The sequence below is a fragment of the Vanellus vanellus genome (genome assembly GCF_965231255.1).
Source record: "Vanellus vanellus genome assembly, contig: HAP1_SCAFFOLD_71, whole genome shotgun sequence".
Classification (NCBI taxonomy): domain Eukaryota; kingdom Metazoa; phylum Chordata; class Aves; order Charadriiformes; family Charadriidae; genus Vanellus; species Vanellus vanellus.
The window spans coordinates 580,531-651,760 of NW_028126759.1; positions in this window are offsets into that span (position 1 = coordinate 580,531).

The following is a 71,230-nucleotide window of genomic DNA, read 5'->3' on the forward strand; positions in this document are numbered from 1 at the left end:
CCAATGTGAGTATAACCTGAATGAGAAACCAAGCAAACACACTTCCTGAGACTTAGTCAGCTCTGCTATGACTTGCGGACCATGACTTGCTGGGTCAGATTGCAGAAGAATGCCAATCTTTGCAGGACCTTTGACAGGTACGCTTTAATTTTTGAATACAGGCTCTCATACGTGCAGTCAGCTCCTAAACATTCCAAAGTGTGATAATTCAGCCCTTGAAAAATATATTTTGTACAAATAAGAGTTAACGACTCTCTCAGGAATGAAGAATTAGAGCCCGACAGTCTCTTAGGCCTCTAATTCCATGGGGTAATAAGAAAAATAGCACTACACCTTTGAACCAAACTAGGGAGTCAAGCAGTAGGTGGCTCATTTTTACAGAGCCAAAGTCCTACAGGAATCCTCTCCTGGGCTGGTGGCTAATGAGCAGAAAGAGGTTTATCCACAGGAAGTACGCAGTTTTTCTTGTAAGGTAGTGTATTTTGATTCCTTAACCACAAACTCGAGAAAGAGAATAACGCAGACTTGAGTAAGGCAAACCCAGCCCACATTAGAGCTGCCTGCTAGAAATGGAAAAGAACCACCTACAGCTGTACAGGCTCAGAGCAGGCTCAACCTCAAGATGCATTAGGGAGAGCTGCTTGCTCTCGCACCTTGCACAGATCCTAATATTTCAAACCCCTCGCTAACCTCTTCCGCACACTCTGTGAATGGAGCATCTTCGCTGACGGAAGCCGCCGGGCGTTTGGTTGCCTTGGTCGGCAACTGCACCACAGCAGAAACTTTCTCTTTCTGTTCAGAGATGGAATAATCTAAAAAACAAAGACAGGCCATTTAAGAACATGATAGAAAACCAACAGAGGTACATTGCGAATACAGCCAGGAGGGAGCACACAGCTTTGATTTAAAATACTCTTTCTGCTGACACGCGCGGGCTCACCGCCAGAGACCTGGGCTATCTCCTGCTGGCAGTAAAAGTACTGTGCCCTGCCACAGTCACCGCAGATAACGTCACACATAGGGCTAAGCCCTACCGTACACCCTCAAGCCATTGGCTATAGGGATAGATAGCCACAAGGAAAGAACAGCTTGAAAAGCCACAGTTTCAGGAACAATGCCAGCGCACAAAAGCCAGACTTTTCCAAGGGACACGAAACCTCAGAAAAATCAGGCATATTCAATACTTCTGTAATGTGCAATACCTGATATTTTCTTTTTCGCCGGACTCTCGTCACCATCGTCCACAGGTATCCAAACGCTGAGGAAAGAACACACACAACAGTGTTTTGCAGCCCTAGGGAAGCTCCCAGCAGGCTGACTTCCCTTCACAGGGCCCAAACTTTCAAAGTTACTTTTCCTATCCCGAAGGTCCCCCTCCAAGTGCCCCTGGGATCATCTCAGGCACATACACCTAACTGCAGCCCTCCTCAACACCCCCCAACCTCTCCCAGCCAACGACCACTCTCAGAGAGCTAATGATCCCGCTGCAGCACATTAGGCCTCTTTTTCTCATTCGGTTAATGCTCCCTAACATTTTACATTTGTTCCTATCGCCAAAAAATTGAGTTTATATGTAATGTTTTCCTCTTTCATCAGGGAAAGCAGCACACCAGAGATTACTACGCCATCTCATTTCGTAAATCACTACACTGAGTTGCAAAGAAAGGTCTAAGGAGGACAGGAAATAAAAGGTGGGAAAGCAACTCGGGCATACACCCACTTCAATCACTTTTTCCTTTGGGAATGGAGCACAAAGGATGGTCCTAGGTGGGTTTTTGCCTCTATTTGCCCCCCCAAATGTCATGACAGACGGCAAGGATTCTTTGAAGAATTCTTTGGTCTTTCTTACACAAAGGAATTTCTTTTAAAATGTTATGCCCCCGAACCCTGATGATAGCATTGCTTCTGGACTATCTTCTCTGTATCAGGAGCACAAAGAAGTCCCTAACGGCACCTTTCATACAACGTCAAGAGTATTGGCTATTACTATGCTATTAAAGTCAGGCAGAAAATATCGGGGGGTAGGCATTAGAGGTAAATATCTTCCCATGAAAATGCATTCTTACTCAGCATATTTGATACTTCAGAAGGCAAAAGTAGAGAAGGCAAAATCTTTGTATCCTCCTGCTCAATTGTTCGCAGGAGCTAACTCCTTCTGAGCTGCTCTCCAGGCTCAAGGCTACGTCCTGAGAGAAGCGCAGTTTCAATACCTGACGGCACTTACGGCAACTGCCTGTGAACAGAAATGCCGCTTTCTCCAGCTTTACCAGAGCACCCGGCACCTGGGAGAGCCTTGTTTTGTCCTTTTTTACTTTACCAGCCACTTGGAGGTTTAGGATCAGTTTGAGGGCGAGAAAAGAGGAATTCTCTCCTGGGAAGTTGTACTAAGCTGCTCCCCGCTCCTTCACCACTCCAAGTCTCCACCCCCTCTTTTTCCCTTTTCAAGCCCCCGCTGTGCAGACGGAAAGCCAACGAGGGGGTGGCTTTGCCCACGGATTTGGGGGGAACATCTGGAAGCCACAGTCATCTCAGCATCACAGGGGAACGACTCTGACTGCGGCCCGGGGCGAGCCCACAGCGGCAGGAGCCACAGCCGCCGCACAGGGCCGGAAGGACGGGGCTGCCGGGCTGGGAGAGGGCGGGGGGGGCACGGGGCTGCCGGGGCCCACCACGAGCCCCACCGCCCCGGAGGGGGGGCTCTGGGCGGGCAGAGGGGCCGAGGCCAGAGCCAGGGGAGCCCCAGAGCAAGACCCCGCCCTGCACCCGAGCCCACAGAGCGACTAACGCCGCTCCCGGCCGAGGCGCCGGGCGGGCTCCCGCCAAGGAGCCCCGGGGGTCCCGCAGGCCCCAGGCGGAGGGGGGAGTGGGCGCCGGGGCGATGCCCGGGGGCGGCCCTGAGGCGGCGGGGCGGCTCGCTGCCCTGGGGGGCGGCCTCTTGCGCGGCGGCGGGGCCGGGGGCGGCGAGGAGGGCGCCGAGGGCCCCCCGCAGCCATTAGTGGAGGGGAGGCTGAGGGGGGAGAGAGGGGCGGGGCGGTGGGTGCGCGCGCGCAGGCGCGCCGCCGTCTGTGCTCTGCCTGAGGGAGCCGTTAGCGGCCGCCCGGCCCGCTTCTGCCCTGCCCTGCGGTGGGGCCGGGCCGGCGCCGTCCCGCCCGTCCCGCCTGGCCCTGCTCTGTCTGGGGGAGGCGCTGGCCCTTCTCCGGAAGCCCCGAGCCGGGCCCCGGCTGGCAGCTGGGCGCCGGGAGGCCGGGGAGTGCCCGGAGGAGGGGAAGAGGCCTTCGGGGAGAGGCCCCCACGGAGGCCGGAGGGGCCCCCCAGAAGCCCTCCAGAGACGGAGGGGCCCCCCAGAAGCCCTCCAGAGACGGAGGGGCCCCCCAGAAGCCTCCCAGAGGCGGAGGGGCCCCTCGGAGAGCGGAGAAGCCTTTCGGCGTCCCGCAGGCCTGAGGCGAGCGACAGCGGCCGGCGGCGCGGGCTCTTGCGCGCCCCCTCCTGCCTCCTCTGCCCTCGGTGGGTGAGGGAATGCCAATCCCGGGCTTACCGAGCCCTTTCCTCCGCGCTCGCACGGCGCTTTGCGCCCCTCTGGCGGGGAGCTGCGCTCGCTGCACCCGGCTGCGCCATGGCTGCGGCGCGACTGGAAGGACGCGGACTGCGTTCGGCGTTCCACCATGGTGAGCGGCTGTGACGGAGCGGCGCCCGACCGCCGGCCGCGGGCAGCCCCGCTCGAGCCGCTGCTGCGGGGGCCGGCGAGCGTGTGGTGAGTGCTGAGCTGTGTGCTGGGGGGTTGGGCTGGCTCTTGGGGCGCTGCCTTGCTCCTAAGGGGGCTTTGAAATGCGGTGCTCGCCCCTCGTTAACGAGCTGTTTCCTGTGGGGTGGAAATGTGCGGCTGTTGCTGCAGCCCCGTCCTGGAGAGGCTTTTTTTCCAGGGCTGGGAGTGAGAGCGGCGTCCAGGCTGGGCAGGGGAGCCGGGTCTGCTCGTCCTCCAGCTGAGCAGTGGTGGTTTGCAGGTAGCATCCGGTTGCACTTGCTGGAATGCAGAGCAGGAGAGAGTTGTGTCGTGGTTTTCCCCTGCAGATGCGGGACACGGGCGGCAAGGTGGCAGCGTGGGGGGAGTGGGGGTAACTGGGAGCCCCCGTCTGCCTCCCAGCCCCATGGTGGTATCTTGCTGCTGTGCGTGGGTCTGGGGGTGGCCGGGAAGGGTCTGGCATGCTGGGGCCATCACTGACCCTCATTTTCTCTCCCACCATAGAGCTCCTCGGCGTAGCTCTCAGCCAGCTCTCGGCGGAGCTCCCCCAGCCAGCGCCTTCCCACATCAGCACCCTTTAGGTGCCTGTCCCCCCTCTCCGGGAGATCTTTGCTGGGGCACCTTGGGAGAGTGGGCAACCACTACCATGGGATGGTGGGATGGGGACAGCCACCTCCTTTGTCCCCTGTCCAGCTGGTGCCCTGACCCTCTCACTCTTCCATGCCCCCGCAGCTTCCGGAGCAAGAGGTTGTGAACGTGTTCATCGGGACGCAGGCGGTGGGGGCCATCATCGGGAAGAAGGGGCAGCACATCAAGCAGCTGGTGCGGTTTGCGGGTGCCTCCATCAAGGTGAGGAAGGCGCTGCGGGGCTGGTCCTGCGCTTCGTGCCTCAGTTTCCCCTCTGCACTGCCAAGGTCAGGGAATGGGAGTGTGCGGGGAGCAGTTTTGCTCCCCAACTTATCACAGAACGGTTGAGGTTGGAAGGGACCTTGAAGATCATGGAGTCCCACCCCCCTGCCCTGTTCAGGGACACCTCCCCCCAGCCCAGGTTGCTCCAAGCCCCATCCAACCTGGCCTTGAACACCTCCAGGGCTAGGGCAGCCACAGCTTCTCTGGGCAAGCTGGGCCAGTGATTCACCACCCTCACAGTGAAAAATTTCTTCCTGTTATCTCCTCTAAATGTCCCCTCTTCCACTTTGAAGGCACTCCGCCTCGTCCTGTCACCCCATGCCCTTGTAAAAAGTCTCTCCCCAGCTCTCCTGTACCCGTTGGCATGGGCCCACCTCTCCCGCCTGTGTTTAGTAGAAGGCCAGGCCTGCAGCACCCTGGTTATGAGCCCGGCTCGGGTGGGAGGGGATGCTCCTGCATGGGGGGATTGCCCTGCGTTGTGGGGGGACATGCCACCGAGGGAAGGTCTTGCTGAAGCGGTGGCTGCACTCACGCTCCTTCTCCCCCATACTTCCCCAGATTGCACCGGCAGAAGGTCCCAAGGGCAGCGAGCGCATGGTCATCATCACAGGGCCGCCCGAGGCTCAGTTCAAGGTGCGCTGGGTGGGGGCTGTGGGTGTGGGGGACAGTAAGGGCCAAGTTGAGAGCGTCCCTGTGGTCAGCACTGTGCTGCCAGCCTGGCTTGGCCTCCCTCAGCGCCAGGGGAGCTCTTTGCTGGGTACCGTGGTTTTGATGCTGCTGGACGTGAGGACATTGTGAATGGACTCCTCGGTGCGGGCAAAGCCACCCGCATCCCACCTGGGTTCATCTTCCATAACCTTGTCTCCTGTCCACTCGAGCGGGATGGCGGCCCCCCCCCAAAAAATTGAGCCTCTCTCAAGGAGCGATGGAGGAAGCACAAGTTAAAAAAACCCAGAAACCTGAAATTAATTAGGGCTTGTCCGGGGTGAAAAGTTGGGAGCGGCGAGATGCTGGGTGGGGGCTCAGGGGTGGGTGGTGGTGGGAGAAACAGTGCCCTGACCCCCAACTCTTGCTTTTCCCTTCTCCTCCCCAAGACTGCACAGTGCAAGATGAGGGAAATGGTCCAGCAGGTGAAGCAGCAGGAGCAGAAACACGCTCCGGGAGCCCCGGCCTCGCAGCACAGCAAGTGATGCTCCTGTCGTGCCGCCCAGCACTGCCTGAGGAATGTAACCCCACTGCCGGACAACCCCCTCCAACCTCCTCCACCACCCCCAGCAGGTCAGGGGAGCAAACCAAAGACCCGACCAGACACGCAGCCCCCCATTCCCGCGGCGCTGCGAGGATGCGCAGCTGAGGGGTACGGGGAGGGCTCTCTCCATCCCACAGCCTCCCCCTTCCTCCTCCCTCGCCTCCCGACGCTGTCCCTTTAGTTGGACTAACAGGGGCAGGTTTTGGTACCTCAGCACCTCACGCTTGTGTTTCCCTTTTAGAGATTTTGTGTGCCTTGTAAAACTGAGAGTTGGAGCATTTTTTCATTAATTTTTTTAATAAAAAAGACTGAGTTGGAAAAAACCATGTCGAGCGAGTGCGAGGCGGGAGAAGGAAAGCAATCCCAGGGGTGCTGACGTGCGGAAAGAAACTCCCCAACTCGGGGCGAGTTACAAAGCAGCATGTTTATTGCAGCGCTGGGTGCAAGGGGGATGGCTCCCAACTCGCCCAGGGGCTGGTAAAGCAAGCGTTCCTTTCTGATGCAAAGGCATACGTATTCATTAGTGTAGGCTGGGAATAGGCACCACTCTGGTCATGATCTGTGGGTTGTTGTGGAGGAAGGCTCCCAGTCTTCCTGCCGGTGTACTTTTCCCCTTTGGCTCAAGAGTGCTGCTGGGGCTGAGCTCTGAGCCGCCAGACCGGTTCTCAGCAGATGGTTACTTCGCGCAGACAATAAGGCCCTGAATAGCCCTTCCTGTTCTCTGGATGGCTCTGGGTGGCTCTGCTCCTCTGCTGCTTCTAAGGTCGGGCTGCCCCAGTGTCATCATTGAGGAGCCTTTTGTCTATCCAGTTCTCACTTGTGGGTGTTCCTGCCCATGTCAGTGCCAGAGCTCTTCCGTAGGCTCCTTCTGCTAGCGGAGAGCCAGGGGCCGTTCCTTCAGGAGAAAGCTTGAGAAATGTTTAAAAAGAGAAAAGGGAAAGGAGGAAAAATAAAGTGGGAAAAGAAAAAAGAGAAAAAGAAAAAAAGGGGGGGAAAAAGGGGGAAAAAGCAAAAAAGGTCAAAAGAAAAAAGGGGTAAAAGAGAAAAAAGGGGGAAGCGAAAACATATTAAAAAAGAAAGGTAGAAAGGAAAAAAAACCAACCAAACCAAGCAAGGAAAGTGGGAACAGCTGCGGGGCAAGAGGAGGGACAGGAGCTGGGGGGGGAGGTGGCAGTGCCAACGCCGACCCCGGGGGCTGCGACACCACGTTTTTGTCCTCTACTGCAAAGTGTTGTGTGAAAAACAACCAACCAAACCCCATCCAAGGACAACATCAAAAACCAAAGAGAAATCTCTGCAGCTCACAGGAGCCTGAGCTTGCTCTCGGTTGCTTTCTTTCCAGTGTCTTGGGGGTGTCATGGCCGAGCTGAGATTGGGGTGTGGTGGTGGTGGGAGTTTGTCCCATGGCTGTGATGGGGGGAGAAGGGGTGGGCGGGGAGTGGGGGATGTGGTGTGGGGTTTTCTTTGGGTGATGGTGTTTTTTTGCCAGGCGTCGCTTTACCCAGTGGCTCAGGGAGGTGTTGGCATCACAAAGCCTGCGCTAAAGCGGGGTGGGGGCCTCGCCGCAGTTGGTTAGCAGAGCCAAAGTGGTTATTAATGGTTCTTAAGGGCGCCCTAATTATGCCCGTGTAACTGGGAAGCTCAGATGCCCCCTAAGCACCCCCCCCGGTGCTTCTCTAGCCAGGCGAGTGCTGGGCGTCCCCCCCTGCAGGAGAGGAGCGCACCTCCAGGGCGGGTGGAAGGGCATCACCCAAGAGGGAGAGGACCAAGATGGGGCTTGGGTGTCCTTGGGGTGGCCGTGTGGCGGGGTAGGGCTGCTGGGGGCTGCCACGATGAGGGACACCCCCACGCCTTTCTCCATGGCTTCCAGAGCTGTGCTCCCTCCCTCCCTCCCACCCATCCAGTGCCACCGGAGAGGTGGTGTCCCCCCTCCCGGGGCGGGCAGGGGCTGCTGCCACCCCACCTAACACCTCAACGCACCAAACCAGCTTTCAGCAGTCACAGCCACCCGGGCACTGCCAAGGGGGCAGCAGGGGCTCCCCACAGGGGGTTTACAGAACACAGAGAGCGTCCGTACACCGCTGACCCCTCTCCAGGGGCGGATTTTCGGGATGCTGCTTGCTCATCTCACCACTGAACGACACCTCGATTGCCCCTGCAGCACTGTGTGACCATCGCTTCGCGGCTTCTGTGCTCCGATGCTCCTCCTGGCTCCAATCCTCTTCCTGGGGGATTGTGAGGGAGCGAAAATCCACATCGCTACATCCAACTTTTTTTCAGTTAAATAAAAAAAAAAAGAATAAATCACCCTCTCTCATTACCAGGTAGAGGTTCGTTCCATTAAGGCTCTTTTTATGAAAATAAATATTTAAATTATATAAAGAAATAAATACTTCTCTTTTCACATTAGATAACTCCCTGGAGACAGCAAAAAACAACCCAACACCACTGTGCACCAGTGTCCACCAGGGCTTTATACTTTTGTGGCTCTCATGTGCCAGGCCATCGAATCCACACAGTCCAATAAAGTCGGTTGTCCCTCTCCTCCTCCTGGCTGGAGGCAGGGCACCTCTACTGTTGACCGTAGTACCTACGATTATCAGATTGGTTCCTACCTGGTCCGTAGGATCGCCTACCGTAGGTTGGAGCAACCTTCTTCCTGTAAGAATCCTTTCTTCTATCGGCTTCATTTTGCAACTCAAGCACCCGTGCCTGTAGGGCTGAGGTAGGTTCTCCATCCCACTTCTTCATGTCTTCTGCATATTCACAGAGGCAAACCCACAGGATATCTCGCATCAGCTTTGATTTGTCTTGAGTCGGAGGGTGGTTTTTCTCTTGAGTAGGAGGGCGTTTCCTCTTAGCAGCTGCAACATGAGTCTGTACAGGGAAAGCATGGAGTTTTTCCTCCACCTTGGTTAGTTTATCAAACAGTTTATCGGTTTGCTCAACTAATCTCTGGGTCATTTGCTCTATTTTCTCAGTCAGTTTCTCAGTCATTTTCTCGGTGGTCACAGTCAGCTTTTCTATGGCTGCCACAGAGAAGGGACCAGAGAGACTGTCTTCATACTGTCGTACCTTCTTAACCCCTTCATTTACAGTTGGTGTGTCAGTATCGGATCCTCCCCAGACCATTGTTGACAATGTGTGGGAATATGTTGATGGTGCACTTTGTACAAACTTTTTGAGCAGAGATCGTTTGCATGGCATTTCATCAGGGTCTACTGTCGCTTGCCCATCACTATAAATCACCTCTCGCACAGGCAGTTCTCTCAGGTACTTCATACCTTTTCCCATGTTGGTCCATTTACTTGGACGGCATTCGATATCGTCCTTGAAGGGATACCTGCGCTTTATGGCTGACACCAGTCGCCTCCAGAGACTGAGAGTGCTTGTCTTTCTCCCAATTTCTTTATCAATCCCTCCATCCTTGGCCAGGTTTCCCAATTGCCTAGCTTCTCTGCCATCTCAGTCTAGGGTATCTGCCCCGCTATCCCAGCATCGGAGCAACCAGGAGACAAGTGTTTCGCCTTCATGACGACTAAAGTCCTTCCTGATACTTCTCAGATCTTTCACGGAGAAGGATTGAACAACTCCCTCTACATCTGAGTCCTCCTGTGGTGAGGCTGCCCCAGAAGGGGCCTCTCCAGCATCTGCTCTAGAAGGACTCTGGCCTCTGTCTGTTTTCAAAGGTCTCTTTCCCTTCTGTGGTCTTGAAGGACCCTCCCCTGGATCTTGTTCAGAACTCTCCCCCAAGCTATGTGACTTGAGGTGGTCTTTGTGGTAAGGGGCAGGGGAAGGAGTTGACCTCCTCTTCCTGCTCCTGGTTACCGGGGCGGCTTGTACCGATTTTGATGGAGTTGGAGTAGTTTTGGTACTGGTTGTAGTGGCTGCAGTAGGTTGTGCCGGGAGAGGCGGCGGCGTGGCTTGTGCCGCTGCAGGGGGGGGCGCGGCTTGTGCCGGGACGGGCGGCGGAGGGGCCGGTGTTGTTGCGGTGGGGGGGGCGGCTGCCGGTGGTGCGGGTGCCGGTGCCGGTGCAGGCGGCGGCGGAGGCGCCTGTGCCGTGGCGGTGGGGGGGGCGGCTGCCGGTGGCGCCGGTGCCGTGGGGGAGGCGGCTGCCGGTGGTGCCGTTGCTCCGGGGGGGGCAGCTGCGGCCGGGCCGGGCGGGGCCGCGGTTCGCGCCGCTGCAGATCGCCGAGCGGCTGCGCGGGTCTGAGTGGCGGCAGCGCACGGTCCCCTCCAGCTCCCCCTGCACAGATGTTTCACAAGAAACCACCCCTGCACCACATTCAGGAGCATCAACAACAAAATCACGATCTTAACAAGGTACCAGTCCTTATCCTCAGAGCCCAGAAGGTTGCCATGCCCCAGCTCTGATGGGGTCACATCAGCATAATTATCAAAGGGCGAAGTAAACATTCCCCAGGTAGAAGAACCCTTTGATCCCTTTGGTCTCTTTTCTACTGAGCATGAGGCAGATGGGATGGAATACCCTGTTGGTCAGTTTTGGGTCACCTGTCCTGTCGCTCCTCCCCGCAGGTGGGACCCCACTATGCTTTTCCGCTTCCGACCCTCCAACGGGGCAAATAACAAAGCTGGTTGGCCGTGGGGGTTATAGCAATGAGTATAAGCAAGAGCCTCTCTGCATCCCATGCCTGGGCATCAGCTGTAAACATTGCTCTTATCGCTCTGAGAGTGAACGCTGACGGCACAATAGGCAGTTAATTTCAGTTGGTAGAAGAGGCCCAGCTAAGAAGCCAAGTTACTGAACAAAATTGGTTCTCTTTTACCTCAAACCAGGACACAGGGAGAGTTTCCTTCCATTAAGGCTCTTTTTATTAAAATAAATATTTATATTATATAAAGAAATAAATACTTCTCTTTTCACATTAGATCACTCCCTGGAGACAGCAAAAAACAAACAACCTCAAACCAGGACACAGGGAGAGTTTCCTTCCATTAAGGCTCTTTTTATTAAAATAAATATTTATATTATATAAAGAAATAAATACTTCTCTTTTCACATTAGATCACTCCCTGGAGACAGCAAAAAACAAACAACCCCAAACCAGCCCAAAGGACAGGGGCTTTGGTGAGAAATCAAGAGATGGTAAACGCTTTCTTTCCGTGGTCGTGACAAATCCAGTTTTAGGAATCAAGGAGACGGTAGATATTCCAGAAACAGAGGAAAACTCTCTTTGAGGAGACGGTAGTTCAGCACGTTGTCCTTGGGAAGGTAAGTTGGGCAAACACAACTGTAACCACCACCACGGATGTTTCCCATTTGTCTGTAATGTGGTCGCGTGCGCTGCGAGGCGCGAGCGTGCGGCTCAGCCATGGAAGTCGACGACGTTCCTTCTTCACTCTGCCCTTAACGAGGTCACACCCATCTTTCTGGCTCTCGCTTAAAGTGCGTTAACTAATTTCAAAGAGAGTTACTGTCTCCAAAATAAGGGGGGGGGAGGGGGGGGGGGGGTTGGGGAAATAAACTGTCTTAACCCACTACTTCATAACTTGAAGAGGAAAACTTGTGTGCCTGCTGCTGTTCCAAATAAGGTCTAAGAAATGTAACTACAATAACAACTAGTCACCCGGAGGTGATCACAGCGTTGTTCTAATAGTGCACATCTCACAGCAGCTGTTGGTGGTGTTGGCAAAAAAAAACCCCAAAACCCCAGAGTTACTGTCTCCAAAATAAGGGAGGTGGGGGGAATAAACCATCTTAACTTCTACTTCATAACCTAAAGAGGAAAATTCATCTAAGAAATGTAACTAAAGGTCTAAGAAAACTAACTAAAGGTCTAAGAAAAGTAACTAAAGGTCTAAGAAATGTAACTAAGGTCTAAGAAACGTAATTAAAATAAGAACTCTAATAGTCCATGTGTCACAGCAGCTGTTGGTGGATTATCTCCCACACCATCTTCTTGCGGAAGTATGGCATGTGAGTCTGAAAAGAGAAGAGAAATCCATTAAATAATGACATCACGGTAGAAAGAGGCGGCAAACAGGCATAAACGCCCAGCGGAGTCCTTAATATGAAGTTCCCTTTAAGAACTGTCAACCGTTTGGGTACAACACCCCACGCGGCTCCTAAGAGGGTGACACGACAACCCGACAAAACCAGATTGACTTGACTGCGCGACAGCTTACAAGCACGCTAATAAAAGACCGGTGTAAAATGAAATCAAGAAAAATAAGCGCTGTCTTGACTGGTCAAAGGGTAGAAGCCATTTCTCCAAAAGATACGAGCCCAGATATGCCAAACCCGCTGGCGGCAGTATCTTGCCCAAGAGGAATCTCACCGGCAGCAGCTCCCAAAGGCGGGGATGGAGAACCACAGCTCTGCCCTGCCCAGGCCACTTGGAAGTTCTGACCCCAGCAACTACGCACCGAAACGGGGCACGAAACCTCAGCCCCTGCCCCGGACACAATGAAGAGCTGCTGCGTAACCTCCCCGGCTCCTGTCCCTGCGCGAAAGGGGCTGGAGGGGTTTATGACTTTCACTCACCTGGGTAAAGTTGAACGGTTTCTCTCTGGCGATGTACTCTGCGTATTTGCACATAAAGACGCCGCAGTCGCTTCCGTTCAGCTGCTGAGGGATCTCCTAAGGAATGCAAAGAAGATGGAGGATTTCCCTCTGTCTCAAAAGAAAAGCAACTTGGAAGTAGCGCACATTACCCACACCGACACTGTGCTCACCGCACACTCCTGACCCTACTTGCCTAATCCCCGATACCCACTCCCGCCCACGAGGAACAGACCCAGTTCACTGCACACCATCCCTCCCCTCTGCCTCCCGGACTTGGACACTACAATCCAAATTCTTGGCAGGCCCAGAAGGGGCAGCAGCCCTCCTCCCTGCGAGGCCTCTCGAGGTTCGCACCGCCTTTTTCTTAAGTGACCTTTCTTAAATCCAGTCTTTAGGGACTGCTTTTTACTATCAACTCCTCGAGAAACATCAGCTCAGCCCTTTCTTTGTCACGTGCCAGGATCTGGGCCCCAAAGAAGCACTGACAGTTCTCATTTCAAACCCAAGGGGTGCTCACGTACACGTGGCTCCATGCTGTGAAGAGTCCACTCCAAAACATTCAGCTCCAGGTTTCTTTTTTCCTGGCTTTCTTTTTGCAGGTATTGGCTGGTTAAAACAAAAGGGAAAAAAAAATCCCTTTTCATCTCTGTAATTTAGGCCAACAACAAAATAAAGTGGCTGAAGGATCACAGGAAGACAAACGGCAGGACAGTAAAATGTCAGAGGATCCTCACAGCAGCTGATTTAAGGCTGATTTTGAGGAAAAATCCCAATCTGAAACTTACAAACACAGGGAGAGGCTGTGAGCTAATGGTCAAGAACAAGGCCAATGATTCCATTGCTTCAGAGAGGTCAAAAAGCCCCAAATCACATGTTATCAGAAGACAAAGAGACAAACCAAGCAAGGAACTGTAATGCCATAATTCCACCGTGTGCCTTCATCCCACATACTGGGATCCAACTAACAAAGCCGGCAGACGTGTGCCACGGGGCTATGGTGGATTTGGCTGTGCCTATCACGGGAAGGTGGCAGAATCCAGGCACCCCAGACCCTGGGCGGAGGGGACGCTGTGACACCAGATAAGCAGCTGATGCCAGACAACTCGCAGCAAGCAACGCCAAGATTCCGGGTTGGTTATCTACAAGCCATGTGAAAACTTGCAGTCGCCTTACAGGGACTCAATCTAAAATCCCTCTCCTCATTCACACCAGAAAAGCAGTGACGGAGCGGTTACTTACAGCAAAGTCTGACAAATCTTGTCCCCTTTCTGGCCCAGAGAGTCCAAGTACATGATGGTCTTCCTCCTGAGATCTATGACCTGTTATTAAAAGGTGACCATTAGACAAAGCACAACCTTCTGCCGCACACCCCCCAACACCTAAATGACTTCTCTTGCCAGTTTTTGCTCCCCGTCCAATTCTAAAGAAAAAGCCCGTGGGACTCACGGCTAGTGTCCAGTGCGCTTTCAAGTTTACAGGCACGAAGATGATGTCCTGCTTGAAGACATCAACACTTCTGGTCCATCTTCTTACTGCATCGTAGCCACCAGATCTTAGTTTGGCATAAAAGAAAGTACTGAAAGCGTGGACCGCTGGATATCCTTCCTTCTTGCCTCTTTCCATCAGCAGACCCATGTAGAAATTAACGACCTGTACCATAAAGAGGAAACGTGAGGTGTAAAAATAAGACGCTGCCTTCCCCAACCAAAAATACAGCACCATGTCTTTTCTGGCCACCCTTAAGCACGCAGCGGAGAGAACTCCAGCCTCAGCTGTCAGCTTTTGTTCCCAGAATTTCACACGGGGCTACATCGTCAGTTTGATCAAAACACCTGCCCCCCACACCAAAAACCCGGACGAACTCCGGGAAGCTGCGTCATACAAGAAGTAACGGAACTTCCAGAAACGCTCGACCCTTCAATACCTCAAATAAGACTTCTACAGAGGTTTTTAGGCTCTGCCACGGAGGTCGTCAAAGAACGTTGACGGGACTTCTGTACACGGCAGAGGGGTATTTTTCAATAAAGGCTGAGTGAGACTAGCCCTGTGCTGCAGCTGGTTTTACCTCATCGTTTAGCCAGCAAAGGTTCCTGAGCGTGCGGATGTCTTCGCGAGTGACCTTTAGTTTGAAGGCACTGCTCATGATCTCATCTGGCTCACCTTTGCCAAATGCGGCACTGACCTCTCTCTCCATGGCCTGAAAGGAACAATTCAATGGGGAAGGACTTGTGAAACAGCGCATGGAGCACGCTGACCTGGGGGCAGCTTTCCACTGAAACACGGCCTGTAAATTCAGCTCAGGTGACAGAGCAACTGCCTCCGACGGTTTCCTGCCTCAGTGAGCGATAGCGCTTTTGCCTTGCTTGGTTGGTTTCAGCATCCTAACTTTGAACTTCACAGCCCAGGCTTGCTGCCATTTCTTTTCACCAAGGACGTTGGGATAAAACCCGTAAACTCAGCAAACACGCTAAAGCAGCTGAAAATGGAACACAACTCTGGCAAACCCCTTTCCCAGGTGCTGCCGCGGCCCTCGCAATACCCAGGTTTAAGCCAATCCCAGCGGGGAATGCAAAGAAACCACTACGGATGGTGGTATAAAATACTCTGATCTGCAATAGCATCTCCTTCTTGCTTGAATCTGGGCGAGCAAAATAAGAAAACCACCCGGTTTCCCTTGTACCCAGCATCAACTCTGCAGACTTTGTAAACTCTGCATTTGCCCGCCCTTTCCGAGTCCATCCTCAACAGGCAGGAAAAGGTGGGGGGAGCTCAATTAGACTGCAACTCCAAAGAATAAAAGCAGCCAAAATTCATACAAGCAGGGGAAACTGAACTCCCACTCCCTGGGGAACGGCATCACGGACCAGCACAAGCTGATCTTTCAGGTTCTATCACCACGGTAGGACAAGAGGCACATCCAATATAACTGGATGAGTCGGGTTAGCACTGCTCTGGAGACTGGTGTTCAACCTGGACTAATTTTTTGTCCTGCTAACAGAAGGCCCACAAACCCTCAGGGCAGCACAACTGAAGGAGCGCTGGAGCACACGAAATCCTTCAAACCAGCTTTAGTGCTGACCCTCGCACTGCAAAGTCACAGCCGCAGACACTCGCTAACAGGTTCAATGCAAGTTCTTCAGATTTCAAAAAGCCTCAAGAACCACCGAGAATAAGAGGAGTTCCCTGCAGCTCTGTCACAACCTTCTCTTTTGTCTAACAGACTGTCGGCTGTGGTACCTCTGTGAGCGGAGGAAAGCGTTCCGCTGTTTTTCCCAGGCTTGGCACTTTCTTTCCTTCCACATTAAGGCTGGCTGACTTTTTGGACTGAACATGTGTTGGGTGTCCTTGGAATAACGCATCTTCTGAGATTTCAGTGCCACGCTGCCTCTGTTAGACAAACGGACATTAAGCTAGCAATCAAGCACAGATTTGTTTGCTTGGGGACAGGACAGAAAACTGGAAGAGTTTTTGTACACACATCCAAACAGCAAACTCCAAAGTGACTTTTTATTGACGACTGCATTCCAACTGTGCACCCATGGAGTGCTGCACTTGGAGGCAAGAGAGGCAGAGAGCTCGTTTGGCTTGGGCTAGCGTTAAGAACCCCAGCAAAGCCTCCACGTGTAGGTATTAAGTTGAGAGTGAGACTACTATTTATGATTTCCATGATTAAAATTTTATTTTTGACCTCAATCCTGACCAGAGGCGGAAGTCAGGGATGTACTTCCCATCCCAGCAAACAAGATAAGACTAAAGACACCCCAGTCCAGCTTTGCAGGTCAACTAAGGCTGTGCAGTAAAGATTTTGAGGCTATACCCAACACATGAAAGGGGAAGAATCAAAATGCTATAGTGTAGCGTGCTCCTAATAGTCCAGAAACAAAATTAACGGTAGCGGAAAACACTTTGCCATAGCGCTACTCATCAAATAACGCTCCCGCTTTCCCGGGGAAAAACAACCTGGGCAAATACAGATATTGTTGAGTAAGTCACGTGAAGTGGAGAGTGCTGAAGTTTCTGATCACAAATAGCTCTATTTTCCTTGTGAATAACGCAAGCTTACCCCCGCGATGGTTTGTTTCGCTGCTCCTTCCTCTTCCTGAGAGTTTTCTTCTGGTGTGCAGTACCTGCCAGGAGAGGGAGAGAGAGAAGTGAGCTTTGTATCTGTCCTCTCCCATGGAATTCTCAGGAATTCACCTTCTGGACAAGAAAGGCTTTTTCAAGGCTTATTCTGACTACAGCCCCAGTTGCACACATCAACACGTGACAATATCGCCTCAACGTCCAGCACCATTCTTTCTTAGCAGCAGGACTGGGATAGAATGAAGAGCTGGGAGCTTTGCAATTTTTTTTTTTTCCCATTTACTTGTACAAGACTCCTTTTCCTTCTCTTTATCAGTTGCATTATTTAGAAAACAGAGAAGCAACCAGCACTTCCTCTATCGAGTGCTTTGTGATCTACTGCTGATAAACACTGCACGCTGGGTGTTCTACTGCAAGGTATAACAGGAACATCTGCAACTAGACTTGCATCCAAACAGAGTGAGCTTCGGGAAACTAAGGCCAGCACACTGAATTCCAAATGGGACAGCCACAGGATGTTTACTTGCCTTCTACAGGCCAGTCAAGAGAGTGACTATCCCCATTTGGAGAGGATTGTCATTCAAACCACACAGACTCTGAAGAGCAAACAAATACACAGACATTAAAGTTGTCCAGATATATGTCCCTGCTTCAAAAACAAGAATTCGCATTGTCACCAAAAGACCCCTTTGAGAGAGGCTGCTGGCCTCTCAAACCCAACCGCACGCTGCTTTTTTCCCCCTCCTAGTCAAACCCCACGCATCCTCTAAGTCCCCAAAACTGCCTCAAGTCCCACCAGGCTTTACAAGCTCTCTAATCCTTATGCTCTGGATGCGAGTTTCCAAGTGAAAGAAATGAAATGTCAGCTCCTTGATGGCTCGGCAGAACGACTCACAAACAAAAACGGATTCTGCACATCCAAGGACAACTTGGGACGGCCACCACTCGCACCCTTACTGGCTTTCTTCCCACAGCAAACACCACACCAGCACAACCCTCTTTGTCACGCAGCACGGCTCTCGCGTGGCAGCTGTGTTGGAGATGCAACTGGCTTGCGAGCAATTCCGGAGCCGCAAGGTAGCTACTCATTACTACATTAAAAGAGACTCTACCTGATCGTATCACCTCTCTGCAACCACTGCGGGCAGCAAACATCTATACATTCGACACCTGCACAGGAAAGCAGTAGTAAGAAAACAAGAAGTCGACTTTCAGTCACCATCAGATGTACATAGCTCTCCATTTCTGAGTGATAATTAAAAAAAAAAAGAAAAACTTTGAATGCTGACTGTATGGTCAGGAAGTTTGAATTCTGGCAAGCGCTTTGAACATCATCTGCCAGTGTATAAGAAATGCCCTATTCCGATTTGAAGTCTACCTACAAAGTGGAACGGATTGGAATCATGGGGATACTCACCGGTCCTTAGTGTTGGACGTGGATAGACCTCTCCTCCGTATTTTGGTTCTTCCAGGTGACTCACAGTCGTCACTGGTTCCTTAGAGGAGGCTTGAACACTTTGGGGCAGGAAAGAACAACAGAGGAGAATCACAATTTTTATACGGGGGGCATTTGTTATCAGTGTATACCAATTCACGGTGGCTTTTGGGGTTTTTCTTTGAAAAGAAAAAAATATTCTTTGCACATCCGACAAATATCTGCATCAACCTGAGGAGGCCACTTTAATCTGTGGGACAAGACAGCGTTCATTTCAACCAGCCTTGACCAATTCTGCTCAATCTATTTGTTAAAGATTATGCTGACAGTGAGAATGGCAATGTCCACAGCATCCACACTGCTGGGACATTTTACTTCAGACCTGCCCTGCTCTGACCTCAGGGACTATATGCTCAGTAGCAGTTGGAGTGCATTAGACACGTTCCCCAGGAACCTTCTCTGGTTTACCTTCCTCTGAAAGGAATCTCTTTCTCATGCTCCAGATCTGCTCCAAAATATGAGCCAAACCACAATAAGCAACGACTGGCAGATTAGACGCCCAAAGCAGAGTCTTGACCCGCTCTCAAATGCAGTGCACACAAAATTACATGAGAAACTGTTTTCTGTATCATTTTCATGATATGGATTTTCATCTGAAGTGGCGGATTCTGGCGCAGCGCGCTCCTTAATGGGCGGCCTCAGGGGTAAGAAGCTGTCTGGACCAGCTTTGATGCTCTGTTTGCCATTCCGGATTGTGCTGAAAACATCAACGGCAAAAGAAATGGTATCCAGAGAACATTCCAATATGCACCTCCACCACCAACTACTTTGTCAAGCACGTACACCGATGATGATGGAGACAGACACGAGATGTTCATGACTTTTAGATGAAGATACGCTGTTGATTGTGTCCTCAGCCTCCTCTCAAGTTCAACACTTCCTCTTACTGCAGACCTTTAATCTCTACCTAATCTCCTGCGTCAATTAAGTAGCTGGGTTTAAAGAAAAAGTTGAAAATTGGTTCTTTAGGGGGGAAGCAGCTGGAGACCTCCCTTACCATAGGCAGTAAACCTTTTGGGGAAGAAGTCAAAGAAAACAGAAGGATTTTTACCTCAGACGTGGAATTATCTTGTGAGGATGGGATAGTGGTTCCTTCCTCAGGTGAGCATGGGTTCCACACGGCATCTGACCTACGAGGGAAGAGCATAAGGCATCAGGAACTCTAAAAGGAAACTGAAGAGGTTCATGAGTTTACAGTAACGAGCTTCAACAAAGATAAACTGTCATTTTCTCTCTCACATCATCATATTATTTCTGTTATGTCACTTGAGGACATTTTCAGGTTTTCACACTGGCAACTACAGCAAGTTGTGCGCACAAGGTATTGCCAGCCGAAACCTGAAATACAAAAGGCTCCTCAGGATCTACTACCTAAAAGGACCATTGAAAACAATTTACTTCTGGCAAGCTAACAGTGGACCTATCAGAATGGAAGGACTGCATCCAAGGCAGCTCTGGTACTGAGATGACAAGATAAATGCCCGGCCCCACTCCAGAAGCAATGCAAGGATGCAGGTAAGAAACAGAGGTCACGCTCAAGTCTTCCCAGATGTCGCCTCGTCCTGTGCCTGCAATAATCTGTACAGAACCCCAGGGGTAGGCTTGGACGGTACACAAGGTAGGGTGAAAATGAAACAAGTCGTATAACTTGATGTCAGCCTTACCAATTTGTAGCATTGCTACATCGAGCGATGAAAATCTTGGTCTTTTACTTGAAGGCTCAAAAGAAGTGGACCGAATCTTAAAAGAAAACAAAAAAAAAGTACCAATGTGAGTATGACCTGAATGAGAATCCAAGCAAACACACTTCCTGAGACTTAGTCAGCTCTGCTATGACTTGCGGACCATGACTTGCTGGGTCAGATTGCAGAAGAATGCCAATCTTTGCAGGACCTTTGACAGGTACGCTTTAATTTTTGAATACAGGCTCTCATACGTGCAGTCAGCTCCTAAACATTCCAAAGTGTGATAATTCAGCCCTTGAAAAATATATTTTGTACAAATAAGAGTTAACGACTCTCTCAAGAATGAAGAATTAGAGCCCGACAGTCTCTTAGGCCTCTAATTCCATGGGGTAATAAGAAAAATAGCACTACACCTTTGAACCAAACTAGGGAGTCAAGCAGTAGGTGGCTCATTTTTACAGAGCCAAAGTCCTACAGGAATCCTCTCCTGGGCTGGTGGCTAATGAGCAGAAAGAGGTTTATCCACAGGAAGTACGCAGTTTTTCTTGTAAGGTAGTGTATTTTGATTCCTTAACCACAAACTCGAGAAAGAGAATAACGCAGACTTGAGTAAGGCAAACCCAGCCCACATTAGAGCTGCCTGCTAGAAATGGAAAAGAACCACCTCCAGCTGTACAGGCTCAGAGCAGGCTCAACCTCAAGATGCATTAGGGAGAGCTGCTTGCTCTCGCACCTTGCACAGATCCTAATATTTCAAACCCCTCGCTAACCTCTTCCGCACACTCTGTGAATGGAGCATCTTCGCTGACGGAAGCCGCCGGGCGTTTGGTTGCCTTGGTCGGCAACTGCACCACAGCAGAAACTTTCTCTTTCTGTTCAGAGATGGAATAATCTAAAAAACAAAGACAGGCCATGTAAGAACATGATAGAAAACCAACAGAGGTACATTGCGAATACAGACAGGAGGGAGCACACAGCTTTGATTTAAAATACTCTTTCTGCTGACACGCGCGGGCTCACCGCCAGAGACCTGGGCTATCTCCTGCTGGCAGTAAAAGTACTGTGCCCTGCCACAGTCACCGCAGATAACGTCATACAGAGGGCTAAGCCCTACCGTACACCCTCAAGCCATTGGCTATAGGGATAGATAGCCACAAGGAAAGAACAGCTTGAAAAGCCACAGTTTCAGGAACAATGCCAGCGCACAAAAGCCAGACTTTTCCAAGGGACACGAAACCTCAGAAAAATCAGGCATATTCAGTACTTCTGTAATGTGCAATACCTGATATTTTCTTTTTCGCCGGACTCTCGTCACCATCGTCCACAGGTATCCAAACGCTGAGGAAAGAACACACACAACAGTGTTTTGCAGCCCTAGGGAAGCTCCCAGCAGGCTGACTTCCCTTCACAGGGCCCAAACTTCCCAAGTTACTTTTCCTATCCCAAAGGTCTCCCCCTCCGAGTACCCCTGGGATCATCTCAGGCACATACACCTAACTGCACCCCTCCTCAACACCCCCCAACCTCTCCCAGCCAACGACCGCTCTCAGAGAGCTAATTATCCCGCTGCAGCACATTAGGCCTCTTTTTCTCATTCTGTTAATGCTTCCTAACATTTTACATTTGTTCCTATCGCCAAAAAATTGAGTTTATATGTAATGTTTTCCTCTTTCATCAGGGAAAGCAGCACACCAGAGATTACTACGCCATCTCATTTCGTAAATCACTACACTGAGTTGCAAAGAAAGGTCTAAGGAGGACAGGAAATAAAAGGTGGGAAAGCAACTCATGCATACACCCACTTCAATCACTTTTTCCTTTGGGAATGGAGCACAAAGGATGGTCCTAGGTGGGTTTTTGCCTCTATTTGCCCCCCCAAATGTCATGACAGACGGCAAGGATTCTTTGAAGAATTCTTTGGTCTTTCTTACACAAAGGAATTTCTTTTAAAATGTTATGCCCCCGAACCCTGATGATAGCATTGCTTCTGGACTATCTTCTCTCTGTATCAGGAGCACAAAGAAGTCCCTAACGGCACCTTTCATACAATGTCAAGAGTATTGGCTATTACTATGCTATTAAAGTCAGGCAGAAAATATCGGGGGGTAGGCATTAGAGGTAAATATCTTCCCATGAAAATGCATTCTTACTCAGCATATTTGATACTTCAGAAGGCAAAAGTAGAGAAGGCAAAATCTTTGTATCCTCCTGCTCAATTGTTCGCAGGAGCTAACTCCTTCTGAGCTGCTCTCCAGGCTCAAGGCTACGTCCTGAGAGAAGCGCAGTTTCAATACCTGACGGCACTTACGGCAACTGCCTGTGAACAGAAATGCCGCTTTCTCCAGCTTTACCAGAGCACCCGGCACCTGGGAGAGCCTTGTTTTGTCCTTTTTTACTTTACCAGCCACTTGGAGGTTTAGGATCAGTTTGAGGGCGAGAAAAGAGGAATTCTCTCCTGGGAAGTTGTACTAAGCTGCTCCCCGCTCCTTCACCACTCCAAGTCTCCACCCCCTCTTTTTCCCTTTTCAAGCCCCCGCTGTGCAGACGGAAAGCCAACGAGGGGGTGGCTTTGCCCACGGATTTGGGGGGAACATCTGGAAGCCACAGTCATCTCAGCATCACAGGGGAACGACTCTGACTGCGGCCCGGGGCGAGCCCACAGCGGCAGGAGCCACAGCCGCCGCACAGGGCCGGAAGGACGGGGCTGCCGGGCTGGGAGAGGGCGGGGGGGGCACGGGGCTGCCGGGGCCCACCACGAGCCCCACCGCCCCGGAGGGGGGGCTCTGGGCGGGCAGAGGGGCCGAGGCCAGAGCCAGGGGAGCCCCAGAGCAAGACCCCGCCCTGCACCCGAGCCCACAGAGCGACTAACGCCGCTCCCGGCCGAGGCGCCGGGCGGGCTCCCGCCAAGGAGCCCCGGGGGTCCCGCAGGCCCCAGGCGGACGGGGGAGTGGGCGCCGGGGCGATGCCCGGGGGCGGCCCTGAGGCGGCGGGGCGGCTCGCTGACCTGGGGGGCGGCCTCTTGCGCGGCAGCGGGGCCGGGGGCGGCGAGGAGGGCGCCGAGGGCCCCCCGCAGCCATCGGTACAGGGGCGGCTGAGGGGGGAGAGAGGGGCGGGGCGGTGGGTGCGCGCAGGCGCGCCGCGTCTGTGCTCTGCCTGAGGGGGCCGTTAAGGGCCGCCCCGCCCGCTTCTGCCCTGCCCTGCGGTGGGGCCGGGCCGGCGCCGTCCCGCCTCGCCCTCCTCTGTCTGGGGGAGGCGCTTGCCCTTCTCCGGAAGCCCCGAGCCGGGCCCCGGCTGGCAGCTGGGCGCCGGGAGGCGGGGGGTGCCCGGAGGCGGGGAAGAGGCCTGTCTGCCCTCGGGGAGAGGCCCCCCCAGAGGCCGGAGGGGGCCCCCCAGAAGCCTCCCAGAGAGCGGAGGGGCCCCCCCGAGAGCGGAGAAGCCTTTCGGCGTCCCGCAGGACTGAGGCGAGCGGCACCGCCCGGCGGCGCGGGCTCTTGCGCGCCCCCTCCTGCCTCCTCTGCCCGCGGTGGGTGAGGGAATGCCAATCCCGGGCTTACCGAGCCCTTTCCTGCGCGCTCGCACGGCGCTTTGCGCCCCTCTGGCGCGGAGCTCCGGTGGCCGCATCCGGCTGCGCCATGGCTGCGGCGCGACTGGAAGGACGCGGACTGCGTTCGGCGTTCCACCATGGTGAGCGGCTGCGATGGAGCGGCGCCCAACCGCCGGCCGCGGGCAGCCCCGCTCGAGCCGCTGCTGCGGGGGCCGGCGAGCGTGTGGTGAGCGCTGAGCTGTGTGCGGGGGGTTGGCTGGCTCTTGGGGCGCTGCCTCGCCCTGCCCTTGCTCCTAAGGGGGCTTTTCAATGCGGTGCTCGCCCGTCGTTAACGGGGGGTGGACATGTGCGGGTGTTGCTGCAGCCCCGTGGCGGAGAGGCTTTTCCAGAGGGGTTTTTAAGTGTAAGAGGAGCAAATGTCCTGAGCAGGAGCTGGTGTCTTGGGCTGTAGCTTCGTCTGTGGAGCTGTAGAGTCGTGGGAAGGATGGAGGAGAAGGAACGAGCCTCCTGGTGAAGGGAGGGAAATGATGTACCTCTTGGGTGTGTATGGAGCCCCCCCCGGCCGGTGCCTTCCGCCATCAGCACCCAGTAAGTGCCTGGTACCCCTTTCCAGGAGATCTTCACTTGGGCACCTTGGGAGGGTGAGCAGCTACTACCATGGGATGGTAACATGGGGACAGCCACCTCCCTTGTCCCTTGTCCAGCCAGTCCCCTGACCCTCTCGCTCTTCTGTGCCCCTTCAGCTGCCGGAGCAAGAGTTTGTGAACCTGTTCATCGGGATGCAGGCGGTGGGGGCCATCATCGGGAAGAAGGGGCAGCACATCAAGCAGCTGGTGCGGTTTTTGGGTGCCTCCATCAAGGTGAGGAAGGGGCCGCGGGGCTGGTCCTGCGTTTTGTGCCTCAGTTTCCCCTCTGCACTGCCGAGGGCAGGGAATGGGAGTCTGCGGGTTACAGTGTTGCTCCCCAAATTATCATAGACTGGTTTCGGTTGACAGAGAACTTGAAGACCATCCAGTCCACCCTGCTGCCCTGGTCAGGGACACCTCCCACCCGCCCAGGTTGCTCCAAACCCTGACCAACCTGGCCTTGAACACCTCCAGGAATGGGGCAGCCACAGCTTCTCTTGCCATCTCATGTTGAGCTTCTCATCAATCAGCACCCCCAGGTCCTTCTCCTCAGGGCTGCACTCCATCCATTCTCCGCCCAGCCTGGATTTTTGCTGGGGATTGCCCCGACCCATGTGTAGGACCTTGCACTTGGCCTCCTTGAACTTCATGAGGTTGGCATGTGCCCACCTCTCCAGCCTGTCATTAGTAGAAGGCCAGGCCTGCAGCACCCCGGTTATCAGCCCAGCTCAGGTGGGAGGGGATGCTCCTGCATGGGGCGGTTGCCCTGCGTTGGGGGGGTACATCCCACCAAGGGAAGGTCTTGCTGAAGTGGGGGCTGCGCTCATGCTCCCTCTCCCTCATCCCTCCCCAGCTCGCCCCGGCAGAAGGTCCCGAGGCCAGCGAGCGGATGGTCATCACGGGGCTTCCCGAGGCTCAGTTCAAGGTGCGCTGGGTGGGGGCTATGGGGGGGGCGACAGTAAGGGACAAGTCGAGGGCATCCCTGTGGTCACCACTGTGCTGGCAGCCTGCCTTGGCCTCCCTCAGCGCCAGGGGAGCTTTTTGCTGGGTACAGTGGTTTTGATGCTGCTGGACATGGGGACATCGTCAGCTTTGGGGATGGAGAGGCACAGTGGGTGCTGCCTGATGGTTTTCCTTTCTGTCCGTCTCCTCCCCAGGCCCAGGGGTGAATATTTTGGGAAGATGAAAGAGGAAAACGCGAAAGACGTGAAGCTTGAAGCCCACATCAAGGTGCCTTCTTTCGCCACCGGCCATGTTATAGGCAAAGGTGGCAAGACGGTAGGTGGTGGTGCCCCAGGGACGCAGAGTTGGGCATCAGCCGTCACCCCTGCCCACCCCAGGGGGACAAATCCTGGGTGCACAGTAGTTTCGGCGATGTCTTGACCCTCAGCCCCTATGTCCTGGTGGTGGTTCTTGTTGGTCCCAAGGAAGGGGGAGACACACAGGGTGCCTGGTGCCGTGGTGACACCGGCAGCAGAGCATTTTGGCTCTTCCACAACAAAACCCTATTGTGGTTCGCTCCAGGTGAATGAACTGCAAATTTTAACCAGTGTGGAAGTCCTTGTGCCACGAGACCAAACCCTGGACAAGAACGAGGTCATCATTAAAATCATTGGGTACTTCTTTGCCAGTCAGGTACGGTTTGGCCGTGGCTTTACCCAATATTCCCCGGCTGCTTCCGTCCACCGAGGAAAGGCGTGGGGTGGCTGAGCCCAGCACCACCCGAGCGTCCTGCCACTCTTCTTTCAGGTGGTCCCTGTGCCCCCAAGAGGCACTGAAGGTGTTTTGGTAGCTCCCCCCGGCTGTGGGAGTGCTGAAATTGAAGATTGGCTCGATTGAGCTAAAAATGGGTGTTTTGAATGCTGTGCAGAGCGGCACCCAGGGTGTGAATGGAATCCTCAGTGCGGGCAGAGCCACGCGCATCGCACCTGGGTGCATCTTCCATAACCTTGTCTCCTGTCCACTCGAGAGGGATGGTGGCCCCCCAGAAAAATTCAGGTGGTCTTGAGGAGAGATGGAGGAAGCACAAGTTTAAAAAAAAAAAAAAAACAACCCCCAAAAAACAAACAAACAAAAAAACCAACCAAACAAAACCCCTTGAAATTACTTACAGCTTGTCCAGAGTGACAAGTTGGGAGTGGCGAGATGCTCGGTGGGGGCTTGGGGGTGGGTGGTAGGGGGAGAAACAGTGCCCTGACCCCCACCTCTTGCTTTTCCCCTCTCCTCCCCAAGACTGCACAGCACAAGATGAGGGAAATGCTCCAGCAGGTGAAGCAGCAGGAGCAGAAACACGCTCCGGGAGCCCCAGCCTCGCAGCACAGCAAGGGAGGCTCCCGCAATGATGCCCAGCACTGCCCAATGAATGTAACCCCACTGCCAGACTTTGCCCCCCCTCCCCCACCCCCAGCAGGTCAGGGGAGCAAACCAAAGAGCCCTCCCAAACACACCTCCCCCCTCCCCCCCCCATTCCACGTGGCACTGTGAGGATGCGCAACCGAGGGGTGTGGGGAAGGCTCTCTCCATCACCTCCCGACACTATCCCTTTAGTTGGACTAACATAGGCAGAGAGAGAGAGAAAGAGAGTTTTTATTATTCTTTTTTAAAAATTTTTTTATTTCCTAAAAGCCACCCGGTTTTCATCCCAGACATGGCCAGAGGAGCTCACCCAGAGTTGAGGGGGGGAGGTTGGGCTGCGTCACGCAGCGCAGCGGCTCATCAGTTTTTAGAATTAATGTAACAATAACAAAACTAATGGCGATTTTTAAGTTTTTTAAGGATTTTAATTCTTTATTTATTTCATTTCAGAGGGGGTGGGGGCAGGAGGAGGATGTTTATTTTTTAGCACAAGCCGGATTTTCTAGAGGTTAAAGGAAAGGCCATGCTCGGCTGTAAACACTTTGGGGAATGATCCCGGTTGTAAGGAGAGAAGGGGGAAAGAGGGGCAGGGGGGGAAAGCCAGATTTCCAAGAGGCTGTCAGCCCAGGGCTGGGGGAAAAAAAAAAACACACTAGCAAAATAACTTATTTTTTTTTTAATTTCAAAAATAAAACGCATACAACCCTCAACCCCAGATGACACACACACAACCACACAGAAAAACTACCTCAGGGTTTACCTCAGCACATTGCGCTTCTGTTTCCCTTTTAGAGATTTTGTGTGCCTTACAAAACTGATAGCTGGCACGTTATTTTTGTTTATTTTCTTAATAAAAAAAAAAAAAGAGTTGGAAAACACGCTCTACTGAGTGCGAGGCGGGAGAAGGAAAGCAATCCCACGGGTGCCAGAGCTCTTCCATAGTCTCCTTCTGCTGGCTGAGAGCCAGGGGCCGTTCCTTCGGAGAAAGCTTGAGATGTTTAAAAAGAGAAAGAGAAAAAAAAAATAAAAGAAAAAAAGAGGGGGAGGAAAAAAACGAGGGGAAAGAAGAAAAAAGGGAAAAAGAGATAAAAAGGGGGGAAAAGAAAAAAAAAAGGGAAAAAAAACCAACAACCCCAAATATAAAAAAAGAAAGGTAGAAAGGAAAAAAAACCCTAAAAAAACCAAGCAAAGTAAGTGGTGAAAGCCTTCGGGCAAGAGGAGGGACAAGAGCCAGGGGGTGAGGTGGCGCTGCCAGCGCCGGCCCCGGGGGCTGTGACACCACACTGCAAAGTGTTCTGTGAAAAAAAAACAAACAAATCCCATCCAACGACAACAACATAAAAAAACAAAGAGAAATCTCTCCAGCTCGCAAGAGCCTGAGCTCGCTCTCCGTTGCTCTCTTTCCAGTGACTCGGGGAGGGGGGAGGGGGGGGGGGGGTCATAGCTGAGCTGAGAGTGGGGGGGGTGGTGGGAGTTTGCCCCATGGCTGTGATGGGGGGAGAAGGGGTGGGTGGGGAGTGGGGGATGTGGTGTGGGGTTTTTGAGGGTGGTGTGGGTTTTTTTGCCAGGTGTCGCTTTACCCAGTGGCTCGGGGAGTGTGACGAAACGGAAAAAAGGACTTCACTGAGAGGTTCAAATTAACAATTTCTTTGGACTTCACTCACAGGTCCAATACATCACTATTGCAAGTTCTGTGTGTGCGATGGCGATTGCACTATTGCGGTTTAAAAGAAATTAGCGGGATCCACTATTGCGAGCTACAAATGCCCCCGACAAGTAGCAACACAAACCACAAGGGCGCTAGATATTAATGCCTTAGAAGAGTGCACCAGTCACAAACTCAATCGCATGCCCTATACCGTACGGATGTTTCTTAGTCACTTACCCTCTCTCTCTCAGGTGAGGTCGCTCCATCCCGGGGAAGTTACCCTGTACAGCGTCCTGGATGGGGGGGCGGATCTCCTAGGGGCCAGCTGTATCCTTGGAGGATTCCCCATTTGTCTCCCCAGACCCTGCGGTTTATATTTCCTGACTCGGTGAGGGTGCAGGATTATGCCTGAGTGGATTACACTGTCTGGGATATTTCCCTCTGGTGGTGCCATAGCGAAGTCTCTGTTGCCAATTTGTGATGTCCGGCGCTCAACGTCACGGGAAGGGTGGTGGGATGGGACTCGGGGCATTTTGTTTGTTAAGGGCCATTTGGTTTTGGTTGTTCTGTGCCATCTGGAGATAAGCCCGGGCTGAGCTGTTTTGCAGCTCCCCCCAAGTTCTCTCTGCACAGCCAAGGCACGGCGGAGATGGAGCTGAGTGGGATGGCAGCTCCCTGCCTCTCACCTCTGGTGCTCTGAAACCGGCTTGGCTGGCTGCTCCCACACGGTGTGTTACTGGCTTGCCCAGCAAGTAAAGAACCCAGATTTGGGACGCCACTGGGGTGTCCGTAAGGGGTCCTGGGCTGCCCTTATGGGGTCCTGGGGGGGAACTCTTGCAGGCCAGAGGGAGTCTGGGGCAGCCCTTCAAGGATCTGGGGGTCCCCTCTGGTGCCTCTGGGGAGGGTTTTGTGTCTGGAGAGGGCCCAGCTGGTTTCAAGAGGTGCTTCCTCCCTTTCTCCAGCCCACCCAGCTCCCCCGAAACCACCCCCCCCCCCCCAGGTTGGTGGGTGCCAGCAGTGCCAGCCTGTCCCACTGGGTCGGGCACTGAGGGGGGCACAGCCCCAGCTCGGGATGGGAAGATGAACCACAGCACCAGGGATAGAGACCAACATTTTATTTCTTTAACATTTCCCATGGGGGGCACCCCAGGGTTGCGCGGCTGCACCGCAGCTGGTGCCAGGAGGGACTCCCAACATCCCCCCCACAGCTCACCTGGCTCCGCGCGTGATGCTTTTGATGGGGCTCAGCGCGGTCTCTTCTGTGCTACGGACCAAGCGGCTCCAGGTAGGCGACTGCTGCACCGCACTGTGCCGCAGCGTGGGGTGGGGTGGGGGGCTGTGGCATGGGGCTGGGAGCTGCTCCCACTCACCCAGCTCCCGGGGTCCAGGAGACGGACTGGAAGTAGCCAAACCAAGGGACGGGGCTGTGCCCAGGGCTGCTGGCCGCTCACTCCGTCCCCTCCCTCAGCAGCTTCTCGGCTAGCGGATGAAGGATGGGAGCTAGAGTCAACACAGGAGAAGCAGGGAGTGTGGGGGAGACCCCCAGATCCTGCCCCAGACCCTCAGCCCATGCCCTGCCCTGCCTGCGCTGGGCAGCCCTGCCCGCCTGCTGAGGAAGGGGTGCTGCCTGCGGGCCCCGACGGAGGAGACGGGGTGCAGCGGGCTCTCTTCACTCTCCTCCCCTGCAGGGCAACCGAGGAGGCAGAGAGGAGGGAGCACCGGGCCCCACAGGACCCACTGGGCTCCCTGCCAACCATATACCATCTGAGCAGTGATGCCTCTCTCTACCCCCTGCACACCCCAAGCCCCCACGTCCCCCTGCCCTCCTCTGCTGCCTATAGGTCCTATCAGTGGGGACACCTCCTTCTGGTCCAGGCAACCCCCGGGCTCCTGGGCCCCCCGAGGGCCACCGCAACAGCCCCTGCAGCCTGTGCTCGCTGGACAACTCGGAGGACTGCAGCAGCCTGTTGAGGAGCAGCTCCTCTTCCCAGAGCTCCCTCTACGACATCCTGGAGGCCTGGCCCAGTGCAGCAACAGAGCCAGTGGTGCTCACACACTCAGGACAACCCCGCTCTCCCATGGCTGCTGATGGAGCAGTGGGGAAACCGGGGCCGGTCCTCGGACATGAACCTCCACAGGAGCTGCCAGCAGGGACCGAGAAAGAGCGGGTTCCCAGGCAGGGGACGGGACTGAGTGTGGAAGCACACGCTGTGGGGCTCTGAGCTGCTGCGTGGTGCCAGGTCTATCCAACGTCAGGCAGTACGTTCCCAGGAGACGTCACCGCTAACAACTCTTCCGAGGAAGTCGGGCCGTTTCTGTAGTCGTAGCCTGCCTGGAGAAAGAGCCCCACGGAGCTAATAGTCTGCTGAGCAGCAAGGGAGCAGAGTCGCTGACTCTCAACCAAGGACTGAAATACAGCAACCCACTCTATTGCCTTCCCCCTTCGCCCGCTGCCTCCCACAGTTTGGAAGAAAAGAACCAGTGAGCTCCAAGTGAGGGGACCCCTCCCCCACTCCCCCAAATCTGTCCAACATCCCCAAACCTCCCTCACGACACGGGACTCCTCCCACACACCTCCACTCCCCACACCGACAACCCTCCCCCTCCCCCAACGCTCCAAAAAGCAGCAGTCCTTAGGGCAGACTCCTTAAGCTGACTCCACAGCTACGGCTCCCCGTCGGCTCTGGGGGAGACAAGGGGGCCCCGGGGCTCTCCGTGGGCTTTAAGGGGGTCCCAGGGCTGCCCACGGGCTCCCAGCAATGCCCGTGCCCACCACCCACCCCCGCTTCAGGGGGCCCAGCGCTGACACCCCCCGACCCATCTCGGGGGTACCTGGGGGGGCTCGGCCGTGGGCTGGAGGCGGGAGAAGGGGGCACGGCCGGGCTGACCTGCCGGGGGGGGCTGAGAGCGGAGCCCAGAGCGGAGCCAAGCGCCCGGCCAGGCCGGCCCCGGGCACCCTGCGCTGCGGCCGGGGCTGCCGCCACCTGCGGGGAGCGAGCGGGGGGCGAGGGGCGGCAGCGGGGGACGGGGGAGCCTGAATCGGCCCTGTTCTCCCCGGGGACCCCCCACTCGGCTCTGCCCCCCCCAAACAGGCCCAGGCCACCCCCGAGCCCCCCAGCCCGGTCCCGACACCCCACAAACCCCCCGAAATGGCCCTGGACACCTCCGCACCACCGCTCCTGCCGCCACCCCCCCCCGCTCCCCCGTCTCCCCCGGTACCGACCGCCGCACCTCCCGACCGCCGCCGCACACCGGAAACGTTCTCCTTCGCGTCCGCCCACCCGCGCATGCGCCGAGGTGCAAACCCGGGCCACGCCCCCCGGGGGGGGCGGCCGCGCCGAGGAGTACGAGGCCCCCTCAGCCCCGCACCACCGCTTCTCTCCGGCCCGGGCACTTCGAGGCCGAAGAAACCAGCCCAGCCCTCCCCAAAATGAGCCGGGACCCCCCGAAACCAGCCCAGCCCTCCCCAAAATGAGCCGGGACCCCCCCGAAACCAGCCCAGCCCTCCCCAAAATGAGCCGGGACACCCCCCAAACCAGCCCAGCCCTCCCCAAAATGAGCCGGGACCCCCCCCAAACCAGTCCAGCCCTCCCCAAAATGAGCCGGGACCACCCCAAAACCAGCCCAGCCCTCCCCAAAATGAGGGTGTGTCGTTGTTGGGACGGACACGACACTGGACATCAAGTTGCAGCAATCCAATTTCTTTATTTAACAAGCAGTGCTTTTTTATATTCTCTTACCCAGGTGCTTATCTATGCATATATTCAGCATTCTACTTTTGCCCGATACGCTCTCACATCACACGCTGTTCATGCTCTGGTCAGAGCCAGGATGTTTGCCAACCCTTATCTTTTTACTTAGCTCTTCTCAGGACTCCCCACTCTCTTCAAGGGTACACGGATATCTGCTCAAGGTCAATGTTAAACTTGCATTCTGATCCCTCGGACCAGCCGAGGTTTCCCACAGGGGACAAGAGTCCCCTGGTCCATGGTGCTGCACTGCCTCAGCTAAGCAGCGTTGGGTTTTGTTTGCAGTACAAGCTGTGCAAAGTGAGGAAGATCTTCGTGGGCACCAAAGGAATCCCTCATCTGGTCACCCACAATGCCCGCACCATCCGCTATCCAGACCCCCTCATCAAGGTGAATGATACGGTCCAGACTGACCTGGAGACAGGCAAGATCACAGATTTCATCAAGTTTGACACAGGTGGGTCTTGCACCCCATGTGGCAGTTCCCCACTGTGGAGAGCAGTACAGGAGTTAAGTACAAATGCCAAACAGCTTTTCTCTAAAATAAAGAAGCAGTGGTGGCAGTCTTGGGAAAGGGGTGGTTTCCCAAGAAACCACCTGGAGCAGGGTTTCCTCCCGTGTAGGAGGCGTTTGGCATAGGGACTTGGAGGGATTCCAAAAGCAAGCAGGCACCAGGTAAAAGCAATGAGCTGGTGGAGGGGTTGCTTGAGTCTTGGGACCAGAGAGAGCTCTTTGGCTCCTCAAAGCGTGCCAGTGTTCCTGTGGGACATGCAGGTGTCCCCAGGTGCTCTGGTGGCCGCTCCGTGGGCCAGTGTGGCCCTGTCGCTGCCCTTCTCCAGTGGTGCTCCTCAAGGAGCCAAGCGGAAGGCCTTCACCACGGCTCCTGGTGCCAGCTCTTCTCACACCTGTATTCCGTGCCAACTTGGGCCATACTGGAGTGATCACCAACCGGGAGAGACACCCCGGGTCATTCGACGTGGTTCACGTGAAGGATGCCAATGGCAATAGCTTTGCTACCAGGCTCTCCAACATCTTCGTTATTGGCAAAGTAAGGCTGCGCAGGCACAAGGCGGGTGGGTGCTCTCCTAGCTCCCCAGGGCTCAGTGCTGGGGCCGGTTCTGTTTAATGTGTTTATCAACGATGTGGAGGAGGGGATCGAGTGCAGCCTTGCTAAGTTTGTAGAGGACACCAAGTTGGGTGGGAATGTTGATCTAGTGGTGGGTAGGAAGGCTCTACAGAGGGATCTGGACAGGCTGGCTGGCTGGGCTGCAGACAATGGTATGAGTTTCAACAAGGCCAAGTGTCAGGTCTTGCACTTGGGTGACAACCCCGTGCAGTGCTACGGGCTTGGGGAAGTGTGGCTGGAAAGCTGCCTGGCAGAAAGGGACCTGGGGGTGTTGGTCAATAGCCATCTTTCTCCTGAGATGGGCCAGGCACAGACAAGCATTGGGGGAAAATTGTCATCTTTTATTGGCCTCAGAAAGCCTCCATAGCCGAGCGGAGGCTGGCAGCACGATGTCCTCAGGGCAGATGAATGTCTGGGGCGCTGTCCATGCACCCATCCTTCGGTTGCCTGGATGCTGTGCAGGCTCAGGGCCAGATGCCACCTCTGGGGACCCGCCTGGCACTGGCAGCAGGACACTACCGTTCTTTCTGTCCCGCTATGCAGGTACAGCGGAAAGCCCTGCGCAGAGCCCTGAGCGCACTCCTGAAGAAGGAGGGCCGTCGCTGTCGAGCCGGGGTGTGTGGCAGGGCCACGATGCCTGCGGGGAACAGAGAGCTGTAGGTGAGGGGCTGGGCAGGCAACGGGCAAGCCGCTGCCAGCCCCCTGCCACCGAGGCGGTTCCCCAGGGAGGGGTGGCCACAGCACGGCCAGTCCCCATGTGTGCAGTGCTGCCGACCTGCCCTGGGTGCCGCTCGCCGGGATGAGCAGCACCCAGCCAGGCCTGCCCTCGGCTCAGGGACCTACCTGGGACATCCTCCGGCACGTCCCTGCAGCCGCAGGAGGGCTGTGCGCTGCCTGGATGCTCGGAGAGCGCCTGCAGGGGAAGAGCAAGAGCAGAGGTAGGGGAGGGAGGGGATGTCAGCGGGAGACCTGGAGGGCACCAGGCATCTCCCTGCTACACACAGCCCAGGCGCTGCGCCTGCCTTTGGCAACTCAGGATGCCCAGTGCTGGCCACGTGCGCCTGGCTCACCTGGTGCTGAGGTTCCTGAGCCACGGGAGAAGCTGCTGCACCTCCCTGGTCGTCTGCAGCTGGGGTGAGAGGGGCTGTGCTGGCCTCTATGTGAGGCTCTGCAGCCAAGAGACACTCGGTGTCTTGGTGTGCTGCAGGTGTTCTCGCAGCCGTCTCTCCATCCGCGCTCTGTGCCTGCTCCTGCTGGATCACAAGCACAGCACCAGCCATGGCCTCCCGCACAGTGTGCCAGGCAACGTCCTGCAGAGCCTCCTCATATGCTGTGGGGCTGTGCGGGGCAGGTGCCTGGCTCTCTGCCTCTTCTGCTGGGGCAAAGTGGGGTGCGCCAACGTCTGCCGGAGCGTTTTGGAGCACTGAAGCAGCCACTTCATCCTCCTGCGCTGCCGGGGAGACAACAGCTGTGCTGTCCTCTCCATGAGCCTCTGTGGTCACTGGACCCTCGGTGCCCTGAGGTACTGCCGGTGTTCTTGCTGCCTGTTCTTGTTGGAATACAAGCACAGCGCTGGCCACAACCTCCCTCACAATGCACCAGGCTGCGTCCTGCAGTGCTGCCTCGTAGCCTGCGGGGTTGTGTGGGGCAGCTGCCTGGCTGTTTGCCTCTGCTGCTGGGGCCTGCTCGCCAAAGGCAGAAGCTGGCTCCTCTGCCTCCTCTTGTGCCACAGGAGCGAGTGGTGTGTGCTGCCCCTCTTCCTCATGAGCTCCGGCCAGGCCAGAAGCTGTTGGTTCAATGTCCCTGGGACCATAGCTGGGACTTTGCAGATCCCCAGCTCTGTCTCCGGTCCCCTCTGTGTCCATGCTGCTGGGCCAGCCAGGCCCCTCCTGGGGACTAGAGTGGGCATCCTGGAAGAGCTCCTGGACTAAGGAGTTGTTGACACAGATGCTGGGGATGTTGATGTCTTCCCCCTGGGTCAGCTCTTTGTCACTGTCGTTCTGACACTCCTCCTCGGCCAAGGCCTTTTCCTCTGGGCAGTCCCGCTGACACTGCAGGCTGGCATTCCTGAGCTGGGCCATACTGTGCCCGGTGTGGGCCAGGAAGCTCCTCCCCAGCTCCTCCGGAGCCTGCATCTTGATGGATAGGATGTCCACATGCTCTGCAGAAGCCTGGTGGTTCACCCCCGGTGATCGCTTGTAGAGGTCGCACCTGATCCACATCGCCCACATTGCTGGGTTGTGCTCTGCTGCGTGTCCCCAGCACCCTGGCCTCATATGCTGTCCCCGGGCAGCTGGTGCAGGGCCCCTGAGGGCAGCATCAGTGTCCCCCCCATGCATGGGGATCAGGCGAGAGCTGAGCTGCAGGAGCCTTGCTCCCATTGACACCTGGACCTCGTCTGTTCTTGCTGTTATTGACAGGGCCCTGTTACATGCCCAGTCCCACGGTGCCACTGCCTGCTGGCTGTGACTCCAGCTCCCACGGAAAACCTTGCCTGGGACCTCACTGGTGAGGCACGGAGCTGTCCCCTTCACAGCTGGTGTATAGGCCGCAGGGCTCTGCGTGGCAGGCCTGAATCTCCTGACCCTCGCAGGTCTGCCCCGCTCACCGCAGGTGCCCCAAGGAGGTGGGACTGGCTGTGGGTGTCTGATGGCTGCACTGCTGCTGGCCGTGTCCCATGCCCCGGCAGAAGGTGCAGCGGGTGCTGCTGGCAGAGCAGGCAGCCTGCAGCGGGTGCTGTCAGCTGCTGGTAGCCGAGCTGCGGGTGCGTATCTGGGTGCCGCTGCCCGCCCGGGCAGAGTCTCCAGTTTCTCCACGATGCTGGGCAGTACCATCGGGTTGCAGGGCAGTGCCTCCATGTGTGCCACGCTGTCTGTCTGCAAAAGAAGCTGAGGAGAGAGGCTGTGAGACGGTGGCCCTTGCCCCCCTTGTAACAGCTGGAAGAGCTCCTGTGTCTGGGCTCCCCCGCCAGCCCCCAGGGCAGCGCTCAGCCCCACAGGCAGCTGCCGCCCTGTTCCCACAGCCGGCTGGGAGAGGGCTGGTCCCTGCAGGAGCATCCCCGGCATGCCCAGGCAGCCTGATGGGCATGGCACAGGGGGTCCAGCTTGCTACAGGGGCCGAGCCCGCCTGTCCTCTCCTGCACCTCCCACCTGCCCGTTGGCAGCTCCCCAGGGTCGGGAAAACATTCAGCCCCGTCTCTCGCAGGTTCCCTACCTGTGCGTGGCGACTCCCAGCGGCCTGCAAGCTCTCTGGGCAGGGCAGCTCTGGCAGCCTGACCCCGTGGAGGGACGAGGCCGGGCTCTGCCTGCCCTGCGGCGCTGGCGTTGGTGGCCTCTGGCCCACCTGCGGGCAGAAGAAGAAGAAGGCATGGGATGGAGGTGGCTGCCTTGGCACAGTGGCCCCCAGAGTGCCATCCAGCTCGGCCTCGGCACGAAGGCAGCTCGGTGCGGCCCCGTCCCACCAGCAGCCTCTCCCTCCTGCCCTATCCCTCACCTGACGCCTCTTCCGCAGGCTCAGCAGCCCCTTGTTGGGCTGAGATGGCGTGTTCGCCTCTCTGTCCATGGGCATCTTCGGCGTCCTGTGCCGTAGAGCTGCCGTGGGCACCCAGGGGAGATGCTGCCTCCTGAGGCAGGTGCTCTCCTGGGAGTGGGCACCCCAGGGCTCTGGCCCCTTATATACCCCACGGTCACTGTGGCCACCCGTGTCACAATGGCTGCTGGGCATGATGCGGTGCCCCCATCACAAAGCGCTGGCAGTCGCCATGGTGATGCCCATGCCCATGACCGGCTGGGACCAGCTTGGACTGGTTGTGCCATGGCTCCGAGGTGGCCATGCCCGGCATGGGTCAGCCCCTGCTCTCCCCTCAGAGAGGCCCTGGGAGGCCCGAGCCAATGCCTCCTGCACAGCTCGGTGCCAGCGGCCTCTGCAGAGCTCAGACCTGGGTGCCTTCAGCAGCTCGGAGTGCCACCGCCCTGGGCCTTGTCCCCTGGCATTGCTCCTGCCCGGCTCCTGGAGGTGTGCCAGCGTTCCTGCGGGACATGTAAATTGAGCCCGGTGGTGAACTGGTTGAGCCTGGTGATGAACTGGATTTTCCTCTCCCTGAACTTACTGGCCTGTCTGGATCTACTGGCTCTCCATGACAGCAATCATCCATCAGACAGGCACCAGGAGCATGTTCGGTGTCTGCGCAGCTGTCGCACTGCTGGCTGTTGGCCGCCTCTTTGCCCTCAGCTGCCACAATGCTGAGCTCTGCACTGCCGGACAAGCTGATGCCGACACCACACATGAGCTCTGATGGGGTCCTGCGATGGGTGTCACCCCCCTGAGGGACTGGGAAAGGGTCATGGGGACACCCTGACCCGCTGCTACAGGATGAGTGGCCCCCCCTGGGTGGCTGGTGACCCCCAAAGCATCCTTGTCCCCAGTGCCTCTGTGGTGGCAGGGGGGGTTGGAAGCATGTGGGGAGGTGTATTCTCCCTATTTAAAAAAAAAAAAAAAGGTGTTTCTGCAGATCCCCACCCTTCCTCTGCATGTTTTTTTTGGGGGGGGAACCTACTCCAGATCTGCCCCCTGCCCAGCACGGGGCTCTGTGCACGTGCGAGTTGCACGGTGGAACCGCGTTGTCCCGCGCAGCGGTGCCGGACTCAGGCTCACACGAGTGTTCCTGGTACACGGGGCGCCTCTGTGCACACCTGCTGTTGTGTTGCACAATCGCCCCTGGTGCAGGGTGGGGGTTCCGTGAGCACCAATGCTTCTGTTGCACAATGGTCCCTGGTGCACGGGGGAGTTTCTGCGTCCACAGACACCGCACGAACACGCGCCAGCACCACGCTCCGCCCGTTCCACTCCCGAGCCCTAGCGGCTCTGCCCCGGGCAGCGCGGTACAGCGGGGATGGCGTGAGTCGTCGTGCGGATGCGCACCCCAAGGGAATGGCACGGGGACTACAACTCCCGCGTGCCCCGCGCCGCCAGCCGGCTGAAACTGCACTCGAGGCTGCGAGTGGGGCTCTGTGTGTGTCAGAGTGGGCGATGGTGTCATTTGGGGCAGCCCAAGGTCACCGGGGGTGGGGGGTGGGGGGCAGTGCTGCGGTGGAGGAGCAGGTGAGTGGGGGATGGGGAGGGTCATGCGGGGGTCGCTCCAAAAGAGGTGGGTCACAGCCCCCAAATGTCTGGAAGTTCATGGGGGGATTAAATACCATTAAAACCTGTGAATGTGGGTGTGAGGCACTGAAATGGAGAAAAAGCCTTTATTTTAATCTATGTTGATAAATGAGCATTCATTTATGTATATCGAAGGAGTTCAAAATAAAAACCTACTCTAAAAAAAAATATCTACTCTATTATATAGGAGAAAGGTTAACAAAACTGCCACCTTAGACTTCCGGAGGGCAAATTTTAATCTGTTCAGAAGACTGCTAGACAGAATCCCTTGGGAGGATGCCCTGATGGATACAGGAGTCCAGGAAGGATGGACATACTTCAAGAAAGAAGTCTTAAAGGCACAGGAGCAGGCTGTTCCCATGTGCCGAAAAACAAGTAGGCGGGTGTCCTGGTTTGAGAGACACAGGACTAATTTCTCTTCTAACACTTGGGAAAACTGCACTTTTTTAGAAGACTCCAGTGTCTGAATTTGTGAAAATATTTACAGCCAGCTGTGGTGTGTGGGTCTCAAGGTCTCAGTGTTTTCGAGCTAGCCAGGTGCAGGGATGAGGAGGAGCGAGACCCGGGCACTTGACCCAAGCTGGCCAACAGGATTATTTCATACCATCAACGTCACACTCATTATAAATTAGAAAGTTTGCTGCAAAGTTCTCTCTCTCCCTTGATGGCTGCCATCCTGAGAACTTCGTGCCCTGGTGCCGGAGCCCTGAGGCCTTCCCTTCCTCCTGAAGCCGTAGCACTCGCAGTGTCCCACATTTGCTGTCCACTGCTGGGAGTGCACAGCTTCCTACTGATAGAATTGGCTGAGTATAATCTTTGCATATTCTGTATTGGTGTCGGGATCAATATCAGCTCTTTAGTGCTGTTAATGTTAATTATCTAATCTTATTCTATTAAATCTGTTTATACTTCAGCTCTCGGGTTTTCTTGTTTTTCCCAATTTCCCTTTCCCAGGTGGGGAGGGGTCATCGGGTGATAGAATGATTGTCTAAATGACAACAAATTGTTATGGGTCTCTCAAACCATAACACTCCTGAAGACACCATTGCAAACTGAAATTAACATCACCGTGCACCAGTTATTCTTTATGTTGTCTCTATTTTTTCAGTCTTTCCCTGTCTGTTTTGTGCTGGGGTTGTGTCTTTCGGATGGCCAGAAATGGCCTTGTCATTACAATTCTCAGAGAAGGACTGGCAGTGTAACGTGCTCTTGTTGTTGTTTCCCCAGCATCATCTTTTTGCCACTCCAGCATCTTTTTGGTGGAAAGAACTGACCTGGAAGCACTGATTGTTGTGGAAAGGTAAACTTGTAGTGTGACTGTTTGGTGGTATTGTTTCTTGTGTAACTCTGCTTTTCACATGGCTTGTCTCAGCTAGTGAATGCTTTAAGTGAAATGCTACTTTGTTTATGTTTCCAAATTGATGTACTGAAGGTGTTGGGTTGGAATGTGTTTTTCTGCACAACCTAGAGTTTTGGGGAAAAGAGCAACAAGCTTTAAGATTTTGATCCTTGCGTGTCACAAAGTGGCAATGTGACTTTGAAAAACTGTTCTATGGGATTCTAATAAAAGAAGCAGCAACTTGGAACTTGGTGTTATTTTAATCAGTCTTTAATCAGTCTTACCCCGGCAGAAAACACTCATTCCCTCCAAGAAGCAGCAGAGGTTTCTAGTATGAGCCGGGCCTCTGCTTCCCAGCAGGAAAAGGTCAAGATTGGTGAAGATACGGCGGCCTTGTGGAAGGAAAGGGAAAGGTACTGGAAGCAGAGGAGCCGCAGCAAGGCAGCGGGGCTGCGTCTGGGGGCCTCTTCCCGCTCTTGCCCTCGGCATCCCGTCGGGGCGGGAAGAGGCGGACGCCTCCAGCGGCGCCTGTGCTGTCGGCACCGGTGACTCGGGGCCCGATGCTCCTGGCTGCCGCCGTCAGTGCCACCGGCCCCGAGCTCGCTGGCGGGAGCAGTCGGGGCGGGAAAAGGCTTCTGCGTTGCTCCTCTTGCGCAGACGTGGCTGTGCTACTTACCCGCCCCGACGGGGGCTCCCCCGGCCGGGGGCTGCCCCTCCTGCCGCTGCCTGTGCCGCTGCGCTGCGCTGCGCTGCGGGGGCTGCTCTGGGCGGCCCGTCGGGCTCCTTTCGCTCCGCATCGGGCAACCTGCGGCGCTCGGTGACTCCCGGGCGCAGCCCCACAGGGCTCTGCCCGCCCCGCGGTGGCCCCACCGCCCTCCCAGCGGGGGAGAGGGCGGGTACGGACGGGACGGTGTGTGCGGCACAGAGCCCGTGCGGCGGGGCCCGGGGCAGGCAGGAGGGGGGGATGGCCGCCGGGACGGAGCCGGCCCCAGCCCAGCCCAGCCCCGGGGCTGCCCCGACGCCCGGACAGCGGGGACCCGAGGGACACCGAGCGGCTGCCCCGGACCGGCCGGGACCTCGGGGCAGCGCAGGAGGGGAGCGCCCCGCGGCCGCCTCCCGGGGCGGCTCGGCCCCTCCGCCCGCCGCTCCTCTGCCCGCCCTGCGCCAGCCCGGCCCCGCCGCCGCGCTCGGGGACGGCCCTGACCGGCCGAGAGGGGCCGCGAGATGACGAGCCGATCCGAGCGGGGCCGAGTGTTGCCGAGCGGAGCCGAGCGGCAGCCGGTACCTCTCGCCACAGCCGCTGGCGAGACCTGGGCGTTGCCCGGGCAACGGCGGGAGGCTCAAACGCGCCGCAGCGGAGGGAGCGGCCGGTGGCCGAGGGAGCCGCTCCGGGGCCGGCCCGCTCCGCGGCGGAGAGCAGCGCAGCGTGAGGGGGGAGCAGGGGGACGGTGCGCTCGGCCTGGCGGCAGAGCCGGGGGGGAAGGAGAAAGGCTGAGGAGCAGCCGGGAGCGTGAGCGAGAGAGAGAGGGGCCGCTGGAGCCACGCTCTGCCCTCCCGGAGACGGGAACAGAGGACCCGATCTGCCGGGCAGACCCTCCTCTTGGGGAAGTCTGCTGCCCCCCCGGGCCCGGGTTAAGGACGTCACTAGGAAACTTCCCGGCCTGGTACGGCCCTCGGACTATTGCCCAGCGCTGCTCTTCCCTGTGGGTGGCCACGAAGCCACAATGCGTAGTCCGAGGGCGATCCGGAGAGACTTCAGGGCCTTGGGATGGGTGGTAAGGGAATCTGGAGCGCCGGCTATTTTTCCTCTCTCCTTCCAGTTATGCGCAGCGACACTGGAAGGAACAGACAGACCTGGTCTCTTAATACATGGCTCCGTGGCTGCTGTCACCACCACAATTTTGTTGGGTGTTTTTTTTTTTTTTTTGGTTGGTTGGTTTTGGGTTTTTTTGTGTTTTTTTTTTTTGGTTGGTTGTTTTTTTTTTTTTTTATTTTTTCACAAATAGGGTGGCCTCCATGGTGCCAGGCCTGCTGGGGTCAGATGGGATTGAGCTTTCTGAAAGGGGGAAGAGGGTCTTTGCTCAGGAGCCAGTGGGGCTCATTGGCAGAGCTTTAAACTAGACTTGAAGGGGTCAGGGATAGGATCAGACTTGAAGGGGTCAGGGATAGGATCAGGCTTGAAGGGGTCAGGGATAGGATCAGGCTTGCCCGTGACAAGCTGCAGGAACATGCTAAGGTCAGGGGGACGGGGCGCCAGCGAGGACCCTCAGCCTGTTGGTCTGAGACGTGCTGGGTGCAGCAGACTCGGAGTCTTATGGAGATGAGCCAGGGGCTTCTGACGGAACAGAAGCCAACAGGGAAACATCAGTGAAATCACAGTGTCATAGAATCATTTGGGTTGGAAGGGACCTTTAGAGGTTGTTGAGTCCAACCCCCTGCAATAAGCAGGGATGGGGCATCTGGGAAGATTATGGTTTTTGATGATGAGGGTGGGGAGACACTGGCCCAGGTTGCCCAAAGAGGTGGGAGATGGCCCATACCTGGAAACATTCCAGGTCAGGTTGGATGGGGCTCTGAGCAACCAGATCCAATTGAAGACGACCCAGACCATTCTATGATTACCTACCGCTTGGAAAAAACATACAAAGGAAAACTGAGTTAGAATCAAGTTAGGCTGATTCACACGGGGACTGGAGACACAAAGAGTAAGGAAGACCCTCCCATTGAGTCACGAGGTTCAGAGTGGATCCCCTTGCCTTCTAAACTCCTTATGGAGCCCCGGTCTCAGACTTGGAGAACAGCTTATGTCTAACGGAATTATCTATACAATGTTTGCAATAATATTGAGTAGCTGCATGGATTAGTAATGTCTCATTAGTACTAATTCAGCACGCTCTCAGTCACTTACTGAGGATCTGCCGCAGCTAAGGCATCTCTCCGCCGTGGGTGAGGAAGGCTCTCAGTCTCAGGTAAGGAATCTCTAACCTTGAGAGTCGCCCCTGCCCACGGGGAGAGTCGCCTGGCGTGCAGTCCAGCTGCCATTCAGGGAGAGGTCAAATTGGGCTCCTCCTGACGGTGATATTTATCGAGGGGAGTAGTTGGCTGCTAGGCGATAGCACAGACGAGAGAGATGTCTTTTGTTTAGCTCGGGTATCTCGTTCTGTACTTTGGTTACCTTGCATTTTTAGGGTTTGAAACCGCCTTTAGTTCTTAAAGCAAGCAAACAAATAAACTTCTCCTGTACAATAGAATTTTACATTGTGTAACAGTTCTTTGGTTCCTTTTCCTTTCAGAATTCCTCCAAAGAAAAGGAGTGTGACTTTAGTCCAGCATCCCTCAGCGTGGGCTGTAGCCAAGTGAGATTCAGTAAGTAAAGAATTCCTGGATTGTTTCATTCAGTTCGGTCATATTAGACTGCTTGCCCTCACTATCCCTTGGCAGCACTTTCACAGCCCGACCAACACTGGGGCTCTGCGCTTTCCTTGCACCGTAACGCTCCCAACACTCTCTCCCACACTCGCCAGAGCCCCGCTCCAAAATGGAAAACATCCAGCGACTGCTCCTACACAAAAGGAGCAAGGATGGAAAGCTGTTCCTGCCTTCACCATCCCGTAGCAGCGCTTTGACAGGCAGCTAATGGCAGCGTGGGCTGAGGCTGAGGTCCCCAGCAGCACGGGTGGCCCAGAGGAGAGAGGTGTCTGTTGCGGATGGAGCGATGCACTTCACTCGTAGAGAGGAGCAGTGACACGTTTATTGATACAAAACAGGGATTTAACAAAGTTTGAGAGTAAATGCGACAGTGCTTTAGCAGGATTCGATGGCAAGGTACACTTGGTTATTTCCTGCATGGAGGACAGGGTCAGGCAGAACTGCCAGGGAGACCCTCCTGTTGGGCTGAGGTTCGGAAAGGAGCCCCTTGCTTTCTAACCTCCTTCTCAGAGAGGAGTCTGGGTGCGGCTGGATCCAATCCTGGTCCCGGACTGGGTCAACGGTTTATGTCTAAGGGATTATATATGTGCAATCAATCCTTTCTATCACTTAGCTAAGATTTCACAGTTTTGCGTGCTATTAATCACTGACCGAGGATCTGTTGCAGCAAAGAATCTGTGAAGCTCGAGGAGTAACCTTGAGAGGCGTCCCCGCTCATGGGGAGATCCTGGCTTGCAGGGGAGCTCAAAGGGCTCTTGGGCTGTTCACTATTGATGTGGGTGAGATGATTGACCTATACTCATATCTGCATACCGGCCACAGTACCAGCACTGCTCAAGTTAGCCCTTGGCTACTGTGGTGTTATGTGTTTCCCCAAAACCACATCGAGCCGGGGGCAGCCATCACAAGTACACGTGCCCATTGTGACCACCACAGGTGTTAGTGCTTGGGCAGGGTCACGGGAGATAAAGGTCAGGTTGGAAGGTGGGGAGGGGGAGCACACCATCACAGTGTCAAGGAAGCGATGTTGGTGCAATACCGTTCCCTCCTCGACATATCTTTTCCAGCCACGTGTCCCTGCAGCTGTGGGATTCTCATACAGAACGCAAACCCTAACCTACCCCTAATGGGAGGGTTGGATGGATCCAGGAACAGAGACCTATTGGCAAAACAGAAGGAAGCTTCCGTGGAGGAGTCTTGGTAGCTACCTGTGATAGCAGGTACCTCAACTAGAGATCAAAAGTCTCTGGGAGATGCCGGGGAGGAGACATGGGTTTATCGCGGGGTAAAAAGCTTTGCGTAAAAGAGAAAAAACATGATAGGTAACTTCCCAAAGAGAAAAACCATCACAGGTATGTCACTTTGAACGGTCTAGAGGTCCTACCAGGGATCTGAGGTCCCTAAACTACATGACAAAAGACAACACCAGAAGCCTGGGAGAAGTCTTGGTTGTAACCCAGAGGATGGAGCATTGTCGAAGGAGAAAAATAATCTCGGGTATCTTCCCTGGAGGAGTCTGGGGTTGCTACCCGGGATTACAGGGCCCCAAATCACAGGAAAAATGTCTGCGGGAGACGCCTGGGAGGAATCTCAGGTGCATCCCAGAGGATGGAGCATTGCCCAAGGATAAAAATCATTACGGGTATCTTCCCGGGAGGAGTCTGGGGTTGCTACCTGGGATCACAGGACCCTAAAACACCAGAAGAAAGACTTGCGGACATACCGGCGAGGAGTCTCGGGTGTATCCCAGATGACAGAGCATTTTCCAAGGAGAAAAACAATCTCGGGTATCTTCCCTGGAGGAGTCTGGGGTTGCTACCCGGGATCACAGGGCCCTAAAGCATTAGAGAAAAACCTGCGGGAGACGCCTGGGAGGAGTTCTGGGCAGACCCCGCAGGATGGACCACTGTGAAGAGAGAAAAAACATCTTGGGTATCTTCCTGAAGGAGTCTGGGGTTGCTACCCAGGATTACAGGGACCCAAACCACCGGAAAAATGTCTGCGGGAGACGCCTGGGAGGAATCTCAGATGCATCCCAGAAGATGGAGCACTGTCCAAGGAGAAAAATCATCTCGGGTATCTTCCTGGAGGAGTCTGGGGTTGCTACCCGGGATCACAGGGCCCTAAAGCACTGGAGAAAACTCTGCGGGAGTCGCCTGGGAGGAATCTCAGATGCATCCCAAAAGATGGAGCATTGTCCAAGGAGAAAAATCATCTCGGGTATCTTCCCTGGAGGAGTCTGGGGTTGCTACCTGGGATTACAGAACCCTAAACCACGAGAAAAAAGACTCAGGGACATAGCTGCGACAAGTCTCGGATGCATCCCAGAGGATGGAGCATTGTCCAAGGAGAAAAATCATCTCTGGTGTCTTCCCTGGAGGAGTCTGGGGTTGCTACCCGGGATTACAGGGACCCAAACCACCGGAAAAATGTCTGCAGGAGACGCCTGGTAGGAATCTCAGATGCATCCCAGAAAATGGAGCATTGTCCAAGGAGAAAAATCATCTCGGATATCTTCCCTGGAGGAGTCTGGGGTTGCTACCTGGGATGACAGAACCCTAAACCGCGAGAAAAAAGACTCAGGGACATAGCTGCGACAAGTCTGGGATGCATCCCAGAGGATGGAGCTTTGTCCAAGGAGAAAAATCATCTCGGGTGTCTTCCCTGGAGGAGTCTGGGGTTGCTACCCGGGATCACAGGGCCATAAACCACCGGAATAAAGACTCAGGGACATACCTGCAAGGAGTCTCGGATGCTTCCCAGAGGATGGAGCATTGTCCAAGGAGAAAAAGTATCTCGGGTATCTTCCCTGGAGGAGTCTGGTGTTGCTACCCGGGATTACAGGGCCCCAAACTACAGGAAAAACATCTGCGGGAGTCGCCTGGGAGGAATCTCAGATGCATCCCAGAAGATGGAGCATTGTCCAAGGAGAAAAATCATCTCGGGTATCTTCCCTGGAGGAGTCTGGGGTTGCTACCTGGGATGACAGAACCCTAAACCGCGAGAAAAAAGACTCAGGGACATAGCTGCGACAAGTCTCGGATGCATCAGAGAGGATGGAGCTTTGTCAAAGGAGAAAAATATCTCGGGTGTCTTCCCTGGAGGAGTCTGGGTTTGCCACCCGGGATTACAGGGACCCAAACCACCGGAAAAATGTCTGTGGGAGACGCCTGGGAGGAATCTCAGATGGATCCCAGAAGATGGAGCATTGTCCAAGGAGAAAAATCATCTCGGGTATCTTCCCTGGAGGAGTCTGGGGTTGCTACCCGGGATCACAGGGCCCTAAAGCACTGGAGAAAACTCTGCGGGAGACGCCTGGGAGGAATTCTGGGTAGATCCCGCAGGATGGACCACTGTCAAGAGAGAAAAATCAGCTTGGGTGTCTTCCCTGGAGGAGTCTGGGGTTGCTACCTGGGATGACAGAACCCTAAACCGCGAGAAAAAAGACTCAGGGACATAGCTGCGACAAGTCTCGGATGCATCCCAGAGGATGGAGATTTGTCCAAGGAGAAAAATCATCTCGGGTGTCTTCCCTGGAGGAGTCTGGGGTTGCTACCCGGGACCACAGGGCCGTAAAGCCCTGAAGAAAACTATGCAGGAGACGCCTGGGAGGAATTCTGGGTAGATCCCGCAGGATGGACCAATGTCAAGAGAGAAAAATCATCTTGGGTGTCTTCCCTGGAGGAGTCTGGGGTTGCTACCTGGGATGCCAGAACCCTAAACCGCGAGAAAAAAGACTCAGGGACATAGCTACGACAAGTCTCGGATACATCCCAGAGGATGGAGATTTGTCCAAGTAGAAAAATCATCTCGGGTATCTTCCCTGGAGGAGTCTGGGGTTGCTACCCGGGATTACAGGGACCCAAACCACCGGAAAAATGTCTGCGGGAGACGCCTGGGAAGAATCTCAGATGCATCGCAGAAGATGGAGCACTGTCCAAGGAGAAAAATCATCTCGGGTATCTTCCCTGGAGGAGTCTGGGGTGGCTACCCGGGATTACATGGACCTAAAGCACTGGAGAAAACCCTGCGGGAGACGCCTGGGAGGAGGTCTGGGTAGATCCCGCAGGATGGAGCACTGTAAGAGAGAAAAATCATCTTGGGTATCTTCCCTGGAGGAGTCTGGGGTTGCTACCCGGGATCACAGGGCCCTAAACCACCGGAATAAAGACTCAGGGACACACCTGCAAGGAGTCTTTTTTGATTCCCAGAGGATGGAGCATTGTCCAAGGAGAAAAATCATCTCGGGTACCTTCCTGGAGGAGTCTGGGGTTTCTACCCATGATTAAAGGAACTCAAACCACAGGAAAAACAGCTGCAGGAGACGCCTGGGAGGAATCTCAGATGCATCCCAGAAGATAGAGCATTGTCCAAGGAGAGAAATCATCTCGGGTAACTTCCCTGGAGGAGTCTGGGGTTGCTACCTGGGATGACAGAACCCTAAACCGCGATAAAAAAGACTCAGGGACATAGCTGCGACAAGTCTCGGATGCATCCCAGAGGATGGAGCTTTGTCCAAGGAGAAAAATCATCTCGGGTATCTTCCCTGGAGGACTCTCGGGTTGCTACCCAGTATCACTGGGCCCTAAAGCACTGGAGAAAACTCTGCGGGAGAGGCGTGGGAGGAGTTCTGGGTAGATCCCGCAGGATGGACCACTGTCAAGAGAGAAAAATCATCTTGGGTGTCTTCCCTGGAGGAGTCTGGGGTTGCTACCCGGGATTACAGGGACCCAAACCACAGGAAAAACATCTGTGGGAGACGCCTGGGAGGAATCTCAGATGCATCCCAGAAGATGGAGCATTGTCCAAGGAGAAAAATCATCTCGGGTATCTTCTCTGGAGGAGTCTGGGGTTGCTACCTGGGATGACAGAACCCTAAACCGCGAGAAAAAAGACTCAGGGACATAGCTGCGACAAGTCTCGTATGCATCCCAGAGGATGGAGCTTTGTCCAAGGAGAAAAATCATCTCGGATATCTTCCCTGGAGGAGTCTGGGGTTGCTACCCGGGATCACAGGGACCCAAACCACCGGAATAATGTCTGCGGGAGACACCTGGGAGGAATCTCAGATGCATCCCAGAAGATGGAGCACTGTCCAAGGAGAAAAATCATCTCGGGTATCTTCCCTGGAGGAGTCTGGGGTTGCTACCCGGGATCACAGGGCCCAAAAGCACTGGAGAAAACTATGCGGGAGAGGCGTGGGAGGAGTTCTGGGTAGATCCCGCAGGATGGACCACTGTCAAGAGAGAAAAATCATCTTGGGTGTCTTCCCTGGAGGAGTCTGGGGTTGCTACCTCGGATGACAGAACCCTAAACCGCGAGAAAAAAGACTCAGGGACATAGCTGCGACAAGTCTCGGATGCATCCCAGAGGATGGATCTTTGTCCAAGGAGAAAAATCATCTCGGCTGTCTTCCCTGGAGGAGTCTGGGGTTGCTACCCGGGATGACAGGGCCCGAAAACACCGGAATAAAGACTCAGGGACATACCTGCAAGGAGTCTTGGATTCTTCCCAGAGGATGGGGCACTGTCCAAGGAGAAAAATCATCTCGGGTATCTTCCCTGGAGGAGTCTGGGGTTGCTACCCTGTATCACTGGGCCCTAAAGCACTGGAGAAAACTCTGCGGGAGATACCTGGGAGGAGTTCTGGGTAGATCCTGCAGGATGGACCGATGTCAAGAGAGAAAAATCATCTTGGGTGTCTTCCCTGGAGGAGTCAGGTGTTGCTACCCAGTATCACTGGGCCCTAAAGCACTGGAGAAAACTCTGCGGGAGAGGTGTGGGAGGAGTTCTGGGTAGGTCCCGCAGGATGGACCAATGTCAAGAGAGAAAAATCATCTTGGGTGTCTTCCCTGGAGGAGTCTGGGGTTGCTACCCGGGATCACAGGGCCCGAAAACACCGGAATAAAAACTGAGGGACTTGCCTGCAAGGAGTCTCGGATGCTTCCCAGAGGATGCAGCATTGTCCAAGGAGAAAAATCATCTCGGGGATCTTCCTGGAGGAGTCTGGGGTTGCTACCCAGGATTACATGGACCTAAAGCATTGGAGAAAACCCTGCGGGGGACGCCTGGGAGGAGGTCTGGGTAGATCCCGCAGGATGGAGCACTGTCAAGGCAGAAAAATCATCTTGGGTGTCTTCCCTGGAGGAGTCTGGGGTTGCTACCTGGGATGACAGAACCCTAAACCGCGAGAAAAAAGACTCAGGGACATAGCTGCGACAAGTCTCGGATGCATCCCAGAGGATGGATCTTTGTCCAAGGAGAAAAATCATCTCGGGTGTCTTCCCTGGAGGAGTCTGGGGTTGCTACCCGGGATTACAGGGACCCAAATCACAGGAAAAATGTCTGCGGGAGACACCTGGGAGGAATGTCAGATGCATCCAAAAAGATGGAGCATTGTCCAAGGAGAAAAATCATCTTGGGTGTCTTCCCTGGAGGAGTCTGGGGTTGCTACCCGGGATCACAGAACCCTAAACCGCGAGAAAAATGACTCAGGGACATAGCTACGACAAGTCTCGGATGCATCCCAGAGGACGGAGATTTGTCCAAGTAGAAAAATCATCTCGGGTACCTTCCCTGGAGGAGTCTGGGGTTGCTACCCGGGATTAAAGGGACTCAAACCACAGGAAAAATGTCTGCGGGAGACGCCTGGGATGAATCTCAGATGCATCCCAGAAGATGGAGCATTGTCCAAGGAGAAAAATTATCTCGGGTATCTTCCTGGAGGAGTCTGGGGTTGCTACCTGGGATGACAGAACCCTAAACCACGAGAAAAAAGACTCAGGGACATAGCTGCGACAAGTCTCGGATGCATCCCAGAGGATGGAGCTTTGTCCAAGGAGAAAAATCATCTCGGTTGTCTTCCCTGGAGGAGTCTGGGGTTGCTACCCGGGATTACAGGGACCCAAACCACAGGAAAAACGTCTGCGGGAGACGCCTGGGAGGAGTTCTGGGTAGATCCCGCAGGATGGACCAATGTCAAGAGAGAAAAATCATCTTGGGTGTCTTCCCTGGAGGAGTCTGGGGTTGCTACCCAGGATCACAGGGCCCTAAACAACCGGAATAAAGATTCAGGGACATACCTGCAAGGAGTCTCGGATGCTTCCCAGAGGATGCAGCATTGTCCAAGGAGAAAAATTATCTCGGGTATCTTCCCTGGAGGAGTCTGGGGTTGCTACCCGGGATTACAGGGACCCAAACCACAGGAAAAACATCTGCGGGTGTCGCCTGGGAGGAATCTCAGATGCATCCCAAAAGATGGAGCATTGTCCAAGGAGAAAAATCATCTCGGGTATCTTCCCTGGAGGAGTCTGGGGTTGCTACCTGGGATGACAGAACCCTAAACCGCGAGAAAAAAGACTCAGGGACATAGCTGCGACAAGTCTCGGATGCATCAGAGAGGATGGAGCTTTGTCAAAGGAGAAAAATATCTCGGGTGTCTTCCCTGGAGGAGTCTGGGTTTGCCACCCGGGATTACAGGGACCCAAACACCGGAAAAATGTCTGCGGGAGACGCGTGGGAGGAATCTCAGATGCATCGCAGAAGATGGAGGATTGTCAAAAAGAAAAATCATCACGGGTATCTTCCCTGGAGGAGTCTGGGGTTGCTACCCGGTATCACAGGGCCATAAACCACCGGAATAAAGACTCAGGGACATACCTGCAAGGAGTCTCGGATGCTTCCCAGAGGATGGAGCATTGTCCAAGGAGAAAAATCATCTCGGGTATCTTCCTGGAGGAGTCTGGGGTTGCTACCCGGGATTACATGGACCTAAAGCACTGGAGAAAACTCTGCGGGAGACGCCTGCGAGGAGGTCTGGGTAGATCCCGCAGGATGGAGCACTGTCAAGAGAGAAAAAACATCTTGTGTGTCTTCCCTGGAAAAGTCTGGGGTTGCTACCTGGGATGACAGAACCCTAAACCGCGAGAAAAAAGACTCAGGGATATAGCTGCGAGAAGTCTCGGATGCATCCCAGAAGATGGAGATTTGTCCAAAGAGAAAAATCATCTCAGGTATCTTCCCTGGAGGAATCTGGGGTTGCTACCCGGGATTACAGGGACCCAAACCACAGGAAAAATGCCTACGGGAGACGCCTGCAAGGAGTCTCGGATGCCTCCAGGAGGATGGAGCTTTGTCGAAGGAGAAAAATCATCTCGGGTATCTTCCCTGGAGGAGTCTGGGGTTGCTACCCGGGATTACAGGGACCCAAACCACAGGAAAAACATCTGCGGGTGTCGCCTGGGAGGAATCTCAGATGCATCCCAAAAGATGGAGCATTGTCCAAGGAGAAAAATCATCTCGGGTATCTTCCCTGGAGGAGTCTGGGGTTGCTACCTGGGATGACAGAACCCTAAACCGCGAGAAAAAAGACTCAGGGACATAGCTGCGACAAGTCTCGGATGCATCCCAGAGCATGGAGCTTTGTCCAAGGAGAAAAATCATCTCGGGTATCTTCCCTGGAGGAGTCTGGGGTTGCTACCCGGGATTACAGGGACCCAAACCACCGGAAAAATGTCTGCGGGAGGCGCCTGGAATGAATCTCAGATGCATCCCAGAAAATGGAGCATTGTCCAAGGAGAAAAATCATCTCGGATATCTTCCCTGGAGGAGTCTGGGGTTGCTACCCGGGATCACAGGGCCCTAAAGCACTGGAGAAAACTCTGCGGGAGATACTTGGGAGGAGTTCTGGGTAGATCCTGCAGGATGGACCAATGTCAAGAGAGAAAAATCATCTTGGGTGTCTTCCCTGGAGGAGTCTGGGGTTGCTACCTGGGATGACAGAACCCTAAACCGCGAGAAAAAAGACTCAGGGACATAGCTGCGACAAGTCTCGGATGCATTCCAGAGGATGGAGCTTTGTCCAAGGAGAAAAATCATCTCGGGTATCTTCCCTGGAGGAGTCTGGGGTTGCTACCCGGGATTAAAGGGACTCAAACCACCGGAAAAATGTCTGCAGGAGACGCCTGGTAGGAATCTCAGATGCATCCCAGAAGATGGAGCATTGTCCAAGGAGAAAAATCATCTCGGGTGTCTTCCCTGGAGAAGTCTGGGGTTGCTACCCGGGATTACAGGGACCTAAACCACAGGAAGAACATCTGCGGGAGACGCCTGGAAGGAGTTCTGGGTAGATCCCACAGGATGGACCAATGTCAAGAGAGAAAAATCATCTCGGGTATCTTCTCTGGAGGAGTCTGGGGTTGCTACCTGGGATGACAGAACCCTAAACCGCGAGAAAAAAGACTCAGGGACATAGCTGCGACAAGTCTCGGATGCATCCCAGAGGATGGAGCTTTGTCCAAGGAGAAAAATCATCTCGGGTGTCTTCCCTGGAGGAGTCTGGGGTTGCTACCCGGGATTACAGGGACCCAAACCACAGGAAAAACATCTGCGGGAGACGCCTGGGAGGAGTTCTGGGTAGATCCCGCAGATGGACCAATGTCAAGAGAGAAAAATCATATTGGGTGTCTTCCCTGGAGGAGTCTGGGGTTGCTACCCGGGATCACAGGGCCCTAAAGCACTGGAGAAAACTCTGCGGGAGATACCTGGGAGGAGTTCTGGGTAGATCCTGCAGGATGGACCGATGTCAAGAGAGAAAAATCATCTTGGGTGTCTTCCCTGGAGGAGTCTGGGGTTTCTACCTGGGATGACAGAACCCTAAACCGCGAGAAAAAAGACTCGGGGACATAGCTACGACAACTCTCGGATGCATCCCAGAGGATGGAGATTTGTCCAAGGAGAAAAATCATCTCGGGTGTCTTCCCTGGAGGAGTCTGGGGTTGCTACCCGGGATTACAGGGACCCAAACCACCGGAAAAATGTCTGCGGGAGACGCCTGGGAGGAATCTCAGATGCATCCCAGAAGATGGAGCATTGTCCAAGGAGAAAAATCATCTCGGGTATCTTCCCTGGAGGAGTCTGGGGTTGCTACCCGGGATCACAGGGCCCTAAAGCACTGGAGAAAACTCTGCGGGAGATACCTGGGAGGAGTTCTGGGTAGATGCTGCAGGATGGACCGATGTCAAGAGAGAAAAATCATCTTGGGTGTCTTCCCTGGAGGAGTCTGGGGTTGCTACCTGGGATGACAGAACCCTAAACCGCGAGAAAAAAGACTCAGGGACATAGCTGCGACAAGTCTCGGATGCATCCCAGAGGATGGAGCATTGTCCAAGGAGAAAAATCATCTCGGATATCTTCCCTGGAGGAGTCTGGGGTTGCTGCCCAGTATCACTGGGCCCTAAAGCACTGGAGAAAACTCTGTGGGAGAGGCCTGGGAGGAGTCTCGGATGCATCCCAGAGGATGGACATTAGTCCAAGGAGAAAAATCATCTCGGGTATCTTCCTTGGAGGAGTCTGGGGTTGCTACCCGGGATTACAGGGCCCTAAAGCCCTGAAGAAAACTATGCAGGAGACGCCCGGGAGGAGTTCTGGGTAGGTCCCGCAGGATGGACCACTGTCAAGACAGAAAAATCATCTTGGGTGTCTTCCGTGAAGGAGTCTGGGGTTGCTACCCGGGATCACAGGGCCCAAAAGCACTGGAGAAAACTCTGCGGGAGAGGCCTGGGAGGAGTTCTGGGTAGATCCCGCAGATGGACCAATGTCAAGAGAGAAAAATCATCTTGGGTGTCTTCCCTGGAGGAGTCTGGGGTTGCTACCCGGGATCACAGGGCCCTAAAGCACTGGAGAAAACTCTGCGGGAGATACCTGGGAGGAGTTCTGGGTAGATCCTGCAGGATGGACCGATGTCAAGAGAGAAAAATCATCTTTGATGTCTTTCCTGGAGGAGTGTGGGGTTGCTACCTGGGATGACAGAACCCTAAACCGCGAGAAAAAAGACTCAGGGACATAGCTGCGACAAGTCTTGGATGCATCCCAGAAAATGGAGCTTTGTCCAAGGAGAAAAATCATCTCGGGTGTCTTCCCTGGAGGAGTCTGGGGTTGCTACCCGGGATTGCAGGAACACAAACCACAGGAAAAATGTCTGCGGGAGACGCCTGGGAGGAATCTCAGATGAATCCCAGAAGATGGAGCACTATCCAAGGAGAAAAATCATCTCGGGTATCTTCCCTGGAGGAGTCTGGGGTTGCTACCCGGGATCACAGGGCCCTAAAGCACTGGATAAAACTCTGCGGGAGATACCTGGGAGGAGTTCTGGGTAGATGCTGCAGGATGGACCGATGTCAAGAGAGAAAAATCATCTTGGGTGTCTTCCCTGGAGGAGTCTGGGGTTGCTACCTGGGATGACAGAACCCTAAACCGCGAGAAAAAAGACTCAGAACATACCTGCAAGGAGTCTCGGATGCTTCCCAGAGGATGGAGCATTGTCCAAGGAGAAAAATCATCGCGGGTATCTTCCTGGAGGAGTCTGGGGTTGCTACCCGGGATTACATGGACCTAAAGCACTGGAGAAAACTCTGCGGGAGACGCCTGCGAGGAGGTCTGGGTAGATCCCGCAGGATGGAGCACTGTCAAGAGAGAAAAAACATCTTGTGTGTCTTCCCTGGAAAAGTCTGGGGTTGCTACCTGGGATGACAGAACCCTAAACCGCGAGAAAAAAGACTCAGGGATATAGCTGCGAGAAGTCTCGGATGCATCCCAGAAGATGGAGATTTGTCCAAAGAGAAAAATCATCTCAGGTATCTTCCCTGGAGGAATCTGGGGTTGCTACCCGGGATTACAGGGACCCAAACCACAGGAAAAATGCCTACGGGAGACGCCTGCAAGGAGTCTCGGATGCATCCAGGAGGATGGAGCTTTGTCCAAGGAGAAAAATCATCTCGGGTATCTTCCCTGGAGGAGTCTGGGGTTGCTGCCCGGGATTACAGGGACCCAAACCACAGGAAAAACATCTGCGGGTGTCGCCTGGGAGGAATCTCAGATGCATCCCAAAAGATGGAGCATTGTCCAAGGAGAACAATCATCTCGGGTATCTTCCCTGGAATAGTCTGGGGTTGCTACCTGGGATGACAGAACCCTAAACCGCGAGAAAAAAGACTCAGGGACATAGCTGCGACAAGTCTCGGATGCATCCCAGAGGATGGAGCATTGTCCAAGGAGAAAAATCATCTCGGGTATCTTCCCTGGAGGAGTCTGGGGTTGCTACCCGGGATTACAGGGACCCAAACCACCGGAAAAATGTCTGCGGGAGGCGCCTGGAAGGAATCTCAGATGCATCCCAGAAAATGGAGCATTGTCCAAGGAGAAAAATCATCTCGGATATCTTCCCTGGAGGAGTCTGGGGTTGCTACCCGGGATCACAGGGCCGTAAAGCACTGGAGAAAACTCTGCGGGAGATACTTGGGAGGAGTTCTGGGTAGATCCTGCAGGATGGACCAATGTCAAGAGAGAAAAATCATCTTGGGTGTCTTCCCTGGAGGAGTCTGGGGTTGCTACCTGGGATGACAGAACCCTAAACCGCGAGAAAAAAGACTCAGGGACATAGCTGCGACAAGTCTCGGATGCATTCCAGAGGATGGAGCTTTGTCCAAGGAGAAAAATCATCTCGGGTATCTTCCCTGGAGGAGTCTGGGGTTGCTACCCGGGATTAAAGGGACTCAAACCACCGGAAAAATGTCTACAGGAGACGCCTGGTAGGAATCTCAGATGCATCCCAGAAGATGGAGCATTGTCCAAGGAGAAAAATCATCTCGGGTGTCTTCCCTGGAGAAGTCTGGGGTTGCTACCCGGGATTACAGGGACCTAAACCACAGGAAGAACATCTGCGGGAGACGCCTGGGAGGAGTTCTGGGTAGATCCCGCAGATGGACCAATGTCAAGAGAGAAAAATCATATTGGGTGTCTTCCCTGGAGGAGTCTGGGGTTGCTACCCGGGATCACAGGGCCCTAAAGCACTGGAGAAAACTCTGCGGGAGATACCTGGGAGGAGTTCTGGGTAGATCCTGCAGGATGGACCGATGTCAAGAGAGAAAAATCATCTTGGGTGTCTTCCCTGGAGGAGTCTGGGGTTTCTACCTGGGATGACAGAACCCTAAACCGCGAGAAAAAAGACTCGGGGACATAGCTACGACAAGTCTCGGATGCATCCCAGAGGATGGAGATTTGTCCAAGGAGAAAAATCATCTCGGGTGTCTTCCCTGGAGGAGTCTGGGGTTGCTACCCGGGATTACAGGGACCCAAACCACCGGAAAAATGTCTGCGGGAGACGCCTGGGAGGAATCTCAGATGCATCCCAGAAGATGGAGCACTGTCCAAGGAGAAAAATCATCTCGGGTATCTTCCCTGGAGGAGTCTGGGGTTGCTACCCGGGATCACAGGGCCCTAAAGCACTGGAGAAAACTCTGCGGGAGATACCTGGGAGGAGTTCTGGGTAGATGCTGCAGGATGGACCGATGTCAAGAGAGAAAAATCATCTTGGGTGTCTTCCCTGGAGGAGTCTGGGGTTGCTACCTGGGATGACAGAACCCTAAACCGCGAGAAAAAAGACTCAGGGACATAGCTGCGACAAGTCTCGGATGCATCCCAGAGGATGGAGCTTTGTCCAAGGAGAAAAATCATCTCGGATATCTTCCCTGGAGGAGTCTGGGGTTGCTGCCCAGTATCACTGGGCCCTAAAGCACTGGAGAAAACTCTGTGGGAGAGGCCTGGGAGGAGTCTCGGATGCATCACAGAGGATGGAGCTTTGTCCAAGGAGAAAAATCATCTCGGGTATCTTCCTGGAGGAGTCTGGGGTTGCTACCCGGGATAACAGGGCCCTAAAGCACTGGAGAAAACATCTGTGGGAGACGCCTGGGAGGAATCTCAGATGCATCCCAGAAGATGGAGCATTGTCCAAGGAGAAAAATCATCTCGGGTATCTTCCCTGGAGGAGTCTGGGGTTGCTACCTGGGATGACAGAACCCTAAATCGCGAGAAAAAAGACTCATGGACATAGCTGCGACAAGTCTCGGATGCATCCCAGAGGATGGATCTTTGTCCAAGGAGAAAAATCATCTCGGGTGTCTTCCCTGGAGGAGTCTGGGGTTGCTACCCGGGATTACAGGGACCCAAACCACTGGAAAAATGTCTGCGGGAGACACCTGGGAGGAATGTCAGATGCATCCAAGAAGATGGAGCATTGTCCAAGGAGAAAAATCATCTCGGGTATCTTCCCTGGAGGAGTCTGGGGTTGCTACCCTGTATCACTGGGCCCTAAAGCACTGGAGAAAACTCTGCGGGAGACGCCTGGGAGGAGTTCTGGGTAGATCCCACAGGATGGACCACTGTCAAGAGAGAAAAATCATCTTGGGTGTCTTCCCTGGAGGAGTCTGGGGTTGCTACCTGGGATGACAGAACCCTAAACCGCGAGAAAAATGACTCAGGGACATAGCTGCGACAAGTCTCGGATGCATCTCAGAGGATGGAGATTTGTCCAAGTAGAAAAATCATCTCGGGTATCTTCCTGGAGGAGTCTGGGGTTGCTACCCGGGATTACAGGGACCCAAACCACCGGAAAAATGTCTGCGGGAGACGCCTGGGAGGAGTTCTGTGTAGATCCCGCAGGATGGACCACTGTCAAGAGAGAAAAATCATCTTGGGTGTCTTCGCTGGAGGAGACTGGGGTTGCTACCTGGGATGACAGAACCTAAACCGCGAGAAAAAGACTCGGGGACATAGCTGCGACAAGTCTCGGATGCATCCCAGAGGATGGAGATTTGTCCAAGGAGAAAAATCATCTCGGGTGTCTTCCCTGGAGGAGTCTGGGGTTGCTACCCGGGATTAAAGGGAATCAAACCACAGGAAAAACATCTGTGGGAGACGCCTGGGAGGAATCTCAGATGCATCCCAGAAGATGGAGCATTGTCCAAGGAGAAAAATCATCTTGGGTATCTTCCCTGGAGGAGTCTGGGGTTGCTACCCGGGATTACAGGGACCCAAACCACCGGAAAAATGTATGCGGGAGACGCATGGGAGGAGTTCTGGGTAGATCCCGCAGGATGGACCAATGTCAAGAGAGAAAAATCATCTTGGGTGTATTCCCTGGAGGAGTCTGGGGTTGCTACCCTGTATCACTGGGCCCTAAAGCACTGGAGAAAACTCTGCGGGAGATACCTGGGAGGAGTTCTGGGTAGATTCTGCAGGATGGACCGATGTCAAGAGAGAAAAATCATCTTGGGTGTCTTCCCTGGAGGAGTCTGGGGTTGCTACCTGGGATGACAGAACCCTAAACCGCGAGAAAAAAGACTCAGGGACATAGCTGCGACAAGTCTCGGATGCATCCCAGAGGATGGAGCTTTGTCCAAGGAGAAAAATCATCTCGGGTATCTTCCTGGAGGAGTCTGGGGTTGCTACCCGGGATTAAAGGAAATCAAACCACAGGAAAAACATCTGTGGGAGACGCCTGGGAGGAATCTCAGATGCATCCCAGAAGATGGAGCATTGTCCAAGGAGAAAAATCATCTCGGGTATCTTCCATGGAGGAGTCTGGGGTTGCTACCTGGGATGACAGAACCCTAAACCGCGAGAAAAAAGACTCAGGGACATAGCTGCGACAAGTCTCGGATGCATCCCAGAGGATGGACCTTTGTCCAAGGAGAAAAATCATCTCGGGTGTCTTCCCTGGAGGAGTCTGCGGTTGCTACGCGGGATTACAGGGACCCAAACCACCGGAAAAATGTCTGCGGGAGACGCCTGGGAGGAGTTCTGTGTAGATCCCGCAGGATGGACCAATGTCAAGAGAGAAAAATCATCTTGGGTGTATTCCCTGGAGGAGTCTGGGGTTGCTACCCTGTATCACTGGGCCCTAAAGCACTGGAGAAAACTCTGCGGGAGATACCTGGGAGGAGTTCTGGGTAGATTCTGCAGGATGGACCGATGTCAAGAGAGAAAAATCATCTTGGGTGTCTTCCCTGGAGGAGTATGGGGTTGCTACCTGGGATGACAGAACCCTAAACCGCGAGAAAAAAGACTCAGGGACATAGCTGCGACAAGTCTCGGATGCATCCCAGAGGATGGAGCTTTGTCCAAGGAGAAAAATCATCTCGGGTATCTTCCTGGAGGAGTCTGGGGTTGCTACCCGGGATTAAAGGAAATCAAACCACAGGAAAAACATCTGTGGGAGACGCCTGGGAGGAATCTCAGATGCATCCCAGAAGATGGAGCATTGCCCAAGGAGAAAAATCATCTCGGGTATCTTCCCTGGAGGAGTCTGGGGTTGCTACCCGGGATCACAGGGCCCTAAACCACCGGAATAAAGACTCAGGGACATACCTGCAAGGAGTCTCGGATGCTTCCCAGAGGATGGAGCTTTGTCCAAGGAGAAAAATCATCTCGGGTATCTTCCCTGGAGGAGTCTGGGGTTGCTACCCGGGACCACAGGGCCCTAAAGCCCTGAAGAAAACTATGCAGGAGACGCCTGGGAGGAGTTCTGGGTAGATCCCACAGGATGGACCATTGTCAAGAGAGAAAAATCATCTTGGGTGTCTTCCCTGGAGGAGTCTGGGGTTGCTACCTGGGATCACAGGGCCCTAAAGCACTGGAGAAAACTCTGCGGGAGATACCTGGGAGGAGTTCTGGGTAGATGCTGCAGGATGGACCGATGTCAAGAGAGAAAAATCATCTTGGGTGTCTTCCCTGGAGGAGTCTGGGGTTGCTACCTGGGATGACAGAACCCTAAACCGCGAGAAAAAAGACTCAGGGACATAGCTGCGACAAGTCTCGGATGCATCCCAGAGGATGGAGCATTGTCCAAGGAGAAAAATCATCTCGGATATCTTCCCTGGAGGAGTCTGGGGTTGCTGCCCAGTATCACTGGGCCCTAAAGCACTGGAGAAAACTCTGTGGGAGAGGCCTGGGAGGAGTCTCGGATGCATCCCAGAGGATGGACATTAGTCCAAGGAGAAAAATCATCTCGGGTATCTTCCTTGGAGGAGTCTGGGGTTGCTACCCGGGATTACAGGGCCCTAAAGCCCTGAAGAAAACTATGCAGGAGACGCCCGGGAGGAGTTCTGGGTAGGTCCCGCAGGATGGACCACTGTCAAGACAGAAAAATCATCTTGGGTGTCTTCCGTGAAGGAGTCTGGGGTTGCTACCCGGGATCACAGGGCCCAAAAGCACTGGAGAAAACTCTGCGGGAGAGGCCTGGGAGGAGTTCTGGGTAGATCCCGCAGATGGACCAATGTCAAGAGAGAAAAATCATCTTGGGTGTCTTCCCTGGAGGAGTCTGGGGTTGCTACCCGGGATCACAGGGCCCTAAAGCACTGGAGAAAACTCTGCGGGAGATACCTGGGAGGAGTTCTGGGTAGATCCTGCAGGATGGACCGATGTCAAGAGAGAAAAATCATCTTTGATGTCTTTCCTGGAGGAGTGTGGGGTTGCTACCTGGGATGACAGAACCCTAAACCGCGAGAAAAAAGACTCAGGGACATAGCTGCGACAAGTCTTGGATGCATCCCAGAAAATGGAGCTTTGTCCAAGGAGAAAAATCATCTCGGGTGTCTTCCCTGGAGGAGTCTGGGGTTGCTACCCGGGATTGCAGGAACACAAACCACAGGAAAAATGTCTGCGGGAGACGCCTGGGAGGAATCTCAGATGAATCCCAGAAGATGGAGCACTATCCAAGGAGAAAAATCATCTCGGGTATCTTCCCTGGAGGAGTCTGGGGTTGCTACCCGGGATCACAGGGCCCTAAAGCACTGGATAAAACTCTGCGGGAGATACCTGGGAGGAGTTCTGGGTAGATGCTGCAGGATGGACCGATGTCAAGAGAGAAAAATCATCTTGGGTGTCTTCCCTGGAGGAGTCTGGGGTTGCTACCTGGGATGACAGAACCCTAAACCGCGAGAAAAAAGACTCAGAACATACCTGCAAGGAGTCTCGGATGCTTCCCAGAGGATGGAGCATTGTCCAAGGAGAAAAATCATCGCGGGTATCTTCCTGGAGGAGTCTGGGGTTGCTACCCGGGATTACATGGACCTAAAGCACTGGAGAAAACTCTGCGGGAGACGCCTGCGAGGAGGTCTGGGTAGATCCCGCAGGATGGAGCACTGTCAAGAGAGAAAAAACATCTTGTGTGTCTTCCCTGGAAAAGTCTGGGGTTGCTACCTGGGATGACAGAACCCTAAACCGCGAGAAAAAAGACTCAGGGATATAGCTGCGAGAAGTCTCGGATGCATCCCAGAAGATGGAGATTTGTCCAAAGAGAAAAATCATCTCAGGTATCTTCCCTGGAGGAATCTGGGGTTGCTACCCGGGATTACAGGGACCCAAACCACAGGAAAAATGCCTACGGGAGACGCCTGCAAGGAGTCTCGGATGCATCCAGGAGGATGGAGCTTTGTCCAAGGAGAAAAATCATCTCGGGTATCTTCCCTGGAGGAGTCTGGGGTTGCTGCCCGGGATTACAGGGACCCAAACCACAGGAAAAACATCTGCGGGTGTCGCCTGGGAGGAATCTCAGATGCATCCCAAAAGATGGAGCATTGTCCAAGGAGAACAATCATCTCGGGTATCTTCCCTGGAATAGTCTGGGGTTGCTACCTGGGATGACAGAACCCTAAACCGCGAGAAAAAAGACTCAGGGACATAGCTGCGACAAGTCTCGGATGCATCCCAGAGGATGGAGCATTGTCCAAGGAGAAAAATCATCTCGGGTATCTTCCCTGGAGGAGTCTGGGGTTGCTACCCGGGATTACAGGGACCCAAACCACCGGAAAAATGTCTGCGGGAGGCGCCTGGAAGGAATCTCAGATGCATCCCAGAAAATGGAGCATTGTCCAAGGAGAAAAATCATCTCGGATATCTTCCCTGGAGGAGTCTGGGGTTGCTACCCGGGATCACAGGGCCGTAAAGCACTGGAGAAAACTCTGCGGGAGATACTTGGGAGGAGTTCTGGGTAGATCCTGCAGGATGGACCAATGTCAAGAGAGAAAAATCATCTTGGGTGTCTTCCCTGGAGGAGTCTGGGGTTGCTACCTGGGATGACAGAACCCTAAACCGCGAGAAAAAAGACTCAGGGACATAGCTGCGACAAGTCTCGGATGCATTCCAGAGGATGGAGCTTTGTCCAAGGAGAAAAATCATCTCGGGTATCTTCCCTGGAGGAGTCTGGGGTTGCTACCCGGGATTAAAGGGACTCAAACCACCGGAAAAATGTCTACAGGAGACGCCTGGTAGGAATCTCAGATGCATCCCAGAAGATGGAGCATTGTCCAAGGAGAAAAATCATCTCGGGTGTCTTCCCTGGAGAAGTCTGGGGTTGCTACCCGGGATTACAGGGACCTAAACCACAGGAAGAACATCTGCGGGAGACGCCTGGGAGGAGTTCTGGGTAGATCCCGCAGATGGACCAATGTCAAGAGAGAAAAATCATATTGGGTGTCTTCCCTGGAGGAGTCTGGGGTTGCTACCCGGGATCACAGGGCCCTAAAGCACTGGAGAAAACTCTGCGGGAGATACCTGGGAGGAGTTCTGGGTAGATCCTGCAGGATGGACCGATGTCAAGAGAGAAAAATCATCTTGGGTGTCTTCCCTGGAGGAGTCTGGGGTTTCTACCTGGGATGACAGAACCCTAAACCGCGAGAAAAAAGACTCGGGGACATAGCTACGACAAGTCTCGGATGCATCCCAGAGGATGGAGATTTGTCCAAGGAGAAAAATCATCTCGGGTGTCTTCCCTGGAGGAGTCTGGGGTTGCTACCCGGGATTACAGGGACCCAAACCACCGGAAAAATGTCTGCGGGAGACGCCTGGGAGGAATCTCAGATGCATCCCAGAAGATGGAGCACTGTCCAAGGAGAAAAATCATCTCGGGTATCTTCCCTGGAGGAGTCTGGGGTTGCTACCCGGGATCACAGGGCCCTAAAGCACTGGAGAAAACTCTGCGGGAGATACCTGGGAGGAGTTCTGGGTAGATGCTGCAGGATGGACCGATGTCAAGAGAGAAAAATCATCTTGGGTGTCTTCCCTGGAGGAGTCTGGGGTTGCTACCTGGGATGACAGAACCCTAAACCGCGAGAAAAAAGACTCAGGGACATAGCTGCGACAAGTCTCGGATGCATCCCAGAGGATGGAGCTTTGTCCAAGGAGAAAAATCATCTCGGATATCTTCCCTGGAGGAGTCTGGGGTTGCTGCCCAGTATCACTGGGCCCTAAAGCACTGGAGAAAACTCTGTGGGAGAGGCCTGGGAGGAGTCTCGGATGCATCACAGAGGATGGAGCTTTGTCCAAGGAGAAAAATCATCTCGGGTATCTTCCTGGAGGAGTCTGGGGTTGCTACCCGGGATAACAGGGCCCTAAAGCACTGGAGAAAACATCTGTGGGAGACGCCTGGGAGGAATCTCAGATGCATCCCAGAAGATGGAGCATTGTCCAAGGAGAAAAATCATCTCGGGTATCTTCCCTGGAGGAGTCTGGGGTTGCTACCTGGGATGACAGAACCCTAAATCGCGAGAAAAAAGACTCATGGACATAGCTGCGACAAGTCTCGGATGCATCCCAGAGGATGGATCTTTGTCCAAGGAGAAAAATCATCTCGGGTGTCTTCCCTGGAGGAGTCTGGGGTTGCTACCCGGGATTACAGGGACCCAAACCACTGGAAAAATGTCTGCGGGAGACACCTGGGAGGAATGTCAGATGCATCCAAGAAGATGGAGCATTGTCCAAGGAGAAAAATCATCTCGGGTATCTTCCCTGGAGGAGTCTGGGGTTGCTACCCTGTATCACTGGGCCCTAAAGCACTGGAGAAAACTCTGCGGGAGACGCCTGGGAGGAGTTCTGGGTAGATCCCACAGGATGGACCACTGTCAAGAGAGAAAAATCATCTTGGGTGTCTTCCCTGGAGGAGTCTGGGGTTGCTACCTGGGATGACAGAACCCTAAACCGCGAGAAAAATGACTCAGGGACATAGCTGCGACAAGTCTCGGATGCATCTCAGAGGATGGAGATTTGTCCAAGTAGAAAAATCATCTCGGGTATCTTCCTGGAGGAGTCTGGGGTTGCTACCCGGGATTACAGGGACCCAAACCACCGGAAAAATGTCTGCGGGAGACGCCTGGGAGGAGTTCTGTGTAGATCCCGCAGGATGGACCACTGTCAAGAGAGAAAAATCATCTTGGGTGTCTTCGCTGGAGGAGACTGGGGTTGCTACCTGGGATGACAGAACCTAAACCGCGAGAAAAAGACTCGGGGACATAGCTGCGACAAGTCTCGGATGCATCCCAGAGGATGGAGATTTGTCCAAGGAGAAAAATCATCTCGGGTGTCTTCCCTGGAGGAGTCTGGGGTTGCTACCCGGGATTAAAGGGAATCAAACCACAGGAAAAACATCTGTGGGAGACGCCTGGGAGGAATCTCAGATGCATCCCAGAAGATGGAGCATTGTCCAAGGAGAAAAATCATCTTGGGTATCTTCCCTGGAGGAGTCTGGGGTTGCTACCCGGGATTACAGGGACCCAAACCACCGGAAAAATGTATGCGGGAGACGCATGGGAGGAGTTCTGGGTAGATCCCGCAGGATGGACCAATGTCAAGAGAGAAAAATCATCTTGGGTGTATTCCCTGGAGGAGTCTGGGGTTGCTACCCTGTATCACTGGGCCCTAAAGCACTGGAGAAAACTCTGCGGGAGATACCTGGGAGGAGTTCTGGGTAGATTCTGCAGGATGGACCGATGTCAAGAGAGAAAAATCATCTTGGGTGTCTTCCCTGGAGGAGTCTGGGGTTGCTACCTGGGATGACAGAACCCTAAACCGCGAGAAAAAAGACTCAGGGACATAGCTGCGACAAGTCTCGGATGCATCCCAGAGGATGGAGCTTTGTCCAAGGAGAAAAATCATCTCGGGTATCTTCCTGGAGGAGTCTGGGGTTGCTACCCGGGATTAAAGGAAATCAAACCACAGGAAAAACATCTGTGGGAGACGCCTGGGAGGAATCTCAGATGCATCCCAGAAGATGGAGCATTGTCCAAGGAGAAAAATCATCTCGGGTATCTTCCATGGAGGAGTCTGGGGTTGCTACCTGGGATGACAGAACCCTAAACCGCGAGAAAAAAGACTCAGGGACATAGCTGCGACAAGTCTCGGATGCATCCCAGAGGATGGACCTTTGTCCAAGGAGAAAAATCATCTCGGGTGTCTTCCCTGGAGGAGTCTGCGGTTGCTACGCGGGATTACAGGGACCCAAACCACCGGAAAAATGTCTGCGGGAGACGCCTGGGAGGAGTTCTGTGTAGATCCCGCAGGATGGACCAATGTCAAGAGAGAAAAATCATCTTGGGTGTATTCCCTGGAGGAGTCTGGGGTTGCTACCCTGTATCACTGGGCCCTAAAGCACTGGAGAAAACTCTGCGGGAGATACCTGGGAGGAGTTCTGGGTAGATTCTGCAGGATGGACCGATGTCAAGAGAGAAAAATCATCTTGGGTGTCTTCCCTGGAGGAGTATGGGGTTGCTACCTGGGATGACAGAACCCTAAACCGCGAGAAAAAAGACTCAGGGACATAGCTGCGACAAGTCTCGGATGCATCCCAGAGGATGGAGCTTTGTCCAAGGAGAAAAATCATCTCGGGTATCTTCCTGGAGGAGTCTGGGGTTGCTACCCGGGATTAAAGGAAATCAAACCACAGGAAAAACATCTGTGGGAGACGCCTGGGAGGAATCTCAGATGCATCCCAGAAGATGGAGCATTGCCCAAGGAGAAAAATCATCTCGGGTATCTTCCCTGGAGGAGTCTGGGGTTGCTACCCGGGATCACAGGGCCCTAAACCACCGGAATAAAGACTCAGGGACATACCTGCAAGGAGTCTCGGATGCTTCCCAGAGGATGGAGCTTTGTCCAAGGAGAAAAATCATCTCGGGTATCTTCCCTGGAGGAGTCTGGGGTTGCTACCCGGGACCACAGGGCCCTAAAGCCCTGAAGAAAACTATGCAGGAGACGCCTGGGAGGAGTTCTGGGTAGATCCCACAGGATGGACCATTGTCAAGAGAGAAAAATCATCTTGGGTGTCTTCCCTGGAGGAGTCTGGGGTTGCTACCTGGGATCACAGGGCCCTAAAGCACTGGAGAAAACTCTGCGGGAGATACCTGGGAGGAGTTCTGGGTAGATCCTGCAGGATGGACCGATGTCAAGAGAGAAAAATCATCTTGGGTGTCTTCCCTGGAGGAGTCTGGGGTTGCTACCCAGTATCACTGGGCCCTAAAGCACTGGAGAAAACTCTGTGGGAGAGGCGTGGGAGGAGTTCTGGGTAGATCCCGCAGGATGGACCACTGTCAAGAGAGAAAAATCATCTTGGGTGTCTTCCCTGGAGGAGTCTGGGGTTGCTACCCGGGATCACAGGGCCCCAAAACACCGGAATAAAGACTCAGGGACATACCTGCAAGGAGTCTCGGATTCTTCCCAGAGGATGGAGCACTGTCCAAGGAGAAAAATCATCTCGGGTATCTTCCCTGGAGGAGTCTGGGGTTGCTACCCTATATCACTGGGCCCTAAAGCACTGGAGAAAACTCTGCGGGAGATACCTGGGAGGAGTTCTGGGTAGATCCTGCAGGATGGACCGATGTCAAGAGAGAAAAATCATCTTGGGTGTCTTCCCTGGAGGAGTCAGGTGTTGCTACCCAGTATCACTGGGCCCTAAAGCACTGGAGAAAACTCTGCGGGAGAGGTGTGGGAGGAGTTCTGGGTAGGTCCCGCAGGATGGACCAATGTCAAGAGAGAAAAATCATCTTGGGTGTCTTCCCTGGAGGAGTCTGGGGTTGCTACCCGGGATTACAGGGCCCGAAAACACCGGAATAAAAACTGAGGGACTTACCTGCAAGGAGTCTCGGATGCTTCCCAGAGGATGCAGCATTGTCCAAGGAGAAAAATCATCTCGGATATCTTCCTGGAGGAGTCTGGGGTTGCTACCCGGGATTACATGGACCTAAAGCATTGGAGAAAACCCTGCGGGGGACGCCTGGGAGGAGGTCTGGGTAGATCCCGCAGGATGGAGCACTGTCAAGACAGAAAAATCATCTTGGGTGTCTTCCCTGGAGGAGTCTGGGGTTGCTACCTGGGATGACAGAACCCTAAACCGCGAGAAAAAAGACTCAGGGACATAGCTGCGACAAGTCTCGGATGCATCCCAGAGGATGGAGATTTGTCCAAGGAGAAAAATCATCTCGGGTGTCTTCCCTGGAGGAGTCTGGGGTTGCTACCCGGGATTACAGGGACTCAAACCACCGGAAAAATGTCTGCGGGAGACACCTGGGAGGAATGTCAGATGCATCCAAAAAGATGGAGCATTGTCCAAGGAGAAAAATCATCTCGGGTATCTTCCCTGGAGGAGTCTGGGGTTGCTACCCGGGATTACAGGGACCCAAACCACAGGAAAAACATTTGCGGGAGTCGCCTGGGAGGAATCTCAGATGCATCCCAAAAGATGGAGCATTGTCCAAGGAGAAAAATCATCTCGGGTGTCTTCCCTGGAGGAGTCTGGGGTTGCTACCCGGGATCACAGAACCCTAAACCGCGAGAAAAATGACTCAGGGACATAGCTACGACAAGTCTCGGATGCATCCCAGAGGACGGAGATTTGTCCAAGTAGAAAAATCATCTCGGGTATCTTCCCTGGAGGAGTCTGGGGTTGCTACCCGGGATTAAAGGGACTCAAACCACAGGAAAAATGTCTGCGGGAGACGCCTGGGAGGAATCTCAGATGCATCCCAGAAGATGGAGCATTGTCCAAGGAGAAAAATCATCTCGGGTATCTTCCTGGAGGAGTCTGGGGTTGCTACCCGGGATTACAGGGACCCAAACCACAGGAAAAACATCTGCGGGAGTCGCCTGGGAGGAATCTCGGATGCATCCCAAAAGATGGAGCATTGTCCAAGGAGAAAAATCATCTCGGGTATCTTCCCTGGAGGAGTCTGGGGTTGCTACCTGGGATGACAGAACCCTAAACCACGAGAAATAAGACTCAGGGACATAGCTGCGACAAGTCTCGGATGCATCCCAGAGGATGGAGCTTTGTCCAAGGAGAAAAATCATCTCGGTTGTCTTCCCTGGAGGAGTCTGGGGTTGCTACCCGGGATTACAGGGACCCAAACCACAGGAAAAACGTCTGCGGGAGACGCCTGGGAGGAGTTCTGGGTAGATCCTGCAGGATGGACCAATGTCAAGAGAGAAAAATCATCTTGGGTGTCTTCCCTGGAGGAGTCTGGGGTTGCTACCCAGGATTACAGGGCCCTAAACAACCGGAATAAAGACTCAGGGACATACCTGCAAGGAGTCTCGGATGCTTCCCAGAGGATGCAGCATTGTCCAAGGAGAAAAATTATCTCGGGTATCTTCCCTGGAGGAGTCTGGGGTTGCTACCCGGGATTACAGGGACCCAAACCACAGGAAAAACATCTGCGGGAGTCGCCTGGGAGGAATCTCAGATGCATCCCAAAAGATGGAGCATTGTACAAGGAGAAAAATCATCTCGGGTATCTTCCCTGGAGGAGTCTGGGGTTGCTACCTGGGATGACAGAACCCTAAACCGCGAGAAAAAAGACTCAGGGACATAGCTGCGACAAGTCTCGGATGCATCAGAGAGGATGGAGCTTTGTCCAAGGAGAAAAATATCTCGGGTGTCTTCCCTGGAGGAGTCTGGGTTTGCCACCCGGGATTACAGGGACCCAAACCACCGGAAAAATGTCTGCGGGAGACGCGTGGGAGGAATCTCAGATGCATCGCAGAAGATGGAGGATTGTCAAGGAGAAAAATCATCACGGGTATCTTCCCTGGAGGAGTCTGGGGTTGCTACCCGGTATCACGGGGCCATAAACCACCGGAATAAAGACTCAGGGACATACCTGCAAGGAGTCTCGGATGCTTCCCAGAGGATGGAGCATTGTCCAAGGAGAAAAATCATCTCGGGTGTCTTCCCTGGAGGAGTCTGGGGTTGCTACCCGGGATTACAGGGACCCAAACCACCGGAAAAATGTCTGCGGGAGACGCCTGGGAGGAGTTCTGTGTAGATCCCGCAGGATGGACCACTGTCAAGAGAGAAAAATCATATTGGGTGTCTTCCCTGGAGGAGACTGGGGTTGCTACCAGGGATAACAGGGCCGTAAAGCACTGGAGAAAACTCTGCGGGAGATACCTGGGAGGAGTTCTGGGTAGATCCTGCAGGATGGACCGATGTCAAGAGAGAAAAATCATCTTGGGTGTCTTCCCTGGAGGAGTCTGGGGTTGCTACCCAGTATCACTGGGCACTAAAGCACTGGAGAAATCTCTGCGGGAGAGGCCTGGGAGGAGTTCTGGGTAGATCCCGCAGGATGGACCACTGTCAAGAGAGAAAAATCATCTTGGGTGTCTTCCTTGGAGGAGTCTGGGGTTGCTACCTGGGATGACAGAACCCTAAACCGCGAGAAAAAAGACTCAGGGACATAGCTGCGACAAGTCTCGGATGCATCCCAGAGGATGGAGATTTGTCCAAGGAGAAAAATCATCTCGGGTGTCTTCCCTGGAGGAGTCTGGGGTTGCTACCCGGGATTACAGGGACCCAAACCACAGGAAAAACATATGCGGGAGACGCCTGGGAGGAGTTCTGGGTAGATCCCGTAGGATGGACCAATGTCAAGAGAGAAAAATCATCTTGGGTGTCTTCCCTGGAGGAGTCTGTGGTTGCTGCCCGGGATCACAGGGCCCGAAAGCACTGGAGAAAACTCTGCGGGAGATACCTGGGAGGAGTTCTGGGTAGATCCTGCACGATGGACCGATGTCAAGAGAGAAAAATCATCTTGGGTGTCTTCCCTGGAGGAGTCTGGGGTTGCTACCTGGGATGACAGAACCCTAAACCGCGAGCAAAAAGACTCAGGGACATAGCTGCGACAAGTCTCGGATGCATCCCAGAGGATGGAGCTTTGTCCAAGGAGAAAAATCATCTCGGATATCTTCCCTGGAGGAGTCTGGGGTTGCTACCCAGTATCACTGGGCCCTAAAGCACTGGAGAAAACTCTGCGGGAGAGGCCTGGGAGGAGTTCTGGGTAGATCCCGCAGGATGGACCACTGTCAAGAGAGAAAAATCATCTTGGGTGTCTTTCCTGGAGGAGTCTGGGGTTGCTACCTGGGATGACAGAACCCTAAACCGCGAGAAAAAAGACTCAGGTACATAGCTACGACAAGTCTCGGATGCATCCCAGAGGATGGAGATTTGTCCAAATAGAAAAATCATCTTGTGGGTCTTCCCTGGAGGAATCTGGTGTTGCTACCCGGGATTACAGGGACCCAAACCACAGGAAAAATGTCTACGGGAGAGGCCTGGGAGGAGTCTCGGATGCATCCCAGAGGATGGAGATTTGTCCAAGGAGAAAAATCATCTCGGGTATCTTCCCTGGAGGAGTCTGGGGTTGCTACCCGGGACCACAGGGCCCTAAAGCCCTGAAGAAAACTATGCAGGAGACGCCCGGGAGGAGTTCTGGGTAGGTCCCGCAGGATGGACCACTGTCAAGAGAGAAAAATCATCTTGGGTGTCTTCCCTGAAGGAGTCTGGGGTTGTTACCCGGGATTACAGGGACCCAAACCACCGGAAAAATGTCTGCGGGAGACGCCTGGGAGGAATCTCAGATGCATCGCAGAAGATGGAGCACTGTCGAAGGAGAAAAATCATCTCGGGTATCTTCCCTGGAGGAGTCTGGGTTTGCTACCCGGGATCACAGGGCCCTAAACCACCGGAATAAAGACTCAGGGACATACCTGCAAGGAGTCTCGGATGCTTCCCAGAGGATGGAGCATTGTCCAAGGAGAAAAATCATCTCGGGTATCTTCCTGGAGGAGTCTGGGGTTGCTACCCGGGATTACATGGACCTAAAGCACTGGAGAAAACTCTGCGGGAGACGCCTGCGAGGAGGTCTGGGTAGATCCCGCAGGATGGAGCACTGTCAAGAGAGAAAAAACATCTTGTGTGTCTTCCCTGGAAAAGTCTGGGGTTGCTACCTGGGATGACAGAACCCTAAACCGCGAGAAAAAAGACTCAGGGATATAGCTGCGAGAAGTCTCGGATGCATCCCAGAAGATGGAGATTTGTCCAAAGAGAAAAATCATCTCAGGTATCTTCTCTGGAGGAATCTGGGGTTGCTACCCGGGATTACAGGGACCCAAACCACAGGAAAAATGCCTACGGGAGACGCCTGCAAGGAGTCTCGGATGCATCCAGGAGGATGGAGCTTTGTCCAAGGAGAAAAATCATCTCGGGTATCTTCCCTGGAGGAGTCTGGGGTTGCTACCTGGGATGACAGAACCCTAAACGGCGAGAAAAAAGACTCAGGGACATAGCTGCGACAAGTCTCGGATGCATCCCAGAGGATGGAGATTTGTCCAAGGAGAAAAATCATCTCGGGTGTCTTCCCTGGAGGAGTCTGGGGTTGCTACCCGGGATTACAGGGACCCAAACCACCGGAAAAATGTCTGCGGGAGACACCTGGGAGGAATGTCAGATGCATCCAAAAAGATGGAGCATTGTCCAAGGAGAAAAATCATCTCGGGTATCTTCCCTGGAGGAGTCTGGGGTTGCTACCCGGGATCACAGGGACCCAAACCACAGGAAAAACATTTGCGGGAGTCGCCTGGGAGGAATCTCAGATGCATCCCAAAAGATGGAGCATTGTCCAAGGAGAAAAA